Raw genomic sequence first — 60,948 nt, forward strand, 5'->3', positions numbered from 1 at the left:
AAATGTAGTTAATCAATAAAATTCATGTAAATGAGAAACACGAAGGTATAAAGTCAATGGTGGCTCCAACTCTCATTGAAAATGGTGTAGAATGAAGACTAAATTGCATGCAAAACAAATTTTAACCTAACAATCCAACTTCTACATCACGTAAATTTAAGGTGGGCTACGATCCATTCATGCCTGATTGAAATTATTTCATTAAAGAAGTTTTAAGATCAATAAATTATATATATATTTGAGAAATAATTTTTTATGCTTTGAATTAGATAGTATTGCTCAAGGCACACTCGGGAAAATGATATTTTGAAATCTATGTATTTCGATTACAATTTTATTATTTATAATGAAACATTAGATTAAATATTATTAATATCTTGTTTATTTACATATTAGTTATATAAAATATAATGAATTTCAAATGACGTTATTATTGAGTGATCTTGAAATTCAACACAATTAATATTAAATATTATATAAACATATATGAATGGATTCAAAATTTATGATTCCACTTCTCTGAATTTATGTATCTGAATTTTAATGGTTCCATTAATCGAAGATCATACACGTGAAACATATATAGAAGCATATCTGAATTTCTTTTTTGGCGTTACATATTGTTGGGGCCATTGATCTTCCACGTCCTAATTAACAATCCTACGACCAAATGAGAAAAAAATTATATAAACTAAAAAACTATGACAAAATCTGTGCCGAATAACGTAGAAGTTAAATTTATAGATTAATAGTTTCACATTTCCAATTTAACTTTTTTTATATAAAATATATGTTCCACAAACATCATATGTGTTCTTACATGAAATACTCTGTTTGAGCAAAGAGACATTGATTTTATAAGATAACGAAGGAAGTCGTTATGTTTTCATTTTGAGTAGGTCTCTTGTGAGACGATTTCATGAATCTTTATCTGTGAGACGGGTCAACCTTACAGATATTCACAATAAAAAGTAATACTTTTAGTATAAAAAGTAATATTTTTTCATGGATGACCAAAATAAGAGATCCGTCTCACAAAATACGACCCGTGAGACCGTCTCACGCAATTTTTTGCCTTTTATTTTTCAAAATGAGTATGGTCCGACGCTTGATTTGCGTTTTATTATTTTTCTTTCGTTATTATTGAATTGATTGCCATTCTTTTATTTTTTTGGATATGATTTTTGCTGCAATATAAGGAAATTAATGGACAAAAAGTCAATGGAGCGATTTATTGATGATAGATAGTGGACTGTTATTATTAATAATAAAATGAGAAAAAGTAGGGAAAACAATGCACGAAGTAGGGACAGGTGGCTTCCGCTTTGCCTCACGATTTCAAATGGCAGATTGCATCACAATGTTAGGATGACGTTGTCCACTTTGAGTCTAAGCTCTTGTGGATTTGTTTTTGAATTTTACCCAAAATGTCTCATATCAACGAAGATACAATTTCATCTTATTAACCCGTTATCTTCTTCTTGATTTTCAAATATGAGATTTTGGTTGCATTTCCGACAAATAAGTTGTAGCTCACGGTAAGCAATTCTTTGTATCACAAGCTTGATGAAACAAATGGCCCGCTAATAGTTAATTGCGGGCTTAGTTAAGATTGAACTCTAAACAATAGTCCAATAAGATATGTTTTTCCAAGTCACAACTGAACTCCGAAACTTTATTTTGGGCTTTCCCTGGAATTTCATTTGTACCAAAGTATTCATTGTATGCAAGTAACCATCATAAATTGTCATTGCCAACAGCGTAGAACAATGATCGCTTCAAAATTTTTTTTAAAAAAATTATGGGTTTGACATATTGATGTTGTAACAAACAGTGTTACGAAATGAGCGGATCCGGGTGGGGGTGGACAGTTCCTAACAAATAAATATGGGTGGTGGTGGACAGTTCCTAACAATCTTTCGACTCTTGAGTCTGGCTATCAGTCTAACACCTCAAGAATAAACTCTGAAAACAAGAATTCTTTAAAAGTAAAAAATGAGAGACCTTGAGGATGGAGCGAAATCTTCTATTTATAAACTTTTCATGATGGATTGTGGGCTTAATGCGTGTGAGTCTATTTTTGGACTAATGACATTTAAAGGTTTTGGGAGCCCATTACTTTCGTTAATTATATAAATTCTAGTTTCATAAATTAATTCAGAGCACTATGATTCGAGCTTATAAATTTATGACTTGGCTATATTTGATTTTTCAAGAACCAAACGATATGATATATCATGTGAGCTTAGATTGTATTTCAGATGCTTGATAAGAGTGTTATTGATTGCTCAGATAATTTGAAGGACCGTGTGCTGGGCACCTTGAGGTACTTCAAACATTATATTCTCCAAGATCGTGTTCTAAGAATGTATAGAAAGCGGAAGACACTCGAAATAGTCATTTTTTAAGAAAACTGATCGATTTTATATATTCTGCAACTGAATAACTGGAAATATCACCCCTTCTACCTCCTCGAGAAGTTACCACTAGAAGACTTTGATTAATTACAACAAGTTAATTATCTCACCCGGCTTAGGACTTACCCACTGCCTAACTGAACTCTCCTAGTCTAGACTGAAGGCATCACCTTCCAGCCAACACTTGTTTAACGTTTGTGTGTCAGATACTACATATACATGTTTTTATGTCTTTGTGCAAGACGGAATTTGAGTGATGGTAGTGTGTGTGTGCGCGCGCGTGTGTGTGAACTGATATCTGAAAATGTGATAACTGATATCTGAAAACTACCTGAAAGTGTTCTCACACACTGAAAGAAATATGATTCTAAAACTAAGCTGATAACACGTTGAAGTGTTCCCTCTGGGCTGATTGCCTCTTCAAAGCTGATAAGCATTATGTGTGCCCTCTCTGTATTTTATCTTTTCATTTGTCAACTCTCATCATCATCTTCACTGAGCTTCGGCTTCTATTTATAGGCGTTTGGCTGAACGTACAGTATGACTCAGTAGAGGAATCCGTTCCAGTTTGAATTTGTTCCCCCAAATAGATATCTGGAACATTTGGTTTTAAGCGCTGTTGCAACGTCTCTTATTGTACCTTGATCGTACAATGAATTTTGTACCTTTGTACACAGTTGGATTAAGTTTGTCGTATCTGCAAACTGGTTCGGTCCTAACTGATATTCTGAACTGGTCAGTTAAACTGGTCTTGAACTGGTGAGTTGAAATTAGTTGACTCGTCAGCTGAACTGATTCAGTTAAACCGGTCAGTTAGGCTCTTCATCAGTTGAACACTTCATCAGCTGGCCGGGCTTCTGAAGGTCTTCTGTTGAACCACCTATTAACTGGACAATCAGTTGAACTGCTGTTGATACTTCAGCTCTACCGGTTCAGTTCAATCAATCAGTTGACACTTTTAGTTTGCGTCTCGATAGCTTCAGTTTAAGCTTGGTAATTGATCAGTTCGAAACCTGATCAGTTTCAGTTTCTGCGCACTTAAGTAAAATCATTATAAACAAATTAAAAAATTTTGTTAACATCAAAATCAAACAAGATTGCGAACATGAAATTTAATGACAAGTATCTTAGCATGATATAACCTTTGGAGATAATTTAAACAATAAATTGTAGCAGAGAAGAACAGCTCGAGTCAACCAGACAACTTTATAATTATATTTTTAATTATTTATCAGTTAGAATTTAAAAATAAAATTTAATTTTTTTTAAAAAAAAATGTATTAAATTTAGCGACAGCCGTCTTTAAAATTATCGATGGATTTGACCATCGCAACTTTTTTTTTGGTAGTATTCGGATACCCGCCAATTATAACGTTTACATTTTACGATTGAATTCGTGCGTGTCCCTTTCAACGAATGTATAAAAGCTCTATAAGTGGCTGAAATCTATTCGGGGTCGGTGAACCAAAGCTAGGCGCTCGATGAAGAAGAAAATGACGTCCGGCTGTATATTACACATAAATATGACAAAATTTGAAATTTAAAAGCCAAAAGCACAATACGTCTTATCGAATTTGTTACCGAAAGATTATATATATATATATATATATATTGGTTATTTTTCATTCTTAACTCTCTCGTGTGAATTATCTTTGCAGTTTTAGTTCAATCAGTAGGTTAATTTTATAATTCGTTTTTAGTTCTTTTCATCAAAATATTAAGGTTAATTGAAAAATAATAATTCTGGTAATAAAAATTATTGATTGATCTGACATCATGTCAACTCTCCGATAAAAAAAATTACAAGTTCGAACACCAATCAATTATGCACTGTTCTATCATAATTTACTAGACTTAACATGGGAAATGAACTCATTAGTCACACACATAGACACGTACAGACTTTAACCTATTATAAACATGCTACTACGTACTTAATTACTAGTTTGGTTTTTTCCTAATCTTATTCCTTATTTTATTCCAATTTGGGTTACTGAATGATTATACAGATAATCTAAACTTTGTTATTCCTATACCCACAAAAATTTATAGGCCTAGCCTAAGATACGTGTCTATTCATGATTTACTCAAGGTTTAAATATTCGAATCTTTTAGCCGACAAATATAATTATCAAGTGCTTTATTTGTTTGTAAAATTAATACGAGGGGGTTAATGTGCAATTAACAAGGGGATAAAAATCAATATAATGAGAGTATGTGGCGTAATTGATTAATTAGACTAAGTTAAAAAGGCCGAAATGTTGGGATTTATTCTTTCAACCTTTTTAATTGCACGTGAAACCACATCATGAAGCCTATATCTTCCCACGTCAAATGATTTTATTACTAAATATTTCCAAGAAGCAAAAACACTTTTTTGTGGTATCCCTAACCTAGTCGCAAATTACGTTGCATATTCGACAATACAAAGGTACGTGTAACAATTGGATTGGAAACTACTTTTTTCCAAGTAAAAATAATAATTTGGTGTGAGCATGCCTTTTGACTTATTTGACCATATGCCGTTGCTGTCCAAAATAATTTATTTTAGTTTGTTTTCACATCGAGCTACATTTGACTAAATAACAACCTCCATTCAAAAAGGTATAAAAAGTTGAGGCAATTGAGTTTGATCTCAATATTTATCGACAAAATTAGGAGAAATCATATGTTTCGCATTGTATGTTATTTCACATTACTCGGATATACATATATATGTATATATATATATATGAAGATATATCTTCATATATATACGAGATTTATTTTCCAAAAATATAAATTAATTAGGGCCTAATAACTCACCGTTGGAGCATGATCGAAAATAATCCGAACGATCAAGTGATGGCAGTTATACTTGACTTATTTGGAAATTAATTTAGCCAACATTCACCGTACCAAGAATTTATGGTATTGAAAATATTTATATGGCTACCATACTGAATATTTCGGTATACCAAGATTTTCGATATATATAATTAACATACCGATTACAACGAAATGTTGCCATGTTATAGAGATTTCGGTTTATATCGATATATAATGTTTTATACTGAAAAATATTCCTTATATTTTGAAAAATATTCCTTAAATTTTGAAAAATTTAAATTTATCATTTAAAAATATTATATATTATTTCGATATAAAACGAAAATTTCAAATCACATGTCATTACCGTACCAAAAATTTTGGTAGTGATACCATGTCGTATCAAAAATTTCATCAAATTCGTTATTTTTCCGATACAGAAATTTCGATATACCGAAAATTCGGTATTTTCTCCACTCGAGGCCAATTGCATACTTTTAAATATTTGTTTATATTCAGGCGATGATTCAATGAATCTAATATGTTAATTTGAATTTTAAAAATACTTCTCTCCCATAATAATTTATTCAAAACTAATGTAGCCTTGTAAGCTAGAGTTGAAAAATGGCAATCTATTAATAAAAGAACCAAATAGTGGAAAAATCTTTTAAAAAAATGAGAACAAAAAGCGTTGAATTTTTCATACCTTTTAAAACATAATCTAGAATGCTTCAAAAATTCAATTCCAGTTCGCTGGAATTATAGCTGAAAATATTAATGTGTGTCAACCAAATTTACTACCGAAATCAAACAATAAAATTTATTTTTTAATATATTCAATTTAAGTTAAAGAAAATGGAATTAATCAAATCTTTTTTTTATCAATAAATCAAAATTATCAAAACAAGCCAATATTCTACTGACATAAACATTTTTTTAATAAGGAAAACTCGAACCTAATTAAAAGTAAAAAATAAATCCACACTTATTGTAATAAATAAAATAAAATTATAATATGGATATTCTTTATCTTTTAACCACATATTTCTAGATATAGTAGTGTCGGCCGTCCACAGTAAAAAGGAAAGTGCATAAGATGGATGACACAGACAAATACTTCAAATTATCAATTCGTCCCCTTATAAATACATATGTCTGTTACACACACATCAAAATAGCAAACTGAGTCCCCTCAATTTTATTCGTCAAAAACGAACAAAACAGTTGTCAAAGTAATTCCTAGAGAAAATGCTTCTTTTCTTGAAATCTTCATCAAGAACAGTCCATCATTATCCTGATCAAGAATCTGGAATAGAGATTAACAATTTCAGTACTGATGACATTGATCATCAACGATGCTGCACTTCACTTACTGTGTGGAGCAAATCACTTGTTTTCGGCTGCAATGGCTTCACTGTGATTGGATCAGATGGGAGTCTAGCGTACAGGGTTGACAATTACTCTGACAACCCTAATCAGATCGTTCTCATGGATGGATCAGGAAATCCCATTTTCACCATTTGTCGTCGCAAGGTATAATATATTTAATTATTAATTATCACTCATGTATAGTCTTTGGCTTTTAATTCATGATTTTTGGTAACATATATAAAGTTTTTGCTTCCATTAATTTGCTGCTATCTCATTTTTTTCAGTATGAGAAAGGTGAGAAATTTTGATAATGTGGACATTTGATGCTTTTAATGAATATGTTTTCTGAAATGAAATTTGGTCGTCAAATTTGACTTTTTAAAATTTAGTAGGAAAAAATTATGGCTCTGGAGTTCTACATTTAGAGAATGGTGAAATGGGCTACAGTGACGAATTTCAGAACAACTGTTGAAATGGATTTTCATTTTATCAGTTATTTTTGTTGATTGGTTTTAGTATTTGGCTTACGTTTTCTTTTATTTTGTTTTGAAAACTGGCAGAAGCTGAGGCTAATAGATGACAACTGGCTAGTCTACAACGGAGAAGTGGGCAAATATTGCGATAAATCTTCAAGAAAACCAATCTTTTGTGTGAAGAAAAATGCAAACATTTTGAAAACAAAAAAACTAAGTGCTATTGCATATGTTTATAACGATGGGATCAGTACTGCTTCTTCTAAGAGATGCGCGTATATGATCGAGGGATCGTACAAGCACCGTTCGTGCCAGATTTTGGATGAAACGGGACAGGTCGTAGCTGAGATCAAGAGGAAACAGGCGTCGACAGGAGGCGTATCGTTCGGTCTCGAAGTATTTGTTCTCGTTGTGAATGCTGTATTTGATCCTGGATTTGCCATGGCATTTGTGTTACTTCTTGATCAAATGTTTCACTAATTATTTTCCAACTATATTATCTGCACCTGGTATTTGAAATTTATGTTTTTATAGTTTTTTTTCAATAGAATGTAAATGACAAAATTTTAAGGTGCAAATAATATTCAGTTTTTAACTATTATTGTTGTTCATATGTAGTATAATAATGCCTACTTTTGCCTTCTTAGTTCTTATTTAACAAGGTTGGAGAGTAAACTGATGTCATATGCACCGAATCTAAATTAACATTTTGTTTCTGTGATACATTTGCTTCATTGGTATCAGAATCGAAAAAAAAAAAAAACTATAATAACATACTAAAATTGAAATTTTATAATATATATATTCAAATATATTGACCGAAATTACAATTTTCCCATTGAAATAACATCTCTTTGATTTATTGTATTTGACAGACACATTCGCTTCAAAAAAAACATGCCTGCGTCATAGCAATTGCAACCTTTTTTTTGCTATAATTTACTTCTCAATCAAAAAGGAAATGCAAAAAACTTGTGTGAGACGGTCTCACGGGTCGTATTTTATGAGACGGATCTCTTATTTAGGTCATCCACAAAAAATATTATTTTTTATGCTAAGAGTATTACTTTTTATTGTGAATATCGGTAGGTTGATCTGTCTCACAGATAAAGATTCGTGAGACGGTCTCACATGAGACTTACTCAAAATGAAATAATGGTTATAGTGCATCTAATGATAATTTTAAATTTGTAGTAGTTACACCGGCCCAATCTTGCATATGTTATAATAATCCATTTTTATTAAAAACAAATTAATTTTTTTTAAAAAAAAATCAGTATTGTATGTTTTCTATTCAGAATATCGAATTATGCACCTTGATATTTCAATGAAAATTTTAATAATATCACAGGTGCTATCAAAATTAAGCAACGATGCTACACGAGGTATAAGTTCATTAAATTCTTCTAGAATAAATATTGTTATTTGAAAAGTCAAGTTATAAGATTTATAACGAATTTATATGAGTTTATTATTATTATTATTATTATTATTATTATTATTTTGAAATGATATGAGTTTATTATTAAATAAATAATAATCAATTTGTTTAACCTAAGCAAAAGAATCGAATTATATTTTTTATGCTAAAAGAAAATTTGATTTTCTATTCCAGATCTAATGTAACATAAAATCTTGGAAATTTTTATTTTAATAAATAAACATAATAAATACGTAGCATTAATTTCAATAAATTTGAGTTTATTAAAACTGTGAAAAAGATTACCTTACAGTTAGTTACTCTCATAAGCCATAAATAAATTCTGGTATATGGATTTATATCAAAAGAGCTCCAGCCCTGTGTACCCCAACCCAAGCTAATAGGTAAAACCTTTTCTTGATCAGATTTGATTTAGCTGGGCCAGGCTTCCAAGTTATCCGGCCCAATGGACAGACCCATTTCAAGGCATTTCGTGTACCTGTCATATTGTCCTAGTAGGACTACCCAAGATTGCATTGTATTTGAAGATTTGGATTTGAACAATGATTTGAAATGAGTCTACATTTGAGTCGAACATATTTGTCGTTATGAAATTTGAAATTTGTGGTTTTAAATTCATCTATCCAAATACAATATGAAATTTAATTTGAATTTATTTTGAGATCAGGTTATGTTTGTACGGAAGGATTTGAGTGGATTATATTTCAAATTTACATATTGAATCTATTGAATCCATTTGGTTCAAAATTAGAACCAGAGATTTAAAATACCTTGTGTCGCCGTTCATTATCCAAACCAGCCGTTTAGAATCCATATATTTGAAATTCATAGATTTGAAATTCTATCACAAATCTAAATTCTTTTAATTGAAACACAACCCTAAGTGATCTCATCGATTTTACTAGGACGTGAGGATGATTCCATGTATATAGGCTGCCTATTATGTGATATTTTCGCACGTAAGACATCGTGGGATGTAAAATAACAGTTTCCCTTCCCATTCTAAATTTACAAGATATATAATTAACTCGTGATTCTTTCATTCAAAGACGGAAGTGAGGTATGGGTTCCATCGGAACCATTTCATATATAAAATATGATTATTTCCATCTTTGGAAATTCATTTTATACACGACTGTTATCTTTTTGATCGTTTAATCGCATGACCTACATTATTCCCACACCTCTTCAGTTCCATCCCTTACGCTATCTCCATTTCACAACTTACACTAACATGCAAATTCTTGTCTCGTATGATTGCCTAGTTTCCTCCGAAAGTCCTCAAATCTTGCTTACAATCTTCAAATATCTCTTAAATTTATGCACCAATCCCATCACAACACGTGTAAAAAAAATGTGATCAAAGACAAAGTTAAGGATTGGCAAGTTATCTAGAAATTAGATTCAAGGATGAAATTCAATACAAACAAGAAAAAATTTCGTTTATTAATCTTATAAGGACGCAAACAGTGCTCTCTGACTATCATCCATGATGTTAAAATTGAATATGAATTCTCAATAATATCAACTTGCTCCATTTCAAGCTACATTTAATCGACTCAAATTTTGCCATTAATCCTCCATTCCGGGCATTATATTATATTAAACCGTTCTGCTCAGTGTATAATCCCAAAGCATTGGTCCAAAGTGGATAAAAAAATAAAACCAAAATCAAGTTCAATGAATACATAAAATAGTAATAATAATAATTCACGCAATCTTGATCTAAACAACGTTTTAACTAAGATATGTAAAATGAGCGTTAGACAAACAAGCACGGCAATCTAGTTTTCATACCAATCTATGGATCTATAAATGGGCCAGACAATAAAGGGTTCATAACAAGACTAATTACCAAGTTCTAAAAAATATGACTTCTCATTTAGTAATCTTGTTTGTGATATCATTATTGATTGGTCCGATAGCAAGTACAAAATCTATTATAGATCCTAAATTTTGTTTGGAGGCTAGTGATTACAAGGATGCAATGAGCAAAGGGATCTTGTTCTTTGAAGGCCAACGTTCGGGTAAATTGCCGTCGAGCCAACGAGTGAAATGGAGGGGAGATTCTGCTCTATCAGATGGAGAACTTGAAAATGTAAGATCCATTTTATGCTTCTTATAAGGGAGATTGATTATTTGGATGTATGGCTAATGAGAACATGTTGATCATATAGGTAAATTTAACCGGAGGATATTATGATGCTGGTGACAATGTGAAGTTTGGATGGCCAATGTCATTTTCCGTGAGTTTGTTGAGTTGGGCTGCTTCCGAATACAAGAATGAGATCACTTCAGCCAATCAGCTTCGTTACCTCCAAAATGCGATCCGTTGGGGAACAAATTTCTTGCTCAGAGCTCACACATCGTCGACCACACTCTACACTCAGGTAACTGTTTTGTAGATTTTCAATGTAACATAAAAAACTTATTGCCATATTTTTTACGGTTATGGTTATTCAACCAAAAACGCTTAAATTTTGTGTTGTAATCTTCACTTTCTCGAATTAACCGGATAAAAATTTAGATAAATTTTTTAGTTATTCTCGTTTGTCGGCTCGGTGAATTCTAATATTCTATAGTCACACTACTTTTAAAAATAATTAATAGGTTGGGGATGGGAACAATGATCATCAGTGTTGGGAGAGGCCTGAAGATATGGACACGGTGCGAGCACTGTATAAAATCAGCACTTCTTCACCCGGAACCGAGGCAGCCGCCGATGCTGCCGCTGCCCTTGCTGCCGCATCCATTGTTTTCAAGGGGGTTTCTCCAAATTATTCCACACGACTCCTACGCCACTCAAAATTGGTGATCAGATATATATTGCTTCATGTAGTCTGATTAGTTAGTGTTAGTAGTACTGATTGAAGTTATTAAACTACTGCTGGTTTCAGTTGTTTCAGTTTGCAGACAAGTATAGAGGATCTTATCAGGCTTCTTGCCCCTTCTACTGTTCATTCTCTGGGTATCAGGTAATACCAAACGAAGCCATTGTATTCTGAACATGCACTAGGCCCGTAAATATGCCCCCACTATAATAGTGCTTATAAACATCTATTCCACATTTTTTCAAACGAAATTTACTTATCCAATTTATTATAATAGTCTATCATGTTATATTTTTCATAAATCTATTCATACTTCTCCCACAATCTAATGTTTCCATCCAACTCGAGTTCATATAGACTGAAGCTCTTTAGAAGCTGGACGAATACCACTCAATCCCACAACTAGAGTAGGACGGTGCTACCCGTATTCAACAATATCTAATGAGATTTTGAGCCAACATGCACCCACGTTGTATTATTGTAAGGATGATATATGGATAAATGATTATACACGAGGGCTTATAAATTTTTTTTTTGGGCTTAAAAGGATGAATTGCTGTGGGCAGCTGCTTGGCTATATAAAGCAAGTGGAGACAACAAATATCTAAATTACCTGACGAGTAATCAGGGATGGAGTCAGGCCGTTTCTGAGTTCAGCTGGGATAATAAGTTCGCTGGGGCTCAAACTTTACTAGCTAAGGCAAGTATAAAGATCCACGAAATCCAATTCAGTTGTCTCAACGTTAAATATGTCCTTTCATGGTTCACATGTGGAAGAAGAAAAGGGCTCAAACTTTACTAGCTAATTGCATTATGATTTTGGTCTTGTACGTAGTCTTAACTGGGTTGTGGTCTTACGCCTTTTGCAAAAAAAAAAAAAAAATCAGGAATTCATGGCAGGAAAGTCGAACCTGGCAAAATACAAGGATGGAGCTGATTCATTCGTGTGTGCGTTGATGCCTGGAAGCAGCACTGTGCAGATAAAGACAACTCCTGGTTAGTCAGCAAATCATACTAAGTAGGGTCTAATGTTTGAATTTGAAAGTCATGAAATTAATTGGGCTGGGTTTACAGGTGGACTTCTATATACTAGAGACAGCAGTAACCTGCAATATGTGACGAGCGCTTCAATGATACTTCTTGCCTATTCCAACATCTTAAGTGCAGCTCATGTTGAGGGGGTCCAATGTGGATCTGTTCATTTTTCTAGTTCTCAAATCAAAGCCTTTGCAAAATCACAGGTTAATGAATTTATTGACATGTAGACATATGTTTTATGTAATCATTATATTATTTTACAAGACTGCTTATTCTATTTTTAACCACTTAATGGTCGGCTCGGTACGTAAAATTACCTCAACAGGGCATGCAATTTTATGAAAGATATTTTAAGTGTTTTTTTTTTTATTAAAAAAAATTGAAATGGACGTCAAACAATTAATTACGCTAGGCTATTAGTATATTCGCCGGGTGTAGCGAAATTCAAGCATAAATAAATATTTTTATCCTAGATTATAGTTTGGCATTTTCTTCAAGGTTTTATTAATTACTATGAGATTAGCTTCACCTTAGTTTCCACGGTGCTCTCCAACTTGGTTGACGATAGTAATTAAGCCTATCCTTATTAATTGATTAAATGTTGACTTTATTAACACACATACACATACACACACACAATTATGTATGTATGTATCTATGTATGTATGTATATGTATTGTACAAGATTTTCCAGTGACAATCAATTTGAAAGTAGATAAGTTGAATAGGTACTTATAATTTTATATTCCTAATATGTCCCTAGCTTCTAAATAGAGTATATATAAGAACCAATCCTTTAATTTTTTTTAAAAAAAAGAATGTAAGAACCCAAAGAATAATTTTATCCTTTGGAAATTAACAATTCATTTAAACATTAATATTAATAACCACTTCAGATTAAAAAAAATAATAATAAGAAGAAGAATTAATCGAATAACTCAAAAGCCCTATTCTTTATTTTTTAGGGAAAATTTATTTTTTTTGCAATTTTGGCTGTCAATATTATCGAAGTTTAGTTTCAGTCCAACATCTTTGATTTTTGGTGATTTAGTTCTTTTATTTTGAAATTTTAGTCCTTTTTTTCATGTAAGTGCTTATGAGGTGTTTAGCATATTAGCATCATGTTCGCGTCACGCCGGGACTAAATCGACAATATTTGAAAAAAAGAAATTAAAAATAGATATAAATGACTAAAGCTGAAATTTGACAACATAAAAAAGTTTATATCGAAAAGAGATAAACATAAAAGACAAATTTTTATTTTTCTCTTTATTTTGAAAATTACATACACCGCGATAAAGGTCATAATTTCTAATGAGTGTGAGATGTGGTTTTTGGTTTCACAGGTGGACTACATTCTTGGAAATAACCCCAAGAAGATGTCATACATGGTTGGATTTGGTAACAAATTTCCCACACAGTTACACCACAGAGGTGCATCAATCCCCTCTATCCATACCCATCCTGCGAAAGTGAGCTGCAACGAGGGGTATTCAGACTGGTATTTGTCCTCAAATCCAAATCCGAACACACATATAGGCGCCATTGTTGGAGGGCCGAATTCGAATGATGAGTTCACAGATTCGAGATCGGATTACTCACATTTAGAGCCCACCACATACATGAATGCAGCTTTTGTGGGATCTGTGGCTGCTTTAGTTGGTGGACACACCGATCGGCATAGGTGCTTGAATTTACAATATGCTAATAGAACCAAAGATGTGGTCCACGGTGCACAAGTGTAATGGAAGATAGCTAGCTAAGTTACCGGTGTGTAAATATAGAACTGTATACGTACATATATAGAACAAAAGGGTTTCGTGTGATGGAATTTTAGTGGTGTGTCTGATATTATTAGCTATGAAAGTAACATGTGTGTTGGAATACAAATTTGGACAGCTGGCTTAGTTTAAAAAATAGATATTTTTTTATGAAATATATTTTATATTTATGATTGATTTTGTTTATTTGATTTTTTCACCAGTGGGTCATCCCATTTGTTAAAATATTAAGTCGGAAACAAATATGAGACAAAATGGCAATTAATTCATCACACTTTGAAATAATGATGTGACTATTATATTATATGTAGGTTATTTATGAACGCATATTTATAGGAATTGTTTAGACAAACAATTTTGATGCATTGGTATATACAAAACAAGAAAAAATGTCACCGATAATATTTTCCACTAAATCGATTAAAACATAAGAGCATCATCATACACCACAAGAACCATGGATACGATCAAAGTTTTTTTTTTTTTTTTTGGGAAGCAAAATATTGTTTAATAATCAGAATCTTACATGTTCCTATGTAACAGTAACATTGTCGCATGTTCTCAATTCTTGAAATATATCAGCTACGTGATCTTACCGGAAACTGTGGAGAAGATGTATGAGAATTAGCCAGTTCTGAAACAAAATCATCAAAATCTTCTAAACCCGAAAAGAATTCACCGTTCAGTATCAAATCGTTGGACATGTCGAAATCATCACCATCATTTATATCTGCCATTACTATTTTTCCCTCTTGTTTGATTCTTGGATGAAAATCAACGTCAGTTGACGAAAAATGTTGGGTTTTTGTCGAATTGGGGCTGCTCGGTTCCACGTCTCTTTCTTGCTTAACAAGAGGCAAGTTTGGTGCTTTTGAAGATAGGAATTTTTGCCGGATTGTTCCCGATAAGGAGTTCCTCCGAGTAGGCTGGCTGTGGCTGTGCTCTGCGGTGTAGGTTATGATAAACATTCGAGGATCTGCACAGCTTTGCTCCACTTGTTTCCGTGCCAAACAGCCCTTTGAGCTGCTACACCTGTAATAGCTCCTGTTCACACATATATAATTTTTTTTAGTAATTTTATGCATATTGGAAGTAGAAAAATTCAAGAAATTGACTTTTACATTTCGAAAAAATAAATATGCAGCTATTTTTTAGTTAGGTGATCGAGCTGAAAGGATCTTTTGCACATTTTAAATTCAAAATATCGATATTGAACAATAAGATTGATGAGTAACAACTTGAAATAGATCGATTGAACTTATCATGTAAGAAACATTAATTCAGACCTTGGATATGGTGAACCCTTAATAGGTTTTTGGCCATACTTGCGCCAAGCCCACTTATCAGAAGCAATATCATCTGCAGAAACTTGAATCACCACTCGTTTATGCTGATTCTTCCTACATAAAGAACAGGAAAATAAATTTTCTATCAAAAAAATAATTAAAAACCAACGTGTTGATCACTATGTAGAATTAAACTCAAATATTATTCTACAAACCTTCTTTTGTGTTTTGGCGGAGAAACAGCTTTACAAATGCCGTCAGCACAATGAGTCCCCGACAAGTGATCAGATTCTTGATTCCTCTTATAGTCCTCCGCACCAGTTTTTTGCTCATTTTCTTGAAATTCAAAAGGAAACTGTGCAGGAACATGGTAGAATGGCTTGTAAAGTTTCTCTAATCCATTCCTCGAACCCCTTTCCCCATCGAAAATTTCAGGAAAACTAGCGAAAAACTCATGATCTATCGACTGATAGCCACCCGAATTGAAGTCGAAAAACAAATTGTCACCATAATCACGATCACATGCATCCATATCAGCAATCTTTGATAAATCACCACTTGATCCTCTGACTATTGCTTGCAAACTCCAGTCTTCCATAACAGTTGCTGCAGATTAAGCCATGAAACACGACTCTTGAATAAACTAAATATATAAACTCAATCAAACTTGATAACAGCCGTATTCTTGACTATTCTTCAGCGTGAGGAACGAATATTTTAAAGGGATGAATCACATCACCGACGTCTATATACAGACCGTAAATGATTGAATTTTTTTTTTAAAATTTTCCATATTGCTTGCGTTTGGTTTTTCTTAATTTCGAAAGGCGGATCCCAAGTTGGAAAACCAAGAGTGTCACACGCTTTCACCGATATGAATCGATGTTGTGTTCTCACTTGTTGACGAGGATTGGAGGAATAATAATAAGAAGAAACAAAAGTTGGTCTGAATGGCAGTGATGTTGGAAAAAAAAAGGTGATATTTGATCGTTTATATAATATATATTTTTTGATGATGTCAGGCAGACGATTGGACTACTCATTTTTTAAAAATTATCTCATCAAGTACTGTATTTAAACTGTAACACTCAATTATTTGCATTTTCACGATGAAATCTTTCATTTTTTTTAAATTGTCTTTGAATTAATCAAGATATTTAACATTTAACACTCTATTTTTTTTATTAGGTAACCTAGCTCTTAGGTAAGGTCATGGAAGAAAGTTACTAATTGTGCTAGGTTTTTATGAGGGTGGGTGCGTCTATTTGTACTTAATTTGTAGTTATATAGTATGCAATTTGTATACACGAATAAAGAGAATAACACCACGAATTAATTTATGGTGATTATAAAAACTAATATTATTATATTATGGTATAATATTATATTTTATAAGAATTTAAATTTTCTTTGATTTAAATATTATATTTTATATATGGAATTTTAGGGAGTACGTTAACTCAAATAATTATATAGATATGCTGCTATACATGCCGAATGGCCTAACCATAAAAGGCCAAACCTGTCAAAATAAATATTTCAAAAAAAGTTTTATGTTTTGATATTCTTTTATTTTTTAAGTTTGTTTAAGGTGATAGACATGGTTCTATTTCTAAATAATTATATTTTAATTTCCGTTGAGGGTAAATTAATTATTAAATAATTTTACCATTTTACCTACATATTAGTATAGCAACTTGTGGAAATGAACAGGTCAATTAACTGACATATATAGTATATAATCATATTTATTTCCAGATTACATAAAAAATTAAGTTTAAAAAGATTTAATAAATTCCCTGAAAAATATGTCATGAAAGATACATTCTTTTTTCTTTTAAAAAAAGGATACATTTTTTGGTAGGGTGCTAGCTTCAACGTACCATAGATACGGGCATAATATTATTTCTTTTCTAGTGAGTTTTTCTTTCTTTTTTTTTTTTTTTTTGTGTAATTTTACGTCTCTCATTTCAAATTGGGATGTTATATATTTCATATTTATTATAAATAATATATGTACACTATATTTTTATAAACTTCGCTTATTATAAAAACATATTTGTTATTTAAAAAAAAAACACAAATGGTCCATCTACAAGAAAAACGTGAATGAAAATAGATATTATTACAGATGGAAAAATGTGGACCGAATTTATGTAACATGGTTTCAACGCACCATTTACGGTGGCGGACTTAGGGGGGCTTGCAAGTGGATATGGATATAGATATGGATATGCATTAACGTGAACTTTAGGGATTGTATAATATAATTGACTACTTTTTTGGACCACGAACAACTCTAATTAAGTTTCCATGCCAAATTTATTTGCATTTACCATACACATACACACTTCATTATTCTCCGTATTTGTCTTTATTAATAATTATAATATATTAATATATCAATCACGAATTATGGATTTAACTTTTAATATTATATTTATGCTCATTAACATGTGTTGTGTGTTTATATAGTCGTAATATTTATATTTTTTTTTGTTATTTTTAAATTAGTGATTTTTTAATATTTTTAATCAGAAGTGAAATTGATCAATTTCATCTTAAATTTTTTTTAGAAAAAAAAAAATTTCTTTTATATATAATTAAAAATCTACATCCTTTAAAAATTGTTCTTAATTAGTTTGGTGAAGCCCATAATGAAATTATGGTAATACTCATTATTCTAATTTTTACAGCAAAAAAAAAAAAAAAAATTTAATGCTTATAAGTAATTTCACTCTTGTTATCCTAAACTAATATTTCTTTTAAAATCTCCAATCTTATCTTTATCTATATTTTAAAAAAATTAGATAGTCCAATACTGCTAAAAAATATGAAAAAAATAAATAAAAAATAAAAAATATCATATTTAGATAAATATTTTAACTATATAAGAAATATCATATATCAAGAGAAACAAAATCATGATTGTGCATAAATAGAAATATATGATATAATATAAAAATAAAACTTGTTATGAAATGATTTAAGAAACGAAGGACTACCACCCACCCCACATGCATATCCACCTTCTCTTGTTCCACCACCTTGTTCAAATTTCGCTTCGTCCCTTCGGTCGAGCTAGTAACTGCATATCGAATAAATTTTTACTTACCTGGTTTCTATTGAAAATTAGATTTACAAAAATGAATTTGAATCTAATGCATATTGGAAAATATATAAGTCGTCGGGATATATATACTATGTTTTTTTCAGAATAGAACAACTTAAGATTATTATTAATTGATTTTTGTTATAGCATCGACTATAGTTGATGTTGTCCACGCCATATTTGCGAAAAAATTATGTAAATTTTCCGCCGTGAGGCGTCGAATTAAAGCGATTTGAAGGAATTAATCAAACAAAAGTTCAATCTATATATAATGAACTCCAAATTCCCAAGTTGTAGCACGTCTTTCATCCTCATATATATATATATATATATATATATATATATATAAAAGTTGTAAAAGTTGAGCCCACCGCACTCATCGAAATTCATGTGAGATTGTAGTTGAAGGTGTTCGAGAATTTTAATTAGTTGTTTGTGCCCACTTATACACGCATGTGTAGGATGTAGACAGACGTAGAAATAGGATAGGGTAGGCCCCGCATACAAATTAAATTAAAAACGAATGGGCGAAAGCTGGCTGGTTGGCGATTTGTTAGACGGGGGGATCTATATATTTTTTCCTTGTAGAAACAAAAATAAAATAAAATAAAAAAAACACATCACGTCGGTGGATATAATCAAAATTTTAAGCTGGGGTCTAAATGGGTTTTCATTCAATTAGATGAGCCCACATCATTTCAAGTCCGCCCTGGAAATTTTTTATTGAGGTGATTGTTGTCTTGAGTGTCGATGGTTTTCGCCTATGAATATCCCTACGTCTGTTCGTGAAATAGAAAGACAGCCCACGAAGAATTTGTTCAGTGGATTTCGTTTATTGTTAGCTAATTGATGTAGCCAAAAATTGTGATTTTGAAGCTATCGATCACTTTAACTTCCAATAATTACTGGACTTCATAAATAAGAGTAATTTCAGAACGGTTCTTGTACCATAACGAAGCCACGGCAGAAGTCCAATTAGACAATAGTACTGCATTCATTACTAATCATAGTCAAAGCCCAAGCCTAGTTAGCAACCAAAAAAAGCCACAGCCTAAGCCCAATTAGACAACAGTACTCCATTACTAAATTTACAAAACAAACTAAAATAGGAAATCTGGCTGTTGGAGCTGTTTATCACGAAAATTGCGGGGTGTGTCAGATACGTGATCGTGCCAAAGTTGTGAAATGATTTGACTTTTTTAATCAAATGTTGTGGATCTCGATTTGGTCGTACGTTCTAACTCATTCGAAATGACTCCAAAAAACGAAAACACAAAATGAGGATATCATGAAATTACAGGAGGAATCCATTAACAACATCAAATCTAATTATGTTGCTATAAACTTGATCAACGTTTTTACAAGGAAGATTGGTGAACATATATAATATTTAAAAGACTTTGATACTAGAACCAGAAGTTAAAATAAACATATATAAAATTGACATAGAATTCTACATAGTTTTGTTGTAGCTTGTTGTGTTTATTTGTCGATGCATCTTCTGATTCTTTTACTTGCTTTTTGTCACATTCAGCATGCTAGTTTTGGTCTGTATTCAACGATCTCTCCACGATCTTCCATGTTGGGTAGTGGCTTTGACTCGCCGCGTCGTGTTTTTCATGGGCCAACTGCAACTCTCCCGTGCTTTCATCTATTGGGCTTTTGTTTATGGGCTTTCATTATTTGTGGACTTCAAATGATTTGGGTTTTGGAGAATATGGATCAACAAGAGCATTTTCACTCCCCCACCATATTAAAGTTGGACTGGTTGTTGACTTTTCAATTCCAACGTGGCATTCAAATCCTAAAATCACAAATACCTGAACGAAACATTCCTTATTATATACACAGTTCATTAATTAAAAATGTTTTTATCAATTTTTTGGCAGCATTTTTATATTATTCACGACCCAACCTATCTTATAAAAAATAAATTCCGTGAAATATAAAATAGTTGATCGGATCTAGACCCGTCACAAATGGGGCCGGTTTAATGTTGTCCCTAGATTTGAAATTAAACCGGGAGATCATAAAAACCCTAAAAAATGTTGATTTACAGTAAATATCATATTATTAATTTTTTTTAATTAAAAGGTGATGATAAACTATACATGCTAATCTAATGTTGAATCGGACTATGTGGGGGCCCGTGCTCCTGATTAACGTTTAATGACCAAACAACCAGGATTCTTTAATGTAAACAGCGAAAGCGATTAAAAATTTTGCTTTTGGCCCAATAGAAATTTCGGCATGACCTCCCCGTAAGTAGGACATCCCAAAAATTTCCAAGCAACACAAACAACATTTATATACTCGAAAGAAAGTCATAACAGCAATTCACAAACCTATAGCCGCACTGGCCAGGACTAATGCATACATAGCCGACAAGGCTCAATCACACAACTAGTAATCCAAAACATCGTAAAATAACAGTACAGCTACACAGGGAATTCCCTGGCAAAAGTATGACTCAATGATAGAATATCTGGGAACTCGCAACAACAATCCAACTACTGGGCACCGCTACCTGACGCTCCACCAGACGCGTCAAATCCTCCTGGATAATCTGCTATGGCATCAAAAACAACCATAGCATAAACAGAAAAGAGGGGTCAGGCCCAGTACGACGAACCAGTAAAATTATGACAATTATAACTGACGTGAAATAAAATCAAGTAAAATGCAATGATATGCAATGCAATGCGTGTCGGTAACAATGAAATAACGGATACCAAAACGGAGTCCAATAAAACGCATCAGCAACAGGAACAGTGGCCACCTGTGCCAGGAATGCAGCAACGTAATATCATGCCGCCGCTCATCCATGCACGTAGCATCGAGGGTCCGGTAGCGACCCGGTCAGTCCTCGAGCAGTCATCAGGAGTGTGCTAATCCTATCACTCATTCCATCGATGAGATGTCAGGAGTGATCTAATCCTATCACTCGCTCCATAGATGACGCAACAGCTCAAAAGATCAGTAATGCTAGCAATCAACGGAGTCAAGGCTCGAAATGCTATGTATCAACTCAAATAAATACATGAATGCAATCACGTATTCACAGAAGCACATAATGCATGCCACAACTCATTACAAAGTACTTAACGTCATTCCACATCACTATAGACGTCATAATAAAACAGTTCATACGTACCTCAACTGAATCCTTAATTTACCACAAAATCTCTTAAATATTTCTCGCAGAATCCGATCCTGTGGCAAATAATACATTTCATATCAAGTTCCATTTGTTTTTCCAATATTCACTAATTTAGCCTAAATTTCTAAAATCCATAATTTAGGCTTTAATATTTCTAAAACTCGTCGCAAACTCAAATATAATGATTTATTTAACTTAATAAACCTAATTTCCTCAATAATATACAACTTGAAATTTTGAAAATTTGATCATATCGAATCTGAAATTTTTCGATATTTACTAGGAATTTCCAAAATGTTCATTTTTTATTTCTAATGCTATAAACACATCCCAATAACGATTTAACATTTCACAAATCATAAATTCTCAAATTAATAAGCTAAATTCGAAATATTATCTAAATAAATTTCGAAAATTAGCTTAATACCTCCAATCGGCTCCGATATAGCACCTACAATCAATAATCCAATATATATTAATTATTGGAACTCAATTGAATTAAATTGCCCAAAATTCGAAACCCTAAAATCTAAATTATACCTCTAAAATTTCAACAATTGCTCAAAGTTTCGAATTTAAGCTTCGAACAACTTAACACAAGCTTTCTTTCCAACTTTTCCGGCGAAAACAGGCGGCGGTCTCCGACGGGTTTCCGGGAGTCGCAAGTTTTCTGCGAAATTTTGGTATCAATGGATAGCTCTCGTCGAGAGGATTCCGAAAATATGCTTACTTTCGAAAATCGTTGAAAGTTGGTGGAGTTACGGGCGGTCAAAGACAGAAGAAATCGTTTGACTTTTACGGACAGAAGTTACGGGAGAGAGAAAAGCGCTTCTGATTCTTTCTTTTACCTTCTGTACATTATTTTATATTATTTAATTAATTAATAAAACAAATGGGCTGGGCTTGGGTGTTATAACTTGGGCTGGGCTCTCACAGACTCTATCATTGCTTTTCATTCCATTCGAACAATTGCCTCGTCTTTGCTCCACTGCACTTGATGTTGTTTTGAAACATTGTCGTTGATCCGCAAACCAACTGGCTCATGAACTAGTTACTCTTAGTTTGCGTACCAAAAAAAACTTGGTGTTTTTTAATGCGATCTTTAGATTCGTATGCAAAGTTGTATCGATCTAAAGATTTGATGAATCAAATTTATAATGTGTTTATTTAAAATTGAAAAAAAAAAATCCATCGTTATTACCTTGTCGTCATATTCGAATATGACTTGATTATATTATGTCCCACCTACCGGCAATGTCCTTATGTTTCAAGACCAAGATAATTTTCTACCATACTGATCAATTTCTCTACCAAGGTATTGTTCTCAGATTTATTCCTTGTTTCAAAAAAATAAATTTTGAAATAGATTTTAATGCAACACTACACCAAATAAAAACAAATCACGGCAGAAATTAAATCTATAGGATTCTTTTTATAATTTGAATCATATCATAATTAAACAAACATTGTAGTGAGCCGATCGACAAATTAGTGCGGGAAATCTCACTCTTACAACTATTCAATAGATCGCTAGCTAGAAATTAAAATGCCTGCCAACTTACAAATTCTGTAGAAAACTCAGATCAACTGATAATATTTCACAAATTAAGAAATGTTTAAAAGAACAAGAAACTGAGTTAAATTCCTCTAAAATTAGTTAAACGTGCATACACAAACACCCAGCCATCTGTGTTAAATAATTGTTGGCTCAATAATTGCCATATCTTTAACTCGGTTTGCTGTCGTTTAAGATTTTTATTTTGAACGATTTTTATATAAAAATAGACAAACCGTATACAGAGAGATGAATGATCTTGTTTTTGTTAAATTATTCCTCAATTTGTTTCCATAACGTTTTATTTGGTTATATTTTCATTCAATATTCCAATTTTTTACAGTCAGAACTGACAAAAAAAAAATAATTTCATTATATCTATATTTATTTATGAATATCATACAAAGCTACAATAATATAACATCCCTTAAATTAATAAAGAATTTTCCCTCTTATTATTATGGAAAACAATTTTAAAGAACGTGAATGCAGTTGAATTGAGACACGAGATAAACTTAACAAAAAGAAAAACTCACTCACAGTAGAAAAAAAATTAAGTGTTTTTATTAAAATGTGTATTGTTTGCACTTACAAAAGTTATGGCTTTTGAAATTCTGTTTCTTCTTCTGCTTAAAAATAAAAACAAAAATATTTTTCTATGTTTATCCAAGTGCCAAAAAAACTTTGTGCTTTTTTTTTGGTAAAAAAGACTTTAAAAAGTTGGATTTATTTAAATATTTTTTAAAACTACAACTTCTATGATCAAACTCGCATCATCTTGATTTTTCAGTGCGTTTTCCTTTGTTTTAACAAAATAGAAGTCATCTGAAACTTGTATTACTTGTTGGTCGGGCTCTGAGCACTGAGGAGAACGAAGAAAGGAAATTAATGGCAAGGTTGGCAATTTTACTCTCAAAATATAACAAACATAATATTTATTGTTTACGTTTCTGGCCCTATCTTCACTATTTCTGTCGAACAAATTTTCTTCAATTTGTCCACCACTTTAATCGGATCAACATCTCCGATAAAAGTTAGTGTCTTGTCCCCAGCATTCACAGCTACAGAGACAACCCCTGAAAAAAAAATGATTAAAAAAGAATAAACTAAGCACAACTAATGGTAAAAATGTCCCATAGCCTGTGAATTAAGATTAATCACAACTCATTTTCAACAAAATAACAATTTTTTTAATCTATACAGTATAGACCAAGTAATCCAAAATAAAATCTGCATTCCTTTTTTATTTAAGAGTTGCATCATTCTAACAGTATATATGGCTGACCATGTTCAGAATTTTGATTTGATTCGACACAAATAAAACATAAAAAGATTATGTATTTTTTTCTAATCAGTAAATAATTAGGCATTAGTTGAAAATATGTGAAAACACAGAGTTAAAGATGATCGATCACTACCTGGTAAGCAAACTGCTTTCATGGCCTTCTTTCTGTGCTTTTCATGATCCCCGATTTCCAGCCTCAGCACGACTTTCTGTGTATGTGAAATTGATGAAGTTAAAATTGTGATTAAAAGTCAAAATATTTCATGTATAAAATTTTCAAGATTTTGTTCGAGAATGATTTCACCTTTGCCGCCATGTGAGAAATGTTTGATAATTCTTGATTGGGAATTAGAAGAAAGTTTAAGAATGTGAGAAATGAAGGTGAAGATGATGCTATTTATATAGGGAACAAATAGAGCCCGCGGGCTCCTTTCAACAAATCACTAGACGCGTGGAGAGGTTATGTTCATGCACGTTCACAATATCTTGTTAAGATTGACACTTAGATCTAACTCAACCCAGCCCATATATACAACTCCCATGTTATTTATCCAACCGATGTGGGACAATTAACACATCTTAACCAATCGAATCGAATTAATTTGATAATTGACTTCTATTATTTCGAAAAACTCGTGGAGTCTTCGTTGATTTTGAAAAAATGGTAGTCGTGTTTGCCAATTTGGTCTGTTTCCATTAGAATTTTCAAACTCAATAAATGGAAAACAAAGCTTAATTCAGAGAAGAAAATAAAAATTGTATGCATATTTTGATTCGATTGGCTGGGCCTTTGTAAAAATTTGAGTTAATGCACTTGAATATTTTGAAACATGTTGTTTTAAGGAGATTAACGTTGTTATTATACTACGTAATTTATGGGGGAAAAATATTTGAAAAGTTCAATAGTATATCAATTTTAGAAGATAAAAAAAAAAAAATTAGCTGATACAATTCCACAAGTATGATTTAAGATAAATCAACTCAATCATTCAGAGTTGATTCAAGTTAAATTAAAATTGAGACGAAAGTGTGTATTTTGAAGTATTTTTTTCTTTATATTTTGATCTATAAATCTTTTGAAAATGAAACGAAGCTCTCTTGTTAGATTTGGTGGAAAGGTTGAAGTATCAAAATTAGTCAACAAAAACGTCTTGGACACGGTTGATAATTCTATATTCAAATTTTCTTCTTCTTCTTTTTTTTTTATAAAAAAAAGTCTATACCAATATATGTTATATGAATAAATGTGACTTGCTAGTCATAGTCTTCCAGATAAAATCAATCATTGTTCATTTTTTAAATTAGTTCGACTGTGAAACAATAAAAATAAACCAGAGTCTAAAATGTATGATAGAACAATTTTTTTAAAATTTTAAAAGGAAAAACAATGACATATATAGAGTTTGAATTCCTATAACGGGTCGGGGAGGTATCAGTCTCGCAAACAGAGCACAGTACAGCAGGCAACATAACATGCGATGAATTAAATTGTCATAAAAATTCTCAGTTCAGTGCTCACAGATTGAACATTTTCTTAAATTTTAAGCATGCCTAGAATGTTTACTAAATTTGTCCCGTTCAAGCCAAATTACTTTATTAGAAACGATCAGATGTTTAAGAAGGTGTTAATTATAGTTATATTTATACTGCATATCTCCAACTATGAAAAAAATACGGGATAAAATTTTGTCTATCGGTTGGTGAAATAAATTATACCTCAGGACTTCCACTTTCAAGAAAAACTCCTTTCAGTTTACCTACAAAAAATTCTATTCAGTCAGCTTCTACAAAAATGGACTCATTTAATGCTTATTTTATACATCCGCAGATGGAGAGGCGAATACCAGAGTCTATCCAGAATGTTGCAACTTTTGGATCAAATTTCCCAACTTCAACAGTCTCACCAACTGCACAATACGATGAAACAAGTTATTCTCACAAAAATAAACACGCAAAAAATTTGTGGAGACAAGGAATTTGAGATAACATGTAGCTAGTACAGAGAGTAACACACATGCTCACCATTGTCTCCAAAAAACTGCCACCATACTTTCCTCGGACTACCTTCATATTCAAGCACCCTCAAGTAGAAATACGGGAGGTAGTCATACCCAAGAAAGGAAGTTTTCTAACTAAAAAACCAGAGAGATTTTTATCCAACTTACGTGTCAGTATGAGCAGTTTGTAGTGCTTTAACACAATGTTGTGCAGACCTACGAGCATGGTCAACATGCTCAACCCGTGTACTTCGGTTAAAATTTACAAGTAAAGCCCAACAATTTCATCTGGAAAAATTATTGCTCAGTTTGATCGAAGACGTAAGACATACCTTTAAGGGAAATGCTGCCACATCCCCGATAGCAAAAATTCCTGGCACACTTGTTCTAAACAGACCATCAACATGAGATTTAAATATCAGAGCAAGTTAAGTTGTTTTCTACATGCTGAGCAAGTGGAATTGTGAATCACATTGTCAATGGAGAATGCACAAATTAGTAAAAGATGTTTTACATTAGTTAGTAATCAAACTGGTTCTTAAACCATAAAACATAAATGCTAGAGAAGCTTCAATATCTGCTGTTTTTTGTTCAGGAAATTGCTCTCGTTCTATTTCGTTCAATCAAGCATGGAACTTTTCCCCGACATGAAAAGGACATGCCCAAAAATAATAATAACATACCGTACCTGTATTCCACCAAGAGTGTTCTTTAAGCCAATGCTTTCAAATGGAGTGACAGCAGGCTTCGCTCCAATGCCGACAACCACCTGTGTGCCAAAGAACAATGGTCAAATATATTTCCTTCTCCACCTTTAATTTTAACCATCAAGAAAGAAGCATTTCACAGTCATGCACTACAGTTATGGTTTATATGTTAGGAAGCTTAAAAAAATCAATAATAAAGAGCAATTTCTCCAGATTACCGTGTCTGCCTCTATGATAGAACCATCCCCAAGTTTAACACCAGTCACATGCCCATCAGAAGCTCTGCCTCTATGATAGAACCATCCCCAAGTTTAACACCAGTCACATGCCCATCAGAAGCAGCTTCTAAAGTCTTTATGGAAGCACCCTGGGGCCTGGACTGGAGGTATAAATTTTGTCAAATGCCATCCTAACCTTTGTTGCTTTTAAATAAATAATTAAATTTATATTTCTTTAACACTTTTTTCTCTCTTCCCTAATTTTACTTTCAGTGTACTTTCTGTTTGGGTGGGGTGGGGGGCACTTGGGAGAGGGGAGATATCAACCTTGACAAATTTGACACCATAATCTCGATATAGGTCTTCATACTTTTGCGCTAAAAAATGAGTAAACAATCTTGTCATAAGATGGTCTTCAGGAAATATGATCTGTCATCCAAATACCATGCAAGTGAAGAATTTGATATAACAAGTAAATAACACAAACTGAAGTTAAGCCGTAAATGACATGTATAAATCAGAGAACGAAACAAGCTAAAGTGCAGATATCATACTCTTTTTAAGGAACCAAAGATTATGGTTATGATTTCAGTGTTTCTGAAAGATTTTCATAAAATGAATTGGGAATGTGATCAATGTTTGGTTCTATGTCCATAAAGAGATATTTACTCCCTTAAAATACTATATAATCCATAATGTCACGTATCATTAAGTAAATATTTTAAATTTGAAAATATTATGTGTTATCTTTTAAAAAAGATGTATAATTGTTTTTAAAATTGATGAAAAATTGAATGTAGAAACTTATTGAACAGGAGACAGTGAAAATGAGGTGAAAATGTGGAAATAATTAAAAAAAGATACGCCAATGTTTGTCAGAGTTTCTAGGAAATCAAGACATTCTCGAAAACATAACAAATATTGCTCATACGTTCATTGTAAACACTTCTTAGGACACCCGCATTGGTGGGTGTTACAACTCCCACCACCTCATCAAAAATCGTGGGGTCCACATGCCACATACACATTACATTAACACATCTATTCTCCCACATTCATTTTAACATTCACACTCATTATTTGTAGGTCCCGCTGTCCACTCATTCATCTTACTCTTATTTTACATTAAATAAATTCAATTTCAAATTTTTTAAGAAATTTAAATTATTATTATTTTATATTAATAATAATTTGTTTTTATATATTGAGTACGTAAAATAATTTAATTTTATGAGTGTCATTTAATTAAAATTAAAAATTTCTGATAGTGACAAACGATCTCGCTAAGACCTCGTCTTCAACCTTTCTCCAGGTTGACCGTTTTTTTCTACCTTCAGCGCTTGAATCCACATTCTCCAAATTTACGACTTCAATTGGGGATTCACGGTCGGACAATTGAGTCTCTGGGACGAAAGTCGGAGTGGCCGGTTCATTTTCCTTCGGAGAAATAAATGGCATACTGGTTGCATGTGGATTAGATGGATAGTTTGGTGGATATGGATTATATGAATAATTTGGTAGATATGAATTGTAAGTATAATTTGGTGGATATGGATTATGTGGATAATTTGGTGGGTATAGAAAATATGGATATTTTGGTGGAATTTTCGAATTTTGGGAAGAAGTATTTTCTTCCGATTTTTTGGATAACTCACGAAATTTCTAGAAAACCCTCGGTAATTTTCATCCATTTCGGAACAAAGTAGGATTTAAGAAATTTTTGAAAAAAAAGATTTTGAGATGATGAAAATAGAAGAGAGAAGATTTTTGGAGTGAAGAATAATATGTTTTGATGTTTGAAATAATTTGTGTAGTGTGTGAATATTTATAGATGAATATATTATTTTTTTAATAAATTAGCCGTTAACTAGCCGTTAAAACAATTTTTTAATTTTAAAAACAAAAACAACCGTTAGTTTTTTATTTAACATTATTTTTTAATTTATTTTAATTTCCTTTTTTTTTTAAAACATACAAATTTGGAATTTGCGTGGGCCCTCGTTCAGCGACGGGTTTTAAAAATCCGTCGCAAATAGCGACGGTTTTTACCAAACCGTCGCTAAGTTTCGAATTTTTTTTAAGAAAAAACTGACACAGGGGCGTTCAAGATAATGTTAGTGGGCGTTATACATTGGAGAGTGGGTGTTAAAGGGGATTCTCGCGGTATAACACCCCTTTTAACACCCACGTTGGGTGCTCTTAGGCAAGACCGCAAGAATAATAATTAATTTTTTTAGTAAACAAATTATTTACATTAAAATAATTATAGGTGAGTGAAACGAATGGCATATAAACAAAAAATTTGCGAGCTGTTAAATGTAATGTCTAGCCCTTCACCAATATATTATTAGTTAAATACTGGCAGAGAAATTGAAGAATTAAGTTGATTGCTTACAGTAGGATCAAGATTCCACCCAACTGCTGCTGCTGCTATTTCCATGCCAATATAACCTCCACCAACAACTAAAATTTTCGTCGCCATCAACATTCTACGCAACCCAAAAGGATGAGAAACAATGAAACTCGCTGTGCAGAATAGTGATAAGAACAACAACTATACAAAAAAATGGAAAGAGAGAGAGGACCCGCGGTTATCTGGATTCAAGAATTATATTGTAATTGTGTATATCATATGATGGTAATAGGGTGAAACAATAATGGAATTTAAATTTTGACTCTTGCGGAGGTTGAAGAGTCGTCGGACCGGATACGGCGATTGGCGGGGCGAAAGAGACGGCTGCGGCACAGAGGTGAGTGACAACATTCAAGAAACTCGAGCCAACTTAAAAATCAGACTTTAGCCAAAGTGGCTACTACGCCCATAGAGAGTAACTTTCGGACCACATTAATAAATATGGGCTTTCAAAGAGGGCCGGTTAAATTTATAAGAAGCAATGAATATGGTTGATTCTGTAATTAGGCCTACAGAAGGGTCGGATCCATCTCGGATAGGGCGGAACCTCCTCTCCAAGTTCAAATAAAATTGTCTTAAAAAAAAGTGTTCGAATGGGTAGAATAAGTAATATCTTGAGAAATTATCGAGAGTTCATTCTCTCTACTAAACATTGTCTCGATCGAGTCTGTCACACATGATTTGTTTTATATAAGTACCATTTTACTAGAAAACTTGACATATTTTAGCATTATGCACACTTACTTTATGTGTTGTGTGTCTTTTCTCCCTCATACTCCATTAAGTTTAATCCTTTTTCAATACCATTTTTAAGAAAACTGATTTTGAAACAAACAAATACAATGAATTTCATGTTTTTATCAAAATTTTGATTCCAACATAGCCTAAACTTAATTTTGATTGTCACAGGTTCATTTTCATATTTTTAATATTACATAAAACTGTGATTATGGACTCAAGTTCGTGAGTAACATTTATAAATTATGCTCCGAAAACGTATTAATAAATTAATTTTACGACTAAAGGCTAAATTATCACTAGATAGTCATTAGTGCATAGTCATGAGATTAAATTTTTGTTCTTCGTTATTTGAAAAAAAAAAAAAAAACAAGTCCTTAATTATTTCAAACTACCTAGATTGTTACAGATTTTAATTAGCTCACTTATCGTAAAAAAAAAAAAAGAGTTAATTAGCTCTGTATTAATTGACACTGCCTCTGCATGTTTAATAGTTACTCGGAGAAGCTTGATTGATTGATTTTCACCGAGTTCATTTTCCTTCTCTCTTTCCCCCAAGTCTGCGCTTCTTCTTCTTCATCATCAGAAAACTCATACTCATTTTCTAATTCGAAAGATGACTTCATTTTTTATGTTGAGATTTGTTTTGCTTTTGTTTGTTGGGATCTCTTCATTTTTCGGGGAAGAAATATTAACGTAGCTCAAACGAAGTTCGCGTGGGAGTCAATGACAAGCCCCACACCCACCGCGATTGGGGTGGCATCGGCTCAGAACGAGGGCATGATGGACTTTTTAAATAAATATTACAAATTTTAAATTTTTTTAAACAAATATAACATATTTAAAAATTTTGCAAAAATATAATAAAGTGTGGTTTCAAACCCCACTTTCTGCAGAAATTTCTGATTTCTTTTTGTATTCTCGAGGAGGTGGGTTGAAACCCCACTTTCTTTTTTATTTTTTTTTGCCTGCTACACTGTATACTTTTTTACTATTGTCGTGGAATTATTCCGTGAAATCAATAATAGAACATGCGTGGAATCAGTTGTTGCAATATTATCTAAGAAACACTGCATTGTTTCACCATTTCTCCTCCATTTTCAGGTAACAATTTTCTTTCTGCATTTCTTTGTTTCCTTCTCTTTTTTTTCCTTCTTTCAAGCTATTTTTTTCCTTCTCAAAACTAATTTGTTGTGTCGTATATGATATTATATTTATGATGATCTAACAAGAAGTTTTTATTTTTATTTCAATTTTTTTTTTGCAGATATTGAAAAATCAATAATTTGGAGTTACTCATCTATCTTAAAGTAAGTGATTTTTATTAAATTACAATTTTCAGTATTATTAATTAAATTTACCATTGTTATGTTTCGTGTTATATCATTCATATTTTGTACTTCATACAATTTAAGATGATAATGTTTTTGAAGAGGTGACAAATTTTAATGTTAAAACGGATACATATGTCTTTATATTCATATCGTGAAGAATTGTAGCAGTTGTAATCTTAAAAATAATTATCGTATGAAAATATGATTTTTAAATTAATTATTTTTATATAAACCTTAAAATTATATTATACTTTAACCAAACATGTATTATATTATAATATATTATTCATTTTTAATAATTATAACAATGAGTTGTAAATTGATTCAATAATACAAAAAATAATTTTATTTATCAAAAACATTAAAGATCAATTTGAATTCGAATTTAAACTGTAATTTGAGTTATTTTGTTTGGTAATTATGACATAATGTTGTGTTGTGATTAATTATATTCTCGTAACACAGAGAATGTGAAAATGGACACTATATCAGTGGCGTTGTATGTCAATGGTTACGTAGTTGTACAACAAGGAACTGTGGAATACAGCAAGCATGCTGTTAAGATGATGACGGTACCACGTTCCATAACTTATTCTGATTTGATGAGGAGATTGTATAAAAAGTTAAATATTAACAGCAAAGAATTCAAGCTGAAGGTGTCTACTAAATATGTATACATGGAGATGACGCATAGAATAGAGTTTCAACTTTGTCTCGAAGATGACGATAATTTACATTTTATGACATCTCAGATTGATCTACAGTGTTTACATTTGTATATTGAGTCTGAGCCAATACCAAATAATGTTTGTTCCAATAATCTAGAAGCCTACATCCCATGTATTACGCAAGGATTGAGTACAATGGGTTTCGATGATGGAGGAGGAACTTCAAATGTTGTTAGGGGTGAAGATGAACAACCAAATAATTGGGATCGATATGTGAATAGTCATGTAGTTGAACAAACCATTCCATGGCCAGATGATAGGCATAGATGGGAGTCTAGTGCATATACACCATATGACGAACAAACGATGTGCGATTTCTTTATGGATAGTTACCATGATGAGGATAGTGATGAAGATTCACCTTCCAACGATTCTGAAGATGGTAATGGTGATGAATATGATGACAATAATACATGTGAACATGATGTCAATAACCGACGAGTTCCAAATGAGGGTACATCATCTCAAGCATGGAGGCAAGGTACGGTGCTTGCCAATATTCAAACGGATAGGCCGATAACCTATGAAGATCCACCATTTTTCAGCCAAGTGTATGATGAAAAAATTCCAGATTCTCCAGATCTCCCATATGCAAGTCGCACCACCTATTACAACCCTGAAAGAGGCGAGTTGTGCATTAACATGGTATTTAAGGACAAAAAAGAACTTATTGCAAGTGTTAAAGACTACTCTGTTAGGGTTACAAGACAAGAGTACCGTGTTGTCCAAAGCTCGCCAACGTTTTGGAAAGTTTGCTGCAAAAATAAGTCTTCAACTATGCAATGTCAATGGGGTCTTCGAGCATCACTCAAGGTGAAATCGGGCTATTGGAAAATCACTAAGTATGGTGGGTCACACACATGTATCTCTAGTCATGTTGGCATTGACCATCATAATATGGACATGAACATGGTGGCAAATACTCTTGTGGGTATCGTTCATTATGACCCTTCATATGAAATCAAATATGTAATGCAACTAATTAAGGACAAATTTGGGTACAATATTTCGTATCACAAGGCATGGCATAGCTTGAGGCGAGCTGTTGAGAATGTTTATGGAACATGGGAAACTTCTGTTCGACGACTACCGAGATATATGGGCGCCCTCGTGAAGCACAATCCAGGCTCTATTGTTGAGTGGAACCATATTGATACATATAACCCAACAATGAAGATTTTGAACTATGTGTTTTGGGCATTCAGACCGTGCATAGATGGGTTTGAACATTGTCGTAGGGTTATTAGCATCGATGGAACCCATTTATATACCAAGTACAAGTACAAAATGTTGATAGCAGTTGGATTGGATGCAAACAATCAGGTGTTGCCAATGGCTTTTGCGATTGTTGATGAAGAAACATACGACTCATGGAAATGGTTCCTTGATAATGTAAGCAAACATGTCATTCGTGGGGCTAGAGATATATGTGTTATCTCTGATAGGCATCGGGCTATCGTAAGCGCTGTGGATGATATACAAGCTTTCAAACCGCCTCGTGGTGTACACCATTTTTGTTTGAGACATGTGTGCTCAAATTTCAACAATCAGTCTAAGAATGTTCATTTGAAAGATCTGTGTTGGCGAGCGGGAACTCAACATCAGATACGTAAGTTTGATGCCACAATGGATGCAATTAAAAACCATAACCCGAATGCGTATCGATACTTGTCTGGGATTTCACGTGAGAAGTGGACGATGGCTCATGATGGTGGGTGGCGTCGTGGTGTGATGACGACAAATATGTTCGAGTGTTTGAATGGTGTGTTGAAGGGTGCAAGACGTCTTCCTATTTCAGCAATTGTGCAGTTAACAATTGGACGTTGTGTAAAATATTTCTTTGACCGTAAAGAAAGAATTGCATGTATGGTGGCAAACAACCAACCGTGGCCTGATTTTGCATTCCACAAATACGAGCAATGGTCAATCAAATCAAGCAATCACAGTGTTAGCAGATACGAAATCAGTGACAAATCTGCATCCGTAGTAACACGTGGACGACTAGGACACAATGAACATGTACAAGTTGTGAACTTGAGTAATCGTGATTGCTCGTGCGGGAAATGGACAATTTTTGGAATACCTTGCTCTCATGCCATATGCACAGCAAAGTGGTACGGATTGGACCCGATGGAATTAATGCAACCATGGTTTAATATGTACCAATATGTTAAAACATATGAAGGAAGATTTATCCCAATACCAGATGAAGCATATTGGGATGCCGCAGAATTTGAATTAAACCATAATCAAGATCGACGTGAAAACGAAGAGCTTGTAGACATAGAACATCAAGGTTGCATAATGAGATGGATCGACCAACAACAAGAGAGAGACAAACCTATGCACGTGGTGGCACGTCATAATCATGGAGTTTCATGTGTGATTTATCATAATAATATTAAGAGTTGTGTTGCAAGTTAAGTGTGATTGTGTATTAAGTGTGTAATATCAACAATCTTTAAATAATTGTAGTTGTTGTCGTGGTTGTAATTGATATTTGATTATTTGCTTTGGTCTTTGTTATTTATTTTGTCAATAAATTTATATCGCGTTATATGATTTATGTAAATATAAATCTGTATTAGAAAATACATTAAATTTTCAACTTGGTTAATTACATATAAGTCAACATTTTGTAAATAAATTTTTTTATAGTGTTTTTTAACAATATTTTCAAATATATGAATTGTAATCGTATAATATATATTATACAAATGCCATTATATATCATATTATTTTCAAACATAGAAGTTTGTTTCCACGTTCAATAATACATTTAAAATAATAATACATTGCAAAACAATAAAAAATAGAAATAGTTACTTAAAAAATCCTTCAAACACAAATATTATAACAATCCAAAATAAAGGTGCGAAAACAAAATAACAAACTACGATTGACGAGAATATGAAATCAACATGCATAGATGATATATTAATACTAGTAGTAATAGAAATGGCCAGTGCCGCAACCGCGTGGTATACGCACTCGTACACTTCTGCGCAAGTTAAAATGTTCTGTTTCCATCTCTGTATTACGATATGTCTCTGTATTACGATCTCTGTTTAAATTGTCTGGAGCAAAACCAGATGAAGTGGCGGAAAATCCATGGAAAGGAATCGGTGAACTCAAATAGTTCGAACGCATTTCGTGATAAAATGAACGTACTTCATTATCAAACTGTCAATGGTCAGAATTTAGAAGCTCAGTGAGAGATACACTACTAGCAACATCTGGAGTGTGAAAACCATATTGCATCAATGGTTGATAGTCAACATTATACACTGCTGATGGCTGATGTAACGGTCCAGACATTTCATGAACACGTGACGGTCCATGCATGTAATGACCATGTGATGTGCCAGGGACGTCAAATCCATGTGGTGTACGATGTTGATGTAAATCAGATGAGCTACTAGAACTCGATTCACGTCGTCGTCGACGGCTACATTCCTCACGATTTTGAAACGAGTTTCTACGTGGTATATCATGTTGCACTTCTTCTTCATTAGATACCCTATTAAGTACATCACGAAGATGTCGTCCAATTCTCCAATCATCTTGAATGGCTTCTTCAAGTGCCTCCCTCGATTGTTCATGCACGTAAAGCCCTCCAAATCGATTTATGAGTGTGGTTGCTTCCTCGTCCTGCGTAACACAAATCAAATCAATTTAGAAAATGCTAGCAAATAAAGAAAATTAGTTTACATGGCTAAATTTTCATCAACACTAACCACAATGGCTCTGAAACATGCTTGTCCACTGGAGTAACCAACTCCTTCACTGTTCGGAGAAATGAACCGTATAGTGATGTTGTTGTACCATTTCTTATATTGATAGTCCACCATCATATGTCCAGAGACGAGCATATCCTCTGCGATATGTTTTTCCTTATTTTTCCAAATCTCAATTGGACCACTATTAAATTCTTTCCAATCAAAATTACGGTGTCCTGTTCGGGATAGATTATGTAGATCATCCCCATCAGTTGCAGGTTCGGGAATTCGTTGTCGCATTCCAAATTGACGCAACACCCGATTTGGACGATACATTTCTACAATATCAAAACAAATGAGAGGACATACACATCACCATATTTCCCCTTGATGTCCTTTAATGAATGCTTGCACATCAAGTGCTTCGAAATCGTAAACAGTCCAATTAAACTGAAATTAATAAATAAAAATAAAAAATCAATACGAGTGTTATATTTTTGTCAGTATTAATATGGATGAATATTGATTTTCAGACACCTGGCCATCCTCCATAAGATCAAGTATCTCGCGTATAATCCGTACTGAGTGGGTAGATGTATGAGTATGACTGAAATGACGAGCCCACCTAAATAAACAAATACAATTAATTTTAAATATTTTCATAACTCAAATGTTAAATTGATTTGCAAAAGTTTACCTTGCGCCATAAGGAGCGATAGGAAGAATTGTATCATAATTGTTATCATTTACATCGGGGGGCGCATGAACAATATGACAAAAACCATGTACATCAGGACTAAGAGATGTCATCCTGCTCCAAGCCCAAACCTGCATTAAACAAAATATCCTCATTAACAAAATTATATTTTTAGTTTCAAAAAATTGTCACATTATTGTAGACAAAATAATAAAGCTACATGTAATATCAACAAAGGCCCGCATATTATTTTCCTCCCTATAATTGATGATTTACATAACTCTCGATAAAGGAAAGATAATACAGCGCTTCCCCAACTATACCTACTCACCCGAGGAATATTATGAAGTAGCTGTAAATACATAAGACTCACACCACCACCACGGGAGTAAGGAAACATGCATCCTCCAATTACCATCAAGGCTATACATCGAGTGTATTGCACCACCTCCAAGTCTGAACTGTCGTTGTCGATATGGTTTTCTCTACAATGTGCGTCTAGAACAGCCATCGACAAGCGTCCTCCACTCACTAAAGATGCAGTGGGTGCGAAACCTAATAACTCGACACATTTTTGTTGCCATTCTTCAGCTGTGCGACTCATGTCGGTTCCCGTTACAGGCTGACCCTTAATATTCAAACCCCATATTATTTCAACATCTTGGAGTGTGACAGTGGCCTCACCAACACGCAAGTGGAATGTATGAGTCTCACGTCTCCACCTCTCGACTAAAGTTGTAATAAGATGATTGTCAATTGGTCGAAAACCACATCGGAGAATACCATATAATCCCATCTCATTCAAAAGGGTCAAAACACGATTATGAATTAAGCCGAGAACTATAAAGTTTCGAAATTCGGTTATCCGATCGTCTGACTTCTAAAATCGTATCGGTATTATCCCTTGATATTGTTCTTGAGATATGAGTCTCCTGCAAGTGAAGGACACTAGGGTCGATCGGTTTGATATATGCCCCCATCTTGTAAGACAAAACAAGAATAATTTGTTATTAATTAGAAATAAAAATACAAAATCAAAATTACATTTTTTAAATTACAATATTTTTTTGAGTCCACAAAACTAATAAAAATTTGTTTTGTTTTATTTTAAAAATAAGTAGAATGATTATATACTGATAAAAAATAAGAAAAGAAACAAATTTATATTATAATCTCATATCAGTTCAAACTTGCTACAACATTTTTTAGTTTATAATATTTTTTAACATTTTTTATCCCTAAAATTTAATTAACATCACAAAATTATTTTTCATTTGATCAAAATTTTCATTCTATTTAAAAGTGAAGGATTAAAAAAAGTTTTTAAAAATTCTCGGATTGTATCTAAATTATATTTAATGTCCTAATTTCTCTAAATTACGTAATACTCAACAATTAACTTTTGATTTGATAAAACAAGAGAAATTATTTATTTTTTCAAAACACTCATTTTTCGTCTTAATAATTATATTAAAATTACGACTGATATAACTCTTCACGATAAGAATATAAAGCCATCCGTATCCGTTTTAACATTAAAATTTGTCACTTCTTTAAAAACATTATCATCTTAAATTATATGAAGTAAAAAATATGAATGAAATATATAACACAAAATATAACAGTTGTAAATTTAATTAATAATATTAAAAATTGTAATTTAATAAAAATCACTGACTTTATGATAGATGAATAACTCCAAGCGACTGATATTTCAACACCTGCAAAATAAAAAAATTTAAATAAAAATTAAACTTCGTGTTAGATCATCATAAATATAATGTCATATATGAGACAATAAATTAATTTTGATAAAGAAAACAATATCTTGAAAGAAGAAAAAAAAAAGAGAAGGAAGCAGAGAAGGAAGCAAAGAAATACAGAAAGAAAATAGTTACCTGAAAATGAAGAAGAATGAATGGCAATACAATGCATATCGTGTTCTATTATTGATTGTGTTCTATTATTGATTGAAGAAGTACACGACAGTAATAAAAAAAAGATAAACAAAGAAAAATAAGAAAGGGGTGGGGTTTCAAAGCCCACCTCCTCGAGAATGCAAAAAAAGTCAGGATTCATTCATAAAGTGGGGTTTCAAACCCCACTTTATTATATTTTTAAAAAAAATTTAAATATGTTATATTTTTTAAAAAAATTTTAAAATTTGTAATATTTATTTAAAAAACTCAGGGCATGATGGCTTATTTTTATTGTTGATTAGAGTCAGTTATCAACCTACTGTCCAGGTCGTTTGATATAAAACAGAGTTAGTTACTCAACTCCATACTACTTTCCCTTAAACCCCAACTTTTTTCCCTCGTTCTCAACCTCAGGCGACTCCCATGCAACGTTGACAGGCGCAACCGGATGATCAAACGAGGGGTCGTACTCGGGTCTCCTGACCATGTTCTGGATACCTTTGAAAAACAGCCTCTTGTGGCCACGTCAATCAGGTTTTTGGCGCTGGTTCGTAAGCTATTCTGATGTAATTCCTCTTTGTTTTTGTTATTTTGTTCTTATAAAACAAATTTTACTTTCTTTTCCTTAGGATTGCTTTGATGACATGATTGAAAATGACCATTCAAATGAGCTAAATGGCATACTCAAATGCCTTTCTCAGAAAATCCGGTTGCTTATGATCTCTAGAACTGATGTTTCTGGAGTTGCTGAGATGTTTGATTTCATGGGATTGAGTGACGCTCTGGTCATTCGAGCATATTGTCGTCCCGTATCAGTCATGGAGGTATTTGGAAGTATTTCCCAGATTTATTTGTATGGGTCTTGTGTTAACTCTTTTTTTGACTTAATGACAGGGCATCCGTCATTTCTTTGTCCGCGAGCAGAAGGAGAAGCCTAAATATCATGTTTTGCTAGACGTGTTTCACGCTTTTAAAGTCCAAAAAATTTTTGTATTTCGCAACTCTAACAGTCAGGATTAACTTTCTTTGCCAATGTTTTCAAATTTTTTAATATTTTTGTGAGTTATTGATCAATATTGTGTTGTGTTCTGTGGCAGGTTACTAGTCTGCGAAAAAATATGCAAGCAAGCAACTTCGAAGTTTTAGAGATTAAAGGAAATACATCAACAGAGGAGTGTCATCGACGAATGGAAGAACTACGCTTAAAGAAATTCCTTATCACGACGGATGCTCTTGCGTCCGAACTTGTTGATGAAGAGGTTAGTTTGATTCTCTTTGTCATTAATATTAATTCATTCATTTATGAAGTTGTTTCTTAACTTTTGTTAGTCTTTGTAGGTTTCTTTGGTGATCAACTACGATCTTCCCGTCCACGCTCGGCAATACCTTCATCACACCGGGTGGCACGGGCGCTTTTCTAGCTATGTAATTGATTTCCTTTTTTCTTTGTCTTGCTATCCAGTTTTGTTACTCTTATAGTAGTTGCTCAATATCCCGAGTCTAATGAACGCGTTTAACAATGATATACAGGTTACTGTTATAAATTTTGTTGGTGAAGAAGACTGGAAGCTGGTCCAATTGATCGAGAAGATCTACAAGATCAAGATTGATCAAATGACACCGAACGTCTATGAGACTATGATGCTACTGTAAGGGACTGATTTTCGTATTTAATACCATATGTTTAGGTTATGTTACGCATAATATTAATTAGATATTTGTCCAGTGCTCCACACGACAGAATTTTGTTGTTTCAGAGTATCCAACCAGTATTTCAAGGGATGCTACTATAACTGTGGCAGACTATTTCTTAAAAGCAATAGAATGTCATAGCTGCTCGGAATGTATCAAGTTCTGTTTTCTAGGAAATTAAAAAAATGGAAGGAGTAAAGTAGTCACAAATCAATTATGAGATCAAGCAAATGAGGTTTTTAGGAAGATTGACAAGGAAATATAATCTGAGTATCAGCGGTACACAACCTCCTAGTTTGAGGGGTGGCTTGATTAGAACTCCAACTTACCTGCCTTGGGTGGTGAAAGAAGTTAGGCACATCTTTAGATTAAACAGGATAGGTTCACAATAATGTTGTCTTTATGCTTACTTGATGAATCAACTAGCTTATGTCCATCTGTTGACAGTATGTAATAGCTGCATCCTCTTATTGGCACACATACGATTTTAACAATCAAACAAATAATTGCCTTTTAATGGTAATTCGTAAGTCATTCAATGATCAACGAGTAAGGTGATTGAAGAAAGTACCTACAAACTGAGTGACAGCAGTAGCAAATTCATTCCCTATATGTTGAACTGCATATTTTGTTTCATGCATAACATTACTTGCTCTAAGAAATACAAAATCTGATCCTCTGTATTGGGCATGAGCAGTCTTCGACTTCTTCTCATTAATTAAAGTAGAAACCGCGTCTTTGTGTTTGCAGGAGAATTTGGCTTTGTGTTGATGCTAGGATTGGATCGTACGGCAGGAAATAGATCCCTATAGGATTTTTGGTCAATCTTTGACAAGCTACTCTTTTGATACACATGTCCTAACATACATGGTCTAAACAAGCATTTCTGGTATTTGATAGTGTATACATGACATATATGTTATTAACTTCTTTGAGCAAACATGCCTAGTTTGTGAAGGAATGCACTTATCTTGCAAATTAAATTACTCCCACACAATATGCAAACAAGCGTTTGCCAAAAAGATTGAAATACAGTGATACTCACGGGAAATTTAGGATCCGCTTTCAGTAAGTGTCACTAGTCCAGACGCAGGTTTTGAAATTATCCTGAGCCTGAAATCACAAGTAAGATTGTTAGAAGGGGGCCAGGAGGGTGTCCTGGCGTAGCCCCTCCGACGCTCAAGTCAGAGACTGAGGATATATGGGGGGAGCAGCTAAGGGTGCTGCTGAAAACAATATAGTGAATGAATGAATTAACACTCAAACCTGGTATTTATAAGAGAATACCTGGGCCCTTGATGGGCATGTCTTTCATTTGGGCTAGGAATGGGCCAGGGGTAATGGGCACATACATGGGGTATCACCAGTCTCCCCCTCTCGAGTCGAACTGAATCGGAAGGTTCGAAGTTCGATTAATTGTGTTGTCCTCGGTTTACGGGGAGTGAGTTGCACATTTTCTTCCTGCCGCTCGTCAGTCTCCAAAACTTTTGAAACAAATCAAGCTGCAATACTACTATGCGGGGAAAGATTTGATCTGGGCTTCCTCCCTGCTCCGGTCACCTCCTTACTTCATTCTCACTTCTCCCATACAGAATTTTCACTGCAATTCATTCACCAGCTCTCCATCGCCTGGGAACAGCATGCTCCCACATACACTTGTCTCACCCTCGCCCAACCACCTAGCCCTCATGCCCTCGCCCAACCACCTAGCCCTCTCGCACTCACGCCACACCTTCGTCTCGCCCTCGCCGAACGCCGCGCGCCTGCCCCTTCGAACGCTCGCCCCACAACCCAGCCTCGCCCACAGACTCTCGCCCAGCCGCCTCTCCCCCGCCAAGGGCTCGCCCAACGCGCATACCCCGCGCCTGCCTCGCCCTCGCCGAGCGCGCCTTCGCCTAATGCGCAGACCTCCGCGCGAAGGCTCACCCATCGCATGCCAGCAGCATCGCTCTGTGCAACCATCGCCCATCGCGCCTGCTCGCCTCCAACCCTTGCCCTACCCGCACGCTCGCACTCGTCCTAGCCTGCCCGCACGCTCACCCTCGCACACCTTCGCCCACGACAGCGCACGCTCGCCCCGCCACCCTTGCCAATCTCGCCTCGCCCTCCGCCAGCTCGCCCCTCGCCCGAGTGCTCACGCTCGCCTGGCACCCGTCACCCAGCACGAGCGCCCCTGCCTCGCACACCCAGCCCGCACTCTCGCCTAGCACAGTGCCTCGCACTGTCCCTAGCACAATACAAAATTATTTTTCTGCTATGGCGTCGTCTAACAGAGGAGTTAGAGGGTGAGGGTGAAGAATTTTTATTTTCCTGCTAAGGCGTAGCCTAGCAGAGGATTTAAAGGGTGAAGGTGGATGATTTTTATTTTCCTCGTATGGCGTCGCCTAACAGAGGAGTTAGAGGGCGAGGGTGAAAAAATTTTATTTTCCTGCTAAGGCGTCGCTTAGCAGAGGATTTAGAGGGTGAAGGTGGATGATTTTTATTTTCCTGTTAAGGCGTCGCCTAGCAGAGGATTTAGAGGGTGAAGGTGGAGGATTTTTATTTTCCTGCTAAGGCGTTCGCCTAGCAGAGAATTTATAGGGTGAAGGTGGAAGATTTTTATTTTCCTGCAAGGCGTCGCCTAGCAGAGGAGTTAGAGTGTGATGGTGGAGAATTTTTATTTTCCTGCTAAGGCATCATCTAGCAGAGGAGCAGAGTTAGAGATGAGAAAAATTTTATTTTCCTGCAAGGCGTCGCCTAGCAGAGGAGTTAGAGTGTGATGGTGGAGAATTTTTATTTTCCTTCTAAGGCATCGTCTAGCAGAGGAGCAGAGTTAGAGAGGAGAAAAATTTTATTTTCCTGCTAAGACATCGCCTAGCAGAGGAGCAGAACTGGGGATGAGGAAAATTTTATTTTCCTGCTAAGACATCGCCTAGCAGAGGAGCAGAGGTGGGGAGGAGGAAAATTTTATTTTACTGCTAAGACATCGCCTAGCAGAGGAGCAGAGTTTGGGAGGAGAAAAATGTTATTTTCCTGCTACGACGTCGCCTAGCAGAGGATTTAGAGGGTGAAGGTGGAGGATTTTTATTTTCCTGCTAAGGCGTCGCCTAGCAGAGGAGTTAGAGTGTGAGGGTAGAGAATTTTTATTTTCCTGCTAAGGCATCGCCTAGCAGAGGAGCAGAAGTGGGGAGGAGAAAAATTTTATTTTCCTGCTAAGGCATCGTCCTAGCAGAGGAGTAGAGTTTGGGAGAAGAAAAATGTTATTTTCCTGCTACGGCGTTGCCTAACAGAGGAGTTAGAGGGCAGTGTTCTAGAAATCCCCGCCTAGGACCGCCTAGGCGCTGGGCGGTCCAAAACTGTCCCGATTTTAGGCTAGTCGAAACTTTTAGGCGCCACCGTATTAATCGGCCGCCTAGCGCAAAAGCCGCCTAGGCGATTTTACAATTAAAAATCCGCCTATGCGGTTTACACTTAAAAAAAATAAATTATGATATTTTTAATTATCCGGGTAAGAATAATTTTTTAAAAAAATTATTGTTTTTTTGTTTGATAATTTTTATTGTTTTATTTGTTTATTTAGTTGGATGGTGGTATCTTTATGGACATGGTGTACCTAAATTGCAAAAAATGGCAAAAAGAATTCTTTCTTTGACTACAAGTTCTTCCGGTTGTGAGAGAAATTGGAGTACTTTTGAGGGAGTAAGTACTTAATTGATTATTCTATACTTATTATTATATATTTTTATATATGTATTCAATATTAATATTTTTTTAATGTAGATCCATACTAAGAAAAGAAATAGACTAGATACTGGAAGGTTGAACAATTTAGTTTATATTCAATTCAATGCCAAGATCATCAACTAGTAGAGAAGGCAAGAAGAAAAAAGAGTGGATGTTTTACTTGCTAGTGAAGTAACTATGGCACAAGGATGGATTGTTGATGGTGGAGATGAAGATGTTGAAACAAATGTTGAAGATGTAAGGGAACTTCACGAAGAAGAATTTGTATCAGATGAAGAGGAGGAAGAAGCAATGGATTTTGAGTTTGAATTCGATACAGAAGAAGTATTGGAAAAATATGGAGATGAACTAGAAGAGTTAGATGTTTAGGTTTAATATCAATATATTATGTCGGAAAAAATATTGAACAAATTTAATTTTCATTGTACAACGGTTGTAGTAAAGTAGTAAACGTATGTGGATGATTCATATATAAAAATTTATTAATATATATTTATTATTACAATTTTAAATTTTATAATAATATATATTTCATATACAAACATAATACTCATGAACCACTTAATGAATTTAAGCTTTAAAAAAAACCACCTAGACAACCGCCTAGTCGCCTAGGCGCTAGGCGGTAGGTAACCGCCCGCCTATCGCTTTTTAGAACACTGTTAGAGGGTGAGGGTGAAGAATTTTTATTTTCCTGCTAAGACGTCACCTAGCAGAGGATTTAGAGGGTGAAGGTGGAGAAATTTTATTTTCCTGCTGGGCGAGGGGCGCCAGGCGTGCGTGAGCACTAGGGCGAGGGGCGATCTGGCAGAGGGTGAGGCGAGATTGGCAAGGGTGGTGGGGCGAGCGTGCGCTGTCGTGGGCGAGGGTTTGCGATGCGGCGAGGCTAGGCAGGCGCTCGGCCGATGGAGAGACTAGCGAGGAGGGGAGAGAGCGAGCGTGCGCTCGGGCGCTCGGGCGAGGGTGAGACCGTCGAGGACGTGCGAGGGGGAGCGTGCGGGCAGGCTAGGACGAGGGCGAGCGTGCGGGCAGGCCGAGGGTTGGAGGCGAGCAGGCGTGTCGGGCGATGGGCGCGCAGAGTGATGCTGCTGGCATGCAATAGGCGAGCCTGCGCGCGGGGGTCTGCGCGTTAGACAAAGGCGCGCTCAGGGAGGGCGAGGCACGCGCGGGTATGCACGCTGGGCGAGCCCTCGGCGGGAGAGAAGGCGGCTGGGCGGGAGTCTGTGGGCGAGGCTGGGTTGTGGGGCGAGCGTTCGAAGGGGCAGGCGCGCAGGCGTTCGGCGAGGGCGAGACGAAGGTGTGGCGCGGGTGCGAGAGGGCTAGGTGGTTGGGCGAGGGTGAGGCAAGTGTACGTGGGAGCATGTTGTTACCAGGTGATGGAGAGCTGGTGAATGAATTGCAGTGGAAATTATGTATGAGAGAAGTGAGAATGAAGTAAGGAGGTGACCAGAGCAGGGAGGAAGCCCAGATCAAATCTTTCCCCGCAGAGCGGGATTGCAACTTGATTTGTTTCCAAAGTTTTGGAGACTTACGAGCGGCAGGAAGAAAATGCACAACTCACGCCCCGTAAACCGAGGACAACACAATTAATCGAACTTCGAACCTGCGATTCAGTTCGAATCGAGAGGGGGAGACTGGTGATACCCCATGGATTGGCCCGTTACCCCTGGCTCATTCCTAGCCCAAATGGAAGACAAGATCATCAAGGGCCCATGTATTCTCTTATAAATACCAGGTTTGAGTGTTAATTCATTCATTCACTATATTGTTTTCAGCAGCACCCTTAGCCGCTCCCCCCATATATCCTCAGTCTCTGAGTTGAGCGTCGGAGGGGCTACGTCAGGACACCCTCCTGGCCCTATTCTAACGATCTTACTTGTGATTTCAGGCTCATGGTAATTTCAAAACCTGCGTCTGGACTAGTGACACTTACTGGAAGCGGACCCTAAATTTCCCGTGAGTATCAACTAAAAACTTAAAAATAATTATATATATTTTTAAAATTTAAAAAAAATGCCCTTAACTTCTATTTTCTGGCTTTGGTCAGACGACGATGATTAGCAAAATAGAAATCTTTTTGCGTCAAAGAATGTAAATTGACATTAATTGAAAATAACAAGCATTTAATTGCTTTCTTATTTTTTTTTAAAAAAAAAACATCTGCAAGAAAGAAAGTCTTTATACTAAAAACGACAAAGATGGAGAATTCAACATTGTAAATATTATTTTTAGAATTGGAAGAAAGAAGTTAAAATACTTATAAAACAATAGAATCAGAACCCAAATTGGAGAAAGACAATCGAATGATCAATTTCCATATATTCTTTTAAATGAAAATCGTGAAACGCAAGGAGGGAACACAACTGGCGCAATGGTGGGCACTGGGCAACAGCCCACTTAGCGTGAAAAAAAATTTCGAAATGTTCGATATCTTATGTCGAATTTGTTGAAATTTACGGTATATCGAACATTTCAGTATTCTATGATAATAATATCAAAATTTTCTATATGATAACAGTATAAAATTTGAACATTTCGATATATATCGAAACGATATATAAATTTTAAAATATATAATATTTTTAAATAATAGAGTTATAAATTTAAAATATATATGATTTTTTAGTATAAAAATATATATATCGATACCGTATCGAAATATCAGTATACCACAAAATTTCGTTATAATCTGTATGCTAGTTATACTTATCGAAAATTTGGGTATACTGAATCTCGGTATACCGAAATATTCGATAAGATATTGATATATTTTTTTTTATACCATAATTTTCGATATGGTATACGATTTTCGGTACAATATGATATACCAGCTCTAAGCTCACTTGAAATTTGGCAACATAGCTTAAGTAGAGATATTAATTTAAATATTTTTTTCTTGAAAATTTATATTAATTTAAATATTTTTTAAAAAACTCTATATTAATTTAATTTCATATTGGGGAGTGTTATTTACACTCTAAAAAGTGTTAATAACACTTTACTTTATTTAATTACTTTATTGTTAGACATGATTGTCCTCATAGTATGTTGCCTAATATAATAAGATCTTAATTTACCTTAAATAACTCATATATAATATTTTTGTATTTCAAAAAATAAAATTTTAATAATCTTATCGCAATATCTTATCATATATAAATAAAATATAAAATTAAATATCTTGATATTAAAATATTTACATTTCGTCCCAAGTTTTAGTACATATAAAATCTTGCACGATTTTTTCATGAAAATAAATAAACAGCTGAGATGTAAATTTGATTTGACAAAATTTTATTTATGTTTGATATAAACACTAAGACTAAAATTAAAATTTTATATCTTTATTTTGTAATATGTCATCTAGTGATTAACAACAAAAATTCTATAAGATAAAACATGGGCCGTCTCTAAACCCAAGGGTAACGTCGAACCATCCAATTGGGCCGATTTCACAAATAAATCAAAACCGACACCCATTAACACACACTCAACCAAGTACAATTCCGACAGTACACGTACACAAGTCCAAAATGACAAGGGGGATTGATGTTGCATCGGGTCTCTCTCATATATCACAGTCCCAAAATTATGTTCAATTTGTTGTGAAAAAGTAAAAATTTATGGTAAAAAATAAAAATCTCAAACTCTCAAAATTTACCAAACTACACACTTTATAATATTTTTCTCTCTACTCAATTGTGATTTTCTTCACAGATGAGAGATCTATTTATAGGAAATCTTTACAAATAATCCAAAAATAAAATACATCATTACCTACATCATCACACACTAATTTTCAATATTTACAACTCTTATTTTCAACATTCAAATATTCAATACACACATTTTAAATATATTTTTCAACACTCCCCCTTGTGATGATGATCATAATGATTGTCTTCATTACGTGTTTTTATACTGCCTCGTTAAAAACCTTACTAGGAAAAACCCATTGGGATAAAAACCATAGCAAGGGAAAAAGAGTGCAGTCACGTAAACTCCCCCTCATGTTGACACGAACAATTCTTCACAAATTTCGTAGATTGCGCATCCCAATATTATATATATGATTTCTGAATATTGACGTAGGAAGCGCCTTTGTGAAGAGATCTGATGAATTTTCACTTGATTGAATGTGACGAACATCAATACATTTATTCTTCTCAAGCTCCTTGGTGAATGCGAAGAACTTAAGAGGAATATGTTTAGTTCTGTCGCTTTTTATGTATCTTTCTTTCATTTGAGCAACACATGCAGCATTATCTTCATATAGTATCACAGGCTTCTCGTCGAATGATAATCCGCATGAGATTTGGATATGTTGGGTCATTGATTTTAACCACACACATTCACGACTTGCTTCATGTAGTGCAATAATCTCGGCATGATTTGATGAAGTTGTTACGAGCGTTTGTTTCTGTGAACGCCAAGAAATTGCAGTGCCTCCACGAGTAAAAACATATCCAGTTTGGGAACGTGCCTTGTGTGGATCAGATAAGTATCCAGCATCGGCATAACCAATTATACTTGGATTAGCATCTTTTGAATACAAAAGTCCCAAGTCTGTCGTTCCTCGTAGATAACGGAATATATGTTTAATTCCGTTCCAGTGTCTCTTTGTTGGATATGTCCTAAATCTTGCCAACAAATTTACGGCAAAAGATATATCAGGCCTTGTACAATTTGTAAGATACATAAGGGCACCGATAGCACTTAGATATGGTATTTCTAGACCAAGAATATCTTCGTCTTCTTCACATGGACGGAATGGATCCTTTTCTATATTTAATGATCTAACAACCATTGGAGTACTTAAAGGATTTGATTTATCCATATTAAAACGTTTAAGGATCTTTTCTGTTTAATTTGTCTGGTGAACAAACATTCCACATTCTTTTTGTTCAATTTGCAAACCCAACTGCTTGGTTTTTCCAAGATCCTTCATTTCAAATTCTTCCTTCAAGTATGACACAACTTCTTGAATTTCCTTATTCGTTCCAATGATGTTTAAATCATCAACATATACAGCAATAATTACGCATCCGGATGTTGTTTTCTTAATGAAAACACAAGGGCATATTGAATTATTTACATATCCCTTTTTCATCAAGTGATCACTTAGTCGATTATACCACATTCGACCAGATTGCTTTAACCCATATAATGATCTTTGTAATTTCACAGAATAACATTCTCTTGGTTTTGAACTTTGTGCTTCAGGCATCTTAATCCTTCAGGGATTTTCATATATATATTACTATCAAGTGATCCATATAAGTAAGTAAGCTGTAACAACATCCATAAGACGCATTTCTAAATTTTCAGATACCGCCAAGCTAATCAAATACCGAAACGTAATTGCATCCATCACGGGAGAATACGTTTCTTCATAATCAATTCCAGGCCTTTGAGAAAAACCTTGTGCAACAAGTCGAGCTTTATATCTCACTATTTCATTTTTCTCATTTCGCTTTCAAATAAAAACCCATTTGTATCCAACAGGTTTTACACCTTCAGGTGTAAGGACTATAAGTCCAAAAACATTACGTTTATTTAGCGAATCCAATTCAACCTGGATGGCTTCTTTCCATTTTATCCAATCCTGCCGATTTTTACATTCACCAAAAGATTTTGGTTCATGATCTTCATTATCATTTATGATGTCGATTGCCACATTATAAGAAAATATATCATCAATTTCTTCTATATCTTTTCGGTTCCATATTTTTCCAGTATTAATGTAATTTATAGAGATTTCATGATTCTCGTCAGTTTGTGGTTCTGACAGCATATTTTCATCATCATGTGTTTCTTCAGGAATACCATTCTCTATTTTGTGATCATCATGTGTTTCTTCAGGAACATCATTCTTTATTTTGTGATAATCGTGTTTCTCTATAAATTTTCTTTTTCGAGGATTTTTATCCTTGGAACCGACTGGCCTTCCACGCTTCAGGCGTTTAATGACATCATGAGTATCTTCAATTTGTTTCTTTGGAATTTCAATTCGAGCAGGGACATTTGCAGCATGTATATATGATTTAGTTATCCCTTTTGTGTCAGCAAATGCATCTGGTATTTGATTGGCTATTCTTTGCAAGTGTACAATTTGTTGTACATCTTTTTCACATTGTTTTGTTCTTGGATCCAGATGTAACAATGATGATACATGCCATGTAATTTCTTTTTCGGTATGTTTATGTTCTCCCCCTAACATTGGGAAGATTTCCTCATTAAAATGACAATCAGCAAAACGTGCTGTGAACACGTCGCCTGTCTGAGGTTCAAGATATCGAATGATTGATGGACTATCATAACCGATATAAATTCCAACCTTTCTTTGAGGTCCCATTTTTTTTCGTTGCGGTGGTGCAATAGGCACATACACCATACATCCAAAAATTCTCAAATGAGAAATGTCTGGTTCTTTACCAAATGCAAGCTGCAATGGGGAGTATTTATGATATGCACTTGGTCTGATGCGAATTAATGAAGCAGCGTGTAAAATTGCATGTCCCCATATAGAAATAGGGAGCTTTGTTTTCATAATCATTGGTCTAGCAATCATTTGCAGACGTTTAATCAATGATTCAGCCAATCCATTCTTTGTATGTACATGAGCAACATGATGCTCAACAATGATTCCCATAGACATACAATAATCATTAAAAGTTTGGGAAGTAAATTCAACAGCATTATCAAGTCTAATTTTCTTGATTGTATAATCGGGAAATTGATTCATCAATTTTATTATTTGAGCAAGTAATCTTGCAAATGCAACATTTCGAGTTGACAATAAACATACATGTGACCATCTGCTGGAGGCATCAATCAATACCATAAAGTATCTGAATGATCCACATGATGGATGGATTGGTCCACAAATATCACCCTGAATACGTTCAAGAAACATTGGTGATTCAGTTTGGATTTTGGCTGGTGATGGTCTTATAATAAGTTTTCCAAGAGAACATGCTTTACATTGAAACTTATTATTCTGAAAGATCTTCCGGTCTTTCAGCGGATGACCATGTGTATTTTCTATAATTCTTCGCATCATTGTTGAACCAGGTTGTCCCAATCGATCATGCCAATTGGTTAATATTGAAGAATTATCAACTACCATGTTTGATTCAATCAGACTTATATGTGTATAATGCAATCCAGTAGGGAGCATTGGTAGTTTTTCAATCACATATTTCTTTCCCAATTTATATGTGATAAGACACATATATTTCTTATTCCCTTCATTCATTGTTTGAGTATCATACCCATGAGAATATATATCATTAAAACTCAACAAATTTCTTTTCGATTGTGGTGAATATAAAGCATCATTGATAAAAAATTTTGTACCATTAGGTAACAAAAATTGTGCTTTACCACATCCTTTAATCAAGTCTACATGACCTGATATTGTATTCACCGTTGTTTTTGTTGGTTTTAGTTCCAAGAAATATCTTTTATCTCGGAGGATAGTGTGCGTTGTACCACTATCGGGTATGCAAACTTTAGCTTTGCTCATAGCATTTTCCATTTTTTGAACTTCAAAAAAATATGCAATGAAATAAAATTACTGGCAATATATATTTAAATATAACACATATCATAATTATACAATAAAACATTATATGGATACATGAAAAATAAATTATTGTACATTTATATTCTACCAGTATATTGTTCATTTTCAGAGAAATCATTGAGAAAATCTGCAGCATCAATATTGTTCATTTCTATCCCACCAACATATTGATCATTTCCAGAGAAATCATTCATAAAATCACCAGCATCAAAATGAGTTGAATCACTCAAATGGTCACTGCGTTCAGTGAAGTTGGTCTCCTTTTCTTTCCCCTTTAATGATTCTTTATAAAGTTTACAAAGGTGTTCAGGGGCTCGACAAATTTTGGACCAATGTCCTGGAGTACCACATCTGAAACAAGAACTTTCATATCTTTTTGAGTGATTCTCATTAACACTTGTATTCTCATGATGCCTTTTCTGTGGATGGTTTGGGACGCTCTTTTGAGATGAATTATAAAAATAACTATCTCTATTGTTTTAAAAACCACGGCCTCGACCATGACCACGGCCAATTCCACGTCCACGTCCACGTCCACGACCTCGACCTCGACCAAAACCTTGTCTTCGAATTTGATTTTGGTTTCCAGGTTTAAATTCATTTTTACTTACAACATTTACTTCTGGAAATGCTGTTGATCCAGTGGGTCGGGACTGATGATTTCTCATTAATAGCTCGTTGTTTTTTTCCGCCACAAGAAGACAGACGATGAGTTCAGAATATCTCGTAAATCCACGTACTCTATATTGTTGCTGTAGAGTAATATTTGATGCATGAAACGTGGAAAATGTTTTTTCAAGCATTTCTGATTCTGTGACCTCATGTCCACAAAATTTTAGCTGCGAGATTATTCGATACATCGCTGAATTATAATCGTTGACTTTCTTAAAATCTTGGAATCTTAACATATTCCATTCATCACGGGCGATCGGAAGTATAACTTCCCTTATATGTTCAAATCTTTCTTTCAATCCTTTCCACAAAGCCATTGGATCTTTTTCAATTAAATATTCACATTTCAATCCCTTGTCGAGATGTCGACGCAAAAATATAATGGCTTTTGCCTTTTCTTGTGATGTCGATATGCCATTTTCTTTTATTGTCTTACTTAGACCCAATGACTCAAGATGCATTTCTACATCGAGAGTCCATGGCATATAATTTTTTCCCGTGATGTCGAGCGCAACAAATTCGAGCTTTGTCAAATTTGACATGGTGGTACTAAAAAAAATTACGATGTATTTTATTAGTTAATGAATATTGCAATACAAAGTAATGGATAAACAACAAGTACAAGCATTTGTAAAAATAAAGAAAACACACGAGGAAGATATTCTCCGATAAATAAAAGACTCGTGAGTATGATAACCAAAATAATTAAAAATAACCTTGAGAAAGCCATCTTCTTTTTTCTTCGAAAATTTAGTGAAGAATAATTTTTAGAGAAGAAGAGAAAGTTGGAGTGATTGAATGTGTTTATGAGATCATATTTATAGGGCAAAAACTAGCCGTTTTGTTACCGTTTATGACCGTTGGTCTATAAAAAAATAAAGGTATGTATTTGTATAATTTTATGGTAATAATATGGTGTATATAATATTAGACATATTTAAATAATTATGTATATCATATCACATTATTATAATGATGTGTCATAAGTTATTTTGTTTAAAAATCTTATAGGCTTTTATACTTGTCGTATCCCTTACCGGGAGTGTGGGATGTCGTCTTAACATCCTCCCAGGATTTATAACAAGTTTTTGAAAAATTTATTTTTATTATTAATAATAACATTATATTATATATTAAATATATACACAATAAATAAATAACAGTAAAATAAATATTATTACTTTTGTTACCTTTTTCTTCTGTTTGGAGCTTGGAAAATGATGGAGGACTTTTAGAGTTTCGTGCTGATAACGTGTTGTGAAAAAGTAAAAATTTATGGTAAAAAGTAAAAATCTCAAACTCTCAAAATTTACCAAACTACACACTTTATAATATTTTTCTCTCTACTCAATTGTGATTTTCTTCACAAATGAGAGATCTATTTATAGGAAATCTTTACAAATAATCCAAAAATAAAATTACATCATTACCTACATCATCACACACTAATTTTCAATATTTACAACTCTTATTTTCAACATTCAAATATTCAACATTCAAATATTCAATACACACATTTTAAATATATTTTTCAACACAATTTTTATTATTGACATAAACATATTACCCGAACACATATCTTTATTATGATATTCTTGTCTCACATCTTAAAAAATAAAAGATTTAAAATTAATTTATAATGTCTTACAACGGACTTCTATAGCAACCTAGATTAATCATTTTCGTAAAAACATGGACGAAAGCCCGGGCTCGACATTTATTTCTACAAAGAGGTAAATACTAAAAACAATAATTTAGAACATGCATAAATAACAGACAGACAATATATATGTGTGTATATATATGTATATATATATATATATATGATTTTTAAAATATTAGAAAATAAAATGCAAATGAGTAACTAAATAAAGTCCACTGACAACAACATATAATAATGGCATTATAAGTATTTAGGCTCATATGTATACATATCAATTAATATTTAATGTTATTTAAAATATATCAGTTAAATCAATTTTTAGAAATTCCCGAAAAGCCAATTGGTTTAACTTATATTTTAAAAATGAATTACAACTTCACCTAAAAATTTAGGTATGAGCATAGCTTCCACTAATTAAAATAAAATACAAATTAGTGCAAGAATGTTCGAATTGATTTAGTATGTAAACATTATACCAATTAATATTAATTCAATTCTTCCTACCAACTTTTTCTCGAACGGGTATGTCACACATAGTTTGCCAAATGTGATTTCTATAACTAACATTATTTGCACACTTAATTCAGAAATTTACCGCATTGAACATAACAACGACTGCACAGTCATAAAAAGTCTAATTAGGTCAAATCCAACTCGTAATTAATGGAGTATTATTATGTTTACCACATGATTACAAATCTAACCCAACATCAGTTAACCTCGTTTTACATTCAAAGAACGTGCACAATTTTCCACAATCTCGTATCAAAAGGCTTCATTATCAATAGACTTTCGATCAATGGTCAATAATTATTGATTAATTAAATTTTCACTAACCCCCAAGAAGCAACATTAACTACACAAACTTCCTTAAACGTTTCGCATTCCCCTTTGGTTGTTAGTAACGCATAGTTTTTGCTTTATCTAGGTTTTCGATATCTTCCGGGTAATATCTTTTCAGTTTAAATATGAAACTTGGCTGAGATTAAGAAAAGTCCCAAGTTGTGTTAATATTTTATATGGAAGGACACATAAAAAAAAAATAGTACTTTCATATTGGTCTTATCTCAGTTGGAAATGTTTCATAATATCCTACAACTGTATATTAAAATAAAGATCACTGGAATAAATAAATACTATAAATGGGATTTTTAAAACAAGATTATCATATATATATATATATATGATAATAATAGTAGTAGTAATTGTTGTCATTATATTTTATTTTGTCATCACCATATTATACGTTGTTACATAAATTTGCTGTGTTTTTTTGCTCAGTCAGATTCACGCGCAAACATAAAATATCGAGCCGAAACATAAAGGAAGACATTTATTATTATTTGAAGGTCTGATATTATACATTTTTATATACTTGTAAAGTATGGCCTTTTAGGGTAGCTCTGTATTAAGGACTCTGGCACCTCTGCATGTTAATCTCTGCCTTTTTCCTCTTATATCTGTTTTTCTTCTGCATTTTATGTTTCGTTTTCATTAATTGATCTCGAACCCTTTTTTCTCCAGATCTGTGCTTTTGTCGATCAAGAAATTGTCGCCTACCGAGAAGAAAGTTGAGGAAAAACCCATACCCATTAAATTCAAAAGATAAAGACTTGATCTTTTATCGGGAGTTTTCTTAATTTTTATGTTGGATTTTGTTTTGCGTTTGTTTTCTGGGCTTTCTTTGTTTTTCGGTGAATATAAATGAAGGCAGCTCATAATAATTCAGAGAAGTTTACGTGGGATTCGGTGAGAAGCCCCGGGGCGGCCGCGATTGTGGTGGCGCCGGCGCAAAATAAGGGCTTGCCCAGGTTAATGGTATGGCTTCTTTTATTCGTTTCAATTACCTACTTGGTGTACACACTGAAGCTACTTTCCTCTTCTCATAATTCTTGCGGCGAGGACATTTTCGTCAACCGGCACAGTACTATTCCTATTCTCGAGCCAGTGAGCGAATTTGTTTCATCATCAGACAATGTCTCTACGCCGTCTCAATTTGGCGGCGGAATCGGAATAGTAAAAACTCGAGAAGATTTTACCGAACAAAACAGAACCGGGTTAGAACACATTGTGTTCGGCATTGCAGCTTCGGCCAAGCTTTGGAATAAGCGAAAAGAGTACATTAAACTATGGTGGAAGCCTGAAAAACAAATGCGAGGGATTGTTTGGCTTGACAGCCGCGTGAAAACTTACAAAAACGAAAGCGGAACCCTCCCAGATTTGAGAATCTCCGGTGACACTTCCCGTTTCGCGTATAAGAACAAACAGGGTCACCGTTCGGCAATCCGGATTTCGAGGATAGTTTCAGAGACTTCAAGGTTAGGAATGGATAATGTGCGTTGGTTTGTAATGGGAGATGATGATACTGTGTTCGTTACTGATAATTTGGTTCGGATTTTGAATAAATATGATCACAATCAGTATTATTATATTGGGAGTTTGAGTGAGAGCCATTTGCAGAACATATATTTTTCTTATGGGATGGCGTATGGAGGTGGAGGTTTCGCTATAAGTTATCCTTTGGCTAAGGCTCTGGAGAAGATGCAGGATAAGTGTATTCAGAGATATCCTGGATTGTATGGTTCTGATGATAGAATGCAGGCTTGCATGGCTGAACTTGGGGTTCCTCTCACTAAAGAACTTGGTTTTCACCAGGTGAATTTATCATCTTTTATTTAGTTATTTTCTGTTCATCTCCTTCATTTTATTGTTGGTTTCCTCTTTTTCTGGAATTTTATGTATACGGATTCTGTTGATTTTTACAGCATGTTTTGGTTGGCTTTTCCCGACGATGTATTTGGTAGATGGTGCTGGAAATCTGTTAAGTTTTGTTGCGGGATGCTTATTTAATTACCCTGGTTTTTGTTGTTTTTCCGAGAACCGCTCAATCTGAGGCTGAGTTTTATACTTTAGCTAAAAGATTTTGAAAATTGCAGCTTTAGGCCTTGTGAATGTTAAAAAATGCATGGTGGATTGTGGGGAAATCTGTATGTTGAAGTCTCTGGACCCATTGCAATAATTATCCGGTGATGAAGTTCCAAATTCTCAAGTCTTTTTAACTTAGGGTCTTGCTATTAAAAAAAACAAGAATCCAATGAAGTGCATATGGACTACAATGAGGCTGGTCCGACCAGGAATCGACTGAATATGTTGGTTTTAGTCAGTTCGAGTCCATTCAAGTGTGTACTGTTAATATCATAGTTCTGGGTTCCACCTAATCATTCATTGTTCTTGATTTGTATGGCCAAGTGTCAGCGATTTGGACTATGCAACACCTTTGTTTCCTCATCCCACTGAACTTCAACAAATATCGTTTTATTTTATTGTTGTTTTACAGAAATGTGGTGGTTGAATATGATCGGAATTATTGTTGCTTTTGTGCAACAGCACTGTTTCCTCAACCCACTGAACTTAGTCAGCAAATTTTGTTTTTTGTGATTGTTGTTTTGTAGACACGTGGTTGTTGAATGTAATTGGAATTATTGTTGCTTTTTTGCATATCTTTCAAAAGTTTTGAAAGGTTTTAAATTAATTCTAACAGTGTTCTATTTTTGGTGGATGACAATATAGTATGATGTTTATGGGAACTTATTTGGTCTTCTGGCTGCACACCCTGTCACGCCATTGGTTTCTTTGCACCACCTAGACGTTGTCGAGCCAATATTCCCGAATGTCACTCAAGTGCAAGCCTTAAAACGGCTTAAACATCCAATGAACTTCGACTCTGCTGGCCTGATGCAACAATCTATTTGCTACCACAAAGCAAATGGTTGGACTTTATCGGTTTCTTGGGGGTTTGCTGTTCAAATATTTCGTGGGGTTTTGTCAGCTCGGGAGATAGAGATGCCATCGAGGACGTTCTTGAATTGGTACAGAAGAGCGGATTACACGGCTTACGCATTCAACACTAGGCCGGTTATGAGGAACCCATGTCAAAAACCATTTGTTTTCTACATGTCGAGCGCTGGGATGGAATCACGTACAAATCAAACAGTGAGCGAGTACACCAGACATCACGTTCCTCATCCTGTGTGCAGATGGAAAATGACTAATCCCAGTGATATTGAGAGAGTGGAGGTTTACAAGAAACCCGATCCGCATCTATGGGATAGGGTAAGCTACATTCTCCCATCTTAAATAGCCTAGTCGTAATCCAGCTCTCTCTGCAAACATTTTAGAGCATACATGCTTATTGATGCATTATTTTCAAAATTTTACATAAATGATCTTCAGGGACAGAAATGAAACTTTTGTTTTGTTTCTGGGGGCTTGAAAAACGTTGTTATTTTCAGTGGAAAGGCACTGTTTTTTTAATCGTTGGGCGTATCTGGGGAGTGGGGCTGACAATTTCAATTTTATATATTATTTTAAAAAAAAATTATATTTCGCCACAGATCCGTTGATCACTTATTAAATTATGGATCCATCCACTATGCTTGTATCTGCACAAGACAATTTTATCACCTAATACAAAGAAAACAACACTGCAAGAGTCAATTTTATGATAGATTTCATTGTTGTGAACCATCTGTACCGACAACGCCATAAACCAACACTTGAGTCTGACAGCTCACTGGCTACATGATACTAACATGTAATTTATTTAATCTGCAAATACTTCTTGATGATTTAATGCTGCATCCGGTTAAATCTATACCAAATGCCAATTTTGATTTGTTTTTTTTTCTTTTGGGCAGTCTCCTAGGAGGAACTGTTGTCGCGTCTTGAGCTCGAAAACGAAAAGCTTGATTTTGGAGGTTGGTGTGTGCAAGGAAGGTGAGATTAGTGAAGTATGATATCGGGAATTGCTAACTATGTTAACTCGAACCTCTTGAGACCTGGCTCTATTTCTTGATTCATCATATTCGCCTGTTGAGAATTTGTTAGCACATTTGCTGAGGGAAGAAGGTTGAGGAGAAATCAATGTGAAGTGGTGCTACAAATGTTTTCAATTTGATTCTTGAAAATCTATGTGATATGAAAAGCTCGAGTTTTTTGGATATTTCTTGACTACACTACCATTTCTTTCATTAATGTACCTCGTAGGTTCGAGTTAACCGGGGAAGATAGGACAATCTGATCCACTGAATGAAAATATTCAAATTTAATCGTTTGCAATTAGAGAACCCGCTTGATTTCCTCTCTTTGTATGATTGTATCTATATTTACATGTAATTTAATCAATATATTTATGTTGGAACGTAGAACTACAGAATAGTTATTGTTTAGGCTCTGCAATGGAGATTTATACTTTGTTTTCATGTACTTTTAAAACTGTTTATTCTTCTGCTAAAGTTGAATTCTTGACAATGCACAAATTTCGAAAACATGTTTTTGGTAGAAAGCACTAGGAACTTTGACAAAATTACGCCTAAAATCATGGCATGTGAATATGTACTTTCTAAGAAGCAATATTCAATCCAGCTTTATCGTACGCATTAAAACACCCCTTGGACGAGTCAATCCAGCTTTATCGTACGCATTAAAACACGCCTTTGATAACATACCAAGAAGAATTATGTGTTATTTTTGCGTAGTAAATAGAGATGAACCCATTCCTCATTTAATCTCAATGTTTCTTGCGTGACAATTCCAGCCCCTCCACTCCATCCGTATAATAAATTATCTGAAACGAAAATTTCAATTCTTTTTATTGAGACAAAAATGCAGTTGAGCTCAAGCTACCCTAATGATATTATCATAACAATTGATATAATGATTCATTTTTCGTCACATTATGACTATCAACATTAATATCAAACGTACGTTGAAATATGATCCCATAAATATACGATCAGGATACTATCCTAATGAAACAATTTTCTGCATTAGAAAATGAGATGTTATCAGAAAACATGGGGGACTAGTTAAAGGCTAAAAAGCAGTGAAGTCTAAAATGTAATTAATGGAAGCGGAGCCAACCGGATGATCACTTGATACAACGGCATTAATTGTTGGTGGTGTCCCGTTAACTAACGTACATTGGGAAAAAGCTCGATTTGAATGCGACCGCTATGAGAGAGCATAGCACGTATCACCTCTTTTATTTTATTAAATTTTGTTGCTGTAATTGAATAAATCACACAGGATACAGTCCAAACGCATACGTTATCTAATTAATTTGAAGCCTTTTTATTTCACTTATCTAATGAGTTATTATTTGTTAAATTGTTCTGAGATAATTAATTTTTCATTTAAAGTTTGTTTTTGTCCTCTACTTCTAATCATACAAAAATTATTTGCTACTGTTACAAGAATCAAGATTCACTTACTAGGAGACTAGTTTTTTTTTTTTTTTTTTTAAAAAAATGGAAATCATGACACTAATACATTACACAGATTTTGTTTATGTATTAAAAAAATACATAAGTTCCTTTTCACAATGACATCATTCCTTGAAACAAAACATGACAAAGCAAAAACTTAAATATATCATATATGTGATTTTATCCGCTCTTCTACTTTTGTTTCTCATTTCTTCATTGGGCCAAGGTGAGCCTAATACCGATCCTCAGATATCAATTAGATCATTTGGGCCGAATGCCTTCCTATATGTTTAAATATAATGGAAGAGTTATACAT

General features: G+C 34.0%; 8 protein-coding genes and 1 long non-coding RNA gene across 9 annotated transcripts; 6 read left to right on the forward strand and 3 right to left on the reverse strand.

Annotated features, from left to right (window-relative positions):
• The first annotated feature begins 6,390 nt into the window (after positions 1-6,390).
• LOC142556649 (protein LURP-one-related 8-like) lies at positions 6,391-7,676 on the forward strand. Its single transcript, XM_075668127.1, has 2 exons — positions 6,391-6,758; positions 7,157-7,676. Exons 1-2 carry the CDS (start codon positions 6,474-6,476, stop codon positions 7,547-7,549), a joined length of 678 nt encoding a protein of 225 aa, XP_075524242.1. The 5' UTR covers positions 6,391-6,473; the 3' UTR covers positions 7,550-7,676.
• A 2,596-nt stretch (positions 7,677-10,272) lies between these two features.
• LOC142556650 (endoglucanase 20-like) lies at positions 10,273-14,337 on the forward strand. Its single transcript, XM_075668128.1, has 8 exons — positions 10,273-10,608; positions 10,688-10,900; positions 11,121-11,321; positions 11,408-11,485; positions 11,889-12,041; positions 12,229-12,337; positions 12,416-12,582; positions 13,726-14,337. Exons 1-8 carry the CDS (start codon positions 10,381-10,383, stop codon positions 14,122-14,124), a joined length of 1,548 nt encoding a protein of 515 aa, XP_075524243.1. The 5' UTR covers positions 10,273-10,380; the 3' UTR covers positions 14,125-14,337.
• A 212-nt stretch (positions 14,338-14,549) lies between these two features.
• On the reverse strand, positions 14,550-16,410 carry LOC142555650 (WRKY transcription factor 22-like). Its single transcript, XM_075666651.1, has 3 exons — positions 15,662-16,410; positions 15,447-15,560; positions 14,550-15,204 (listed from the first exon to the last, which is right to left on the reverse strand). The coding sequence occupies exons 1-3, from the start codon at positions 16,042-16,044 to the stop codon at positions 14,739-14,741; spliced, it is 963 nt and encodes a 320-aa protein (XP_075522766.1). The 5' UTR covers positions 16,045-16,410; the 3' UTR covers positions 14,550-14,738.
• A 4,439-nt stretch (positions 16,411-20,849) lies between these two features.
• On the reverse strand, positions 20,850-22,589 carry LOC142556651 (uncharacterized). Its single transcript, XR_012822666.1, has 3 exons — positions 22,259-22,589; positions 22,146-22,169; positions 20,850-21,771 (listed from the first exon to the last, which is right to left on the reverse strand). It is a non-coding gene; the product is annotated as an uncharacterized LOC142556651 (long non-coding RNA).
• Positions 22,590-23,984: 1,395 nt separating this feature from the next.
• Positions 23,985-29,962, reverse strand: LOC142504460 (monodehydroascorbate reductase, chloroplastic/mitochondrial-like). The gene is made up of 11 exons (XM_075617323.1): positions 29,876-29,962; positions 28,757-28,917; positions 27,481-27,550; positions 27,244-27,324; positions 26,888-26,942; positions 26,724-26,771; positions 26,581-26,622; positions 26,403-26,465; positions 26,275-26,315; positions 24,692-24,767; positions 23,985-24,349 (listed from the first exon to the last, which is right to left on the reverse strand). The coding sequence occupies exons 1-11, from the start codon at positions 29,960-29,962 to the stop codon at positions 24,216-24,218; spliced, it is 858 nt and encodes a 285-aa protein (XP_075473438.1). The 3' UTR covers positions 23,985-24,215.
• Positions 29,963-31,892: 1,930 nt separating this feature from the next.
• On the forward strand, positions 31,893-35,117 carry LOC142504461 (uncharacterized). Its single transcript, XM_075617324.1, has 2 exons — positions 31,893-31,941; positions 32,431-35,117. Exon 2 carries the CDS (start codon positions 32,442-32,444, stop codon positions 35,115-35,117), a length of 2,676 nt encoding a protein of 891 aa, XP_075473439.1. The 5' UTR covers positions 31,893-31,941; positions 32,431-32,441.
• Positions 35,118-39,473: 4,356 nt separating this feature from the next.
• Positions 39,474-40,133, forward strand: LOC142556763 (uncharacterized). Its single transcript, XM_075668251.1, has 3 exons — positions 39,474-39,575; positions 39,658-39,852; positions 39,923-40,133. The coding sequence occupies exons 1-3, from the start codon at positions 39,477-39,479 to the stop codon at positions 40,046-40,048; spliced, it is 420 nt and encodes a 139-aa protein (XP_075524366.1). The 5' UTR covers positions 39,474-39,476; the 3' UTR covers positions 40,049-40,133.
• Positions 40,134-40,162: 29 nt separating this feature from the next.
• On the forward strand, positions 40,163-40,681 carry LOC142504462 (eukaryotic initiation factor 4A-6-like). The gene is made up of 3 exons (XM_075617325.1): positions 40,163-40,287; positions 40,367-40,453; positions 40,559-40,681. The coding sequence occupies exons 1-3, from the start codon at positions 40,216-40,218 to the stop codon at positions 40,679-40,681; spliced, it is 282 nt and encodes a 93-aa protein (XP_075473440.1). The 5' UTR covers positions 40,163-40,215.
• Positions 40,682-55,667: 14,986 nt separating this feature from the next.
• LOC142555651 (uncharacterized) lies at positions 55,668-59,547 on the forward strand. The gene is made up of 4 exons (XM_075666652.1): positions 55,668-55,798; positions 55,891-57,021; positions 57,937-58,479; positions 59,064-59,547. Exons 2-4 carry the CDS (start codon positions 56,071-56,073, stop codon positions 59,160-59,162), a joined length of 1,593 nt encoding a protein of 530 aa, XP_075522767.1. The 5' UTR covers positions 55,668-55,798; positions 55,891-56,070; the 3' UTR covers positions 59,163-59,547.
• The last annotated feature ends 1,401 nt before the right edge of the window (positions 59,548-60,948 follow it).

This window comes from Primulina tabacum, chromosome 9 (genome assembly GCF_025594145.1).
Source record: "Primulina tabacum isolate GXHZ01 chromosome 9, ASM2559414v2, whole genome shotgun sequence".
Classification (NCBI taxonomy): Eukaryota; Viridiplantae; Streptophyta; class Magnoliopsida; order Lamiales; family Gesneriaceae; genus Primulina; species Primulina tabacum.

What these genes read in the sequence shown, in the direction of transcription:
- LOC142556649 (XM_075668127.1), top strand. Translation starts at nt 6,474, where the DNA reads ATGCTTCTTTTCTTGAAATCTTCATCAAGAACAGTCCATCATTATCCT. An exon ending in TCACCATTTGTCGTCGCAAG is followed by an intron (nt 6,759 to 7,156) that starts GTATAATATATT and finishes GAAAACTGGCAG; the next exon opens with AAGCTGAGGCTAATAGATGA.
- LOC142504461 (XM_075617324.1), top strand. Translation starts at nt 32,442, where the DNA reads ATGGACACTATATCAGTGGCGTTGTATGTCAATGGTTACGTAGTTGTA.
- LOC142555651 (XM_075666652.1), top strand. Translation starts at nt 56,071, where the DNA reads ATGAAGGCAGCTCATAATAATTCAGAGAAGTTTACGTGGGATTCGGTG. An exon ending in AAGAACTTGGTTTTCACCAG is followed by an intron (nt 57,022 to 57,936) that starts GTGAATTTATCA and finishes ATGACAATATAG; the next exon opens with TATGATGTTTATGGGAACTT. An exon ending in ATCCGCATCTATGGGATAGG is followed by an intron (nt 58,480 to 59,063) that starts GTAAGCTACATT and finishes TCTTTTGGGCAG; the next exon opens with TCTCCTAGGAGGAACTGTTG.
- LOC142556650 (XM_075668128.1), top strand. Translation starts at nt 10,381, where the DNA reads ATGACTTCTCATTTAGTAATCTTGTTTGTGATATCATTATTGATTGGT. An exon ending in GTTCATTCTCTGGGTATCAG is followed by an intron (nt 11,486 to 11,888) that starts GTAATACCAAAC and finishes TGGGCTTAAAAG; the next exon opens with GATGAATTGCTGTGGGCAGC. An exon ending in GCAGATAAAGACAACTCCTG is followed by an intron (nt 12,338 to 12,415) that starts GTTAGTCAGCAA and finishes CTGGGTTTACAG; the next exon opens with GTGGACTTCTATATACTAGA.
- LOC142556763 (XM_075668251.1), top strand. Translation starts at nt 39,477, where the DNA reads ATGATCAAACGAGGGGTCGTACTCGGGTCTCCTGACCATGTTCTGGAT. An exon ending in CAATCAGGTTTTTGGCGCTG is followed by an intron (nt 39,576 to 39,657) that starts GTTCGTAAGCTA and finishes TCTTTTCCTTAG; the next exon opens with GATTGCTTTGATGACATGAT. An exon ending in GTCCCGTATCAGTCATGGAG is followed by an intron (nt 39,853 to 39,922) that starts GTATTTGGAAGT and finishes ACTTAATGACAG; the next exon opens with GGCATCCGTCATTTCTTTGT.
- LOC142504460 (XM_075617323.1), bottom strand. Translation starts at nt 29,962, where the DNA reads ATGGCGACGAAAATTTTAGTTGTTGGTGGAGGTTATATTGGCATGGAA. An exon ending in CTATCATAGAGGCAGACACG is followed by an intron (nt 27,325 to 27,480) that starts GTAATCTGGAGA and finishes TTTGGCACACAG; the next exon opens with GTGGTTGTCGGCATTGGAGC. An exon ending in CAAACTGCTCATACTGACAC is followed by an intron (nt 26,623 to 26,723) that starts GTAAGTTGGATA and finishes TTGAATATGAAG; the next exon opens with GTAGTCCGAGGAAAGTATGG.
- LOC142555650 (XM_075666651.1), bottom strand. Translation starts at nt 16,044, where the DNA reads ATGGAAGACTGGAGTTTGCAAGCAATAGTCAGAGGATCAAGTGGTGAT. An exon ending in CCGCCAAAACACAAAAGAAG is followed by an intron (nt 15,561 to 15,661) that starts GTTTGTAGAATA and finishes TTCTTTATGTAG; the next exon opens with GAAGAATCAGCATAAACGAG. An exon ending in AAGGGTTCACCATATCCAAG is followed by an intron (nt 15,205 to 15,446) that starts GTCTGAATTAAT and finishes ATGTGTGAACAG; the next exon opens with GAGCTATTACAGGTGTAGCA.
- LOC142504462 (XM_075617325.1), top strand. Translation starts at nt 40,216, where the DNA reads ATGGAAGAACTACGCTTAAAGAAATTCCTTATCACGACGGATGCTCTT. An exon ending in CCGAACTTGTTGATGAAGAG is followed by an intron (nt 40,288 to 40,366) that starts GTTAGTTTGATT and finishes TAGTCTTTGTAG; the next exon opens with GTTTCTTTGGTGATCAACTA. An exon ending in ACGGGCGCTTTTCTAGCTAT is followed by an intron (nt 40,454 to 40,558) that starts GTAATTGATTTC and finishes AATGATATACAG; the next exon opens with GTTACTGTTATAAATTTTGT.